Here is a 72,089-nt window from a genome sequence, read left to right as displayed (position 1 = left end):
AAAACTGGGAAAGAAACAGAATATGAAAAATAGATTAAGCTCACTGATTGCCTTATAGGTATTACTTGGAAATAAAACAATATTACTTCAAATTAGATGCTGAAGGAAAAGAAAAGAGAGAGGAGCTTATTAGCTAATTTCAGCATTGTTCATGGTAGAAACCAATAGACAGTGGTCAAAAACTGAGAGGTCTAGGGGGGTTAAGTAAAGGTATTAGTATAAAAGTAATGATTACAACAAAAATACAAACTTTCCTAAATGCCAAAAGATATAAACATATTTTCTTATATTAATGATAAAACATAACAATGTAGGAATAAACTATAACATTAAAAAAAAAGGTTATGCTTGGACATTGACCAAATAAGGTACAGGGGACAGGGATGGTAGTTATAGTTCTTTGAATATACCAAACCTATTTTGTAGATTTGACTTTGGAACCATATAAATATTTTACATAATTATAAAGTAAAATTAAACTTAAAAAATCAGTTCTTAAAAAAAGTGAAAGTAAAATTAAACAAATAAACTTCATTACCTATCCACACAGAAGCAAATTCATATAGAGAGAAACTTTTCACACTGAATTTAAAATACAGTAATTTGACTATACCCCCAGTGGGATAAACTTTAAGGACAGAAAGAGTTGCAAAATAGTATAAACTATTATTTCCAGTAATCATATTGTGAGCAGTAATATTGGTATTGTTATTCTGAGTCTGTTGTGTGTGAAAAATAGTATAAAGCAAAATAATACTTTTTTTACAAGAAAAGAAAGTATCTTTATTGGAATCCTGTTTGTGTTTTTTTAATTATTTAGTTTTCAGTTACAGTTGATATACAATATTATACTAGTTTCAGGTCTACCACGTAGTGATTAGGCATTTATATAACTTATGAAGTGATCACCCCGATAAATCTGGTATCCACATGACACCATACATAGTTATTACGATATTATTGACTGTATTTCCTATGTTGTACTTTACATCTCCATGACTATTTTGTAACTACAAATTTGTACTTCTTAATCTCTTCTTCTTTTTCACTCTACCCCCAAAACCCCTCCCAGCTGACAGCCATCAAAATGTTCTCTGCATCTATGAGTTTGTTTCTGTTTTGTTTGTTTTGTTCTTTAGATTCCACATATAAGTGAAATTATAAGAAATTTGTCTTTCTCTGCTTGACTTAACTCCACCCACCACAATACCCTCTAGGTCCATCCATGTTGTTGCAGATGGCAAAATTTCATTCTTTTCTATGGCTGATATGTGTGTGTGTGTGTGTGTGTGTGTGTGTGTGTGTAGTGCCAAAAAGTGTATACACGTTTTAAGAAAAGAAAAAACTATATTAGAATTGTGATACTCAATATATACTGATAATGAAAGATGAACACAAGTCACGTTTGACTTCTGCAATTACAAGAGGTGCTCAAAGTGGTAACCATCAGCATAGTTTAATACAGTTTTTTCCTTTCTTAAAATGTGTATATTTTTTTTGGCACCATCTGTATGTGTATATCTATACAAGAGGTCGGACAATTCAGTTCACAAACTCATCCTAGTAACAGTGCTAGTAACAGTAATACCTCATTGCTGAATATCACCATGGTCACCTTCAAAGTACTACCCTTGGGAAACTATGCATAGATGTCAGTGCCTAGTGCACCCTTCAAAGTAATTTCGGGACTCTTTTTCTGGAATGGCCATCAGAGCTGTCATCATATTACCCTTGATGTGCTGAATATCATCAAAATGTCTTCCTTTCAATATTTCATTTATCTTTGGTAAAGAAAGAAGTCATTGGGGGCCAGATCAGGTGAGTAGGGAGGGTATTCCAATACAGTTATTTGTTTACTGGCTAAAAACTCCCTCACAGACAGTGCCGTGTGAGCTGGTGCATTGTCGTGATGCAAGAGCCATGAATTGTTGGCGAAAAGTTCAGGTCGTTTTCATCTAATCTTTTCATGCAGCCTTTCATCACTTCCATATAGTAAACTTGGTTAACTGTCCAGTTGGTACAAATTCATAATGAATAATCCCTCTGATATCAAAAAAAGGTTAGCAAACTCATTTCGATTCTTGATTAGGACTGAGAATTTTTTTGGCTGACTTCTATTGTGCACTTTGATGCATTGTTTCAGGGTTGTGTTGGTACACCAAGGTGTTTCATCACCTTGCCTCTGCAAAAGGTCTTGGCAAACTTCGACTCTCATCAAGTGAAGACTTTGGTACCATTTTTGCACACACCTTTCTCATGACAAGATTTCAGTTAAGATTTTCCTATCTCTATCGATGTTTACTTGGTCTGCTATGCTTTTCTCAGTCACTCAATTTTGACACACAATTTGATGAGTTTTTGCAATGTTTTCATCAGTCCTGCTCGTTACTGGCCATCCTGACCTCTCTTCATCAGTGACGCGTTCTCTCCCTTCAGAAAAACGTTTAATCCATGTGTACACTGCTGTTTTCTTCATGGCATTATCCCATAAACTTGGACTAACATGTCCCTGATTTCACTTCCAGTCTTGCCAAGTTTAACAAGAAACTTAATGTTTGTTCATTGTTCTAATTCAGGCTGAGACATTCTCACGATGGCACACAAGAACGTGCAATAAATGAACGTCACTCAGCGAGACACCGCCACACGTGGACGTGAACACAACTATGAGACCAATGTTATGAAAACTTACTGAGCTATTTGTACAGTGCTGTTAATGTAAGTGCATGGTGGCAAGTTCGTAAAATTAATTGTCAGACCTTGTATATCTTCTTTGGAAAAATATCTTTTCAGATCTTCTGCCTATTTTTTTTTTTTTTTTTTTTTTTTTTTTTTTTTTTTTAGCTGTTGAGTTGTATGAGTTCCTTATATGTTTTGGGTATTGACCCCTTATCCGGTATATTTTTTGCAAATATTGTCTCCCATTCTGTAGGTTACCTTTTCATTTTGTTGGTAGTTTCCTTTGCTGTGCAGAAGCTTTCAGTTTGATGCAGTCCCACTTGTTGATTTTTGCCTTTGTTGCCTTTTTGCTTTTGCTTTTTGGTGTCAAATCCAAGAAATCATTGCTAAGACCAATGTCAAGGAGCTTATGTTTTCTTCCAGGAGTTTTATGGTTTCAGGATAGTCAAGTCTTTAATCCATTTGAGTTGATTTTTGTGTATTGGTGTAAGGTACTGGTCCAGCTTCATTCTTTTGCATGTGGCTGTCCAGTTTACCCACTACCACTTATTAAAGAGAATATCCATTCCCCATTGAGTGTTTTTGGCTCTTATGTCACAAATTAATTTGCCATATATGTGTGAATTTATATCTGGGCTCTGCACTCTATTCCATTGATCTGTGTGTCTGTTTTAATGCCAGTACCATGCTGTTTTGATTATTATAGTTTCATAATATAGTTTGAAATCAGGATGCGTGAAGCCTTCACTTTTGTTTTTCTGTCTCTGGGTTCCTCTGACTATTCATAATTGTTTGTAGTGCCATACAAATTGAATTCCTTCTCACTTCTGATATTTTATCATAGAAATCAGCTCATTGTTAATGCTAAAAATTTTTTGGAATAGATGCTTCTACCCTCTTGAAGAAATGTAGTCATAGATAGAAAGGTTATTTAAATGTCAAAAACTTGATAAGGAACTAGCTCTGAACACAGATACATCAATATTCAGATCAGTGATAAGCTCAGAAAACAAAACAGGAACCATTGACTATACCGTAAAACGTTGATATTTTTCTCATATTACTTTGAAAAATATGAGTAAAATGATTGAGAAACTAGTTCCTTTTTGTTTACTTAAATCAAGACAAATATACCAGTTCAAATGATTTGAAAAGGCCTGATTTGTTCTTCTGGCAAGAGCTCCTTTGAGTAAATGTGTGAATTTGTACAAATAGAAGAATTGAAAGACAATTCTTTTTTTTAACATACTAATTGTCATCCTTAATGTGGGTCTTTTAGAGTGAAAATGTCAATTATAATCTCTCTTTAGCTCTCTGAATATCTTACATTCCATATATCTCTATATAGCTACACTCTCTCTACATGTATACTTAAACCAATGGATATAGAAAAGTTTTAAAAAGTGATATTGGATCAGGATAGATGCTGAATTGGCACCTGGGTAGTCAGATAGCTTAGGGTATTCTGGTCTGAAGAAGGATACATCCCAAACAAAGGAATTTGCCTTGGGTCTATTAGACTGAGTCCCCTTTACCTGGGTGTGAGTGCAGAATGCGTCCCAGGGTACAGCATAGGCAAGGTGCTCCCCATTTCCCATGGACCACACACCCCAGGAAACCTATGAGGAAAGCTCAGGAGGACATGAGGGAGGGGAGCCACTCTCTGGCTCTTTTCATGGTTTTGCTCTTAGCGGTTGGTTGGTTGCAGATTTGTTAGGGTGCCCTTACCTCCCTCAGTCCTTTATTCTCTTTTCTCCCTCAGCCTCTGCTGCCTGGGGTGGCAGTCTGGATTGTCTGCTCTTTAATTCCCCACCTGGAAAGCTGCATACGTATGATTTCTTATTTTCAGCCCTTGTCCCGAAACTGCAGGCAGTCAGCTGCCTGAGAAGTTGTTTTGGTGAAGCTGATAGAGCCCTTCCCAGCTCTGGCCTCTTCAGTGAACAGCTTATGCCAGCTTCAGAAGGAACTAAAAATAGCTGTCAATGCTCTGGCGAGTCATTCTCAAGTAGCTGGGTCAGATGAGGCACCAGAAAAGAGAATCATAGAGCCTGATGTACAGCTTCAAGAACTGCAAGTGCCTGTTTACTGAAAACCTGTGTGTGATCTTGGGAGCAGAAGAGCAATAGACACACACACATTTACACGCACTCATATTGCACACCTACCACACATGCAATGACCAAGCAAGGCAGAACCTCGTGGGAAAATAAGGTGTGAGTTGTATATGTAGAGGTAGACAAGCAGTGGCTTCATGGAAGGGCCTTCCCGGAGGAAGTGATAGAAGCTCAGATCTGGCGTGAGATGCTGCCTGTGGACCGACACAAGTGAAAAGGGTAAGAGGGAAGGGCTCTTCCTTGTGCCTAATGTGATACAGTCAGGAAGATGGGTATGGTGGCTGTGGCGTCACACAGCCCCCGCTGGAAATCCCACATTTCCCTCCTAGATTGTTACTTTCTATCTGTACTCATCAGTGTTTTTCACCTCTGAAGCAAGGATGATGCCCACCATAAATGGCTGAGATTCAGAAAGGTCATTCATGCAGGAGCTGGTATGCCTAGTACAGAGTGGGCGAGCATAGCTGTTCATTTCTTTCCCTTCCAGTCTCCTTCTTACACAGGAAATGGCACAGTGAGCAAATCAGTTACTCGCTACATTCCTGAAGCTCATCTAGCTATAGTTGGAGCTCCCAAGTTTGCCGAGGAGCCTGCTTGATGTGGGCCTTCCTGGGGAGCTTTATCTTGTGACTGTGAGAGCAGGGTGGATGTGCTGTCCTGAGGTCAGTTTAGGCCAGTGTTGTTCAACGGCAGGTCAGGACCATTAGTGCTTCAAGACACCAATTCTGTGGGCTAGCGCCAGCAGTAACAAACCGACAGACAATAGAGTAGAATAGAACCAGACCTACCAGATGTGCCAGTATCAGAGTGCGCAGCACAAAGTTAAGGGTTCTGGTAACAAACGCGCATGTGTGTGACAGGGTTGCAATGTGAAACGCACTTTTTACCGAGGGTTGTGGTCTAAAAGTAAAAACAAACAAGCCCAAATTATGGTCTGGAGGACTGGAGGTTTTGTTTAGGGAGTTCCTACTATGGGAGTTCTGGCCTCTGAACAGTAAATTCCTGAGGAAAGCTTCCTAATACTAGTAGTAGTTCTGGGGGTGTGGTGGGGAGAGAGTTCATTGGATCTTTTCTGGGAGAAGCAGAAAGAAATGTGGAGCTGGAATTCCCCACAACATGCAGATGAGTGGGGGCTACCTGAATGGCTGAGCAGTTCCACTGATCATTCGAAAGCCATTGAAAGCGCTGCCATTTGAGTCCAGGTAACGAGGATCTGGCAAGTATGGAGTAGGAGATGCAGGTGGAGAAGGAGATGTGGCTACACAGTGGGGGAAGGGTGAGGCAGAAGTGACAGTTGTACGATGACGAAACTTCGCTTGCTCAACACGTAATGTTGAATGTCTCCTATGGGCCAGGCCTAGGTTAGGCCTTGGGATGCACAGTTCAAAGGTCCGGCATTGCTCCTGCCCCACAGAGCATGGTATCTAGTGGTGGAAACACGTAAGCACCTGCCGAAGGAACAGTTTTATCCAATGAGTTATATTTTTTACCTATCAAGATTTAAAGTGTCCTTGGGCATAATATGGGATTTAAATAGCTTTTTAACTATTTGTGATACATATATTAATTTGTTCTCTGTTCCCAGTTTCAAAACTACCTGAGAAGGAAAGCAGTGAAGTATCTATCTCTCTATCTATCCATCTTTCATCTATCTACACACACAAACACACACACACACACAAACCGTGTTAAGTTCCTTTCAATCACGTGGCTCTCAGATTTTTTTCAGCAGGCCAGTGGTCCTCAATAGCAGAAGGCTTCCCTAGCTAACCCACTGGAACAGTGGGAAAAACTCATCTCCAGAGGCGTCCTGGGCACACCACTCTTTCGACTTATGGAGCCAGCACTTGTAATTCCATTTATCAAAAATGCTTGTCATTGTTTTTGTAACAATAGTAATAATATGTGCCCCTTGTAGAGAATATGGATAACACAATAAAGTATACACCTGGAACTCTTTGATATATGGAAATTGTTGCTAGAAGCCTCCTTAGAGATTTGTTTTTCCAGGTTATCATATGTGAAGAGGAGAGGAAAGGATATGTTTCACCACGTGAATAGATTTGCAGAGCTTGGAAACAATACAAAATGTGTCTTTTCCTCAGAGCTAAATCATTCTCCTCTTGGCTCCTTATAGGAAAAAATACAGAGAGCTTTCCTCCCTCAGGCAGGCAGGCCAGGGTGATGACAAGTTGTATAAGCCTCACAGAACTATTCCTGGCCGCCTCTGGCTGTGCCTTGCTCTCTAAGCAGATGGGAGAACCCTGCTGCTGCTGTTTTAGCTTGGAGGCACTGTGGTTTATATAGGGTCAGGGATAGAGTCCTGCATCAGGTTTGGGTAGTGGTTTATACAGTGCCGTGCTTCTCAACCAGAGATGACGGGTGTTCAAGAATTATCTGATGGTTTATCCAAACTGCATGGGCCTTTCTGCTGTCACATCCTGGCAAGTACAGAGATGTTCAGCAGTAAATGCATGTAGTTCAGAAAAGCTCCCCAGATCATTCTCATCCTCTCCCTCCCCTTCTCCGCCTACTGATACAAAGGGGGATGGATCTAAACCCTCCTCAGAGATACAGAGAATGAATGTGAAAAATATAATCATTGGAGGCTAGAGAGAGTCTAGAAAAAGGATTGACAGCAGGCATTGTTTCTCAGAATGCATCTTTTCCTGCACGAAAGTGTCCTCTGATATTCCTAAATGTGGCTTCTTAGGTATCACCACAATGAGAGGAGACAGAGGGAGAGAGCTCTTTGCCAAGGCACATATTACCCCAAAGCGTGGTGAATAAAGCTCCGAGCACGTGGCTGCAATGCCCTTTACCTCCCGAGTAACACACACTGTTGGCTCCGGTCTGGAACCCAGTGATGCAACATGTTGTTTCAGCCTGCCCTGGTCGGAACCCTGAGCAAAGAAGTCATCCAGTTTAAAGGAAAATAGCAGCAATTATTTTCAGTAAATTGTTACCTTAAAAAATTTTTCAACCTTTTTGCATCTTATATTTTAGACATGTCTCTTGTAAGCAGCAGATAGTTGGATTTAAAAAAACCCCAAACCAGTCTATCTTTTAACTGATTTTATGTACATATATGTAGGATATATGTATGTATTATTCACATATAGAATATATCATTTATCTTATTATTTTTGGTATTTGTCCCACTCGTTTTTTTCTCTCATTTTTGGCCTTTTGAAAAATTTTAACCTTTTCCTGTTAGTTTGTAAGTAATACACTTTGTTCCCATGCCTGTTAGTTCAACATACATACTTACCAAAGTCTAAAGTTGATCAGTAAGTTTAACCTCCTCCTGACAATTCAAGTGACTTAGAACACTTTTAATTCCTTTTACCTTGCTTCTGACTTATGCTGTACTGGGAGATTTTAAATATTAATTTAAGTCCATAAGACACCATCATTATTGTTATACAGTCAATTTTGTTTCATTTCCCCATACTTGTTCACTTTAATTGCTGCACATTCTTTCATCTCAGAACTTCCTTTAGTGCAGGTATGCTAGTGGCAAATTTCCAGTGTTTGGTGATCTGAAAATGTCATTTTATACTAATTCTTTTTTTTTTTTAAAGACAATCTTTTCTTTCTTTTTTAAAAAAATTTTTATTGGGGAATATTGGGGAACAGTGTGTTTCTCCAGGGCCCATCAGCTCCAAGTCGTTGTCCTTTAAGCTAGTTGTGGAGGGCACAGCTCAGCTCCAAGCCATTTTCAATCTTCAGTTGCAGGGGGCGCAGCCCACCATCCCATGCAGGAATTGAACTGGCAACCTTGTTGTTGAGAGCTCGCGCTGTAACCGACTGAGCCATCTGGCTACCCCTATTCTCATTCTTGAGAAGTATTTTTAGTGGGAATAGGATTCTGTTTTAGCGGGTACTTCCTTTTAGGACTTTGTCCTTTTAGAATGTAGCATTGTCTTCTGGCTACCGTTGTTGAGAATTCAGCTGCCAACCACTATCTTTAGAATGCAATCTTCTTTCCTCTGCCTGCTTTTTGAAGAGACTTTTTGCTATTGTTGACTTTCACTATAATGTGCCCGGGTGTGGATTTTTAAATTTATCTTGCTTGGGATTCATTGAGCTTTCTTAATCTTTTGATTGTTGTTTCTTATCAGTTCAGGTAAATCCGGAGCCCTTATCTCTTAAAATATAGTTTCTACCCCATTTTCTCTTTCCTTTTCCTCTGTAGCTCTGATTAGACATACATTAGACCCTTTTACTCTTCCGTGTTGCTTAACTTCTGTTTGAATTTGTCCATTTGTTTTGTGCTGTATTCTGAATAATTACTTCTGACCTCTCTTCCGTCTGGTTCCCCTACGACTGTGTAGTCTGTTAATCTCAGTTCCTGTATTTTTTTTATTTCCACAAACTCTATGAATCCTTTTTTCAAATCTGTTAGGTCATTTAAAAATTTTCCTATTCTTCGTAGATATTTTCAAACTATTTTTAAAAAATATATTAAGCATAGTTATTTTATAATGCCTCATACTGTCAATATCAGCACTTTTTGGTGGATTCTTTCTGCTGCCCTCATTCATGGTGTCTTGTTTCTTTGTGTGGTTTACTTTGTGAGTTGCTCATTTTCCTTATGAAGTTGTTTTGGGAATTCTTTGAGACTCAGGATGACAGTATCCTTTCAGAGAGGATGTACATTCTGTCAGGCATTTAGAGAACTTTAACAGTCCACTTTAAATTTATAGCTTGAGGTTTTTGTAATGTAGGGGGTGTGAATTTGGACAGCAAATAGGTATAAGGGCTTGTTTGCAATGATAACTCCTTGGAGATTTTTCTTAACTTGATCTGCCAAGAGCTAAAGCAACTGTTCTTGCAGTGCCCTAGTGGTGTGGCGGTGGGTTTACTACTGGTTCATCCACATCCCGAAGTGTAGCCCTTGGGGGTAGGGTGTGTTTTTGATTTCTGTTCACCAAGTCCTGTCAGGCCCTAAAAATTGAAGCTCAGGGTCCTCAGGTTTGGTAAATGCCCCAGAACAGAAGCACCTTCAGTGACAGGTTCTCTCTTCAGGGTCCAATTTTCACTTGGATTTTGACCTGGTAATTTCTTAATGTCCTTTTAGTTCAATATATATTTAAAATTAAATTTATTGGGGTGACAAAATTACATAGGTTTCAAGTGTACAATTCTAAAATATATCTTCTGTATATCACATTGTATGTTCACCACCCAGAGTCAGCTCTCCTTCCGTCACCATATATATTTGACCCCCTTTACCCTCATCTACCACCCTCCTCCCCCTTACCCTCTGGTAACCCACTAGACTATTGTCTGTGTCTATGAGTTTTTGTTTCTTTGTTGCTTTCAGTTTTATATCCCCCATATGAGTGAAATCATATGGTTCTTGACTTTTCCTGTCTGACTTATTTTGCTTAGCACAATAATCTCAAGATCCATCCATGTTGTCAAAAATGGCACTATTTCATCTTTTCTTATGGCAGAATAGTATCCCATTGTGTATATGTACCACATCTTCTTTATCCAATCATCCATTGAAGGACCTTTGGTTGTTTCCATGTCTTGGCCACCATAAATAATGCTGCAATGAACAGTGGAGTACATGTATCTTTATAGAGAAATGTTTTCAGGTTTTTTTGGCTCTAGATATTCTGTTCTTTAATCTGAAACTGGTAGTGTTTTTTCTGGAACCTTCTTCTAACACTGGGAGGGTCGAGGTAGGGAAAGCTCTGGGAAGTTGGGGGGAGTTGGCCAGGCTGTGTGTCTTTGTGTTGTTTTCTGCCTGGCAGTGAGTGCTTGAACCACATGTGGGGACAGAGTCCCAGAGAGCAGTTTCCAGGCTCTCAGCCTCTTGTGGGGAGGTGCTGGCTCGGGTAGTGAATGACCATCAACTGTGATTGGTTGGCTATCAGCTGTAACCAGTTGGCCAATTGGCTACTGATGTAACTGCTGGGCTGCGTTGATTGGTTGGTTGGTTGGTTGGTAGGCAGAGAAGTGAATGGCGGACTGCAGATCGTGTGGCTACTACTGCGTGTGTCTCACCCAGCCGCCAGAGAGAATATAGTGGTATGACTCCCCTACCTATGGCTTCGTGGGTGTTCCTTTTTGGCCTAGCCACATCCTGCACTCTTATGTGGGGAGCGGGACCAGAGGCCCCGCAGGCCGACCCGAACGACACCACAGTTCTCACCCTTCTGTATTTGGTCTTTGCTCTGAGGCCCCAAGCACTATGTTCAGCCGTATTATATGCTGATCCTTCAGGCAGGACTGTAGGCCACAGGGAGTGAGTGTGCCTGCACTCCGGATTCTTCCCTCTCCCAAGACTGCAGTTAGCTCCAGACTGTGTCCTGCAGACCCCGGCCCGCATCTCTGCACTTCCCCCTTCCCTTCTCCCCTGCTTGTCTGATTTTTCCACCTTTTGGTGATTCCATGTGCGGATCTCTCAGATGTGATTGTGTGTTGTTTGAGTTATCCTTTGCTGAATTATAGTTGTTCAATTTGTTGTAACTTCCAGAGGAGATTTCAAGCAGCACTCCTCATGCCGCCATTTCTGTGACATAATCAGACAGAGTTTTTCAAAAACCCCTCCAATATTTTAAAATAAAAAAAGTTACCCATTAGTTTTTGTTGTTTTCAGTGGGAATGTGGTCAGAATCACCTAGCCTGGTTACATGTATGGAAACAGAACCTTCCAGTCATAAAAATACAAAAAAAGCTTTTATGAAAAGTTTGGTGTTTCTAGTTTGCATAGAAGACTCCTGGGATTTCTTCTTAATCTTCCCACAGCACTTGGTCAGATTTCTTAATTTTATTTCCTAAGCTTCTGTGTCTCCATCTGTATAGAAGGCATTAAAAATAGCCACCAATTTTGGAATCTGCATCAATGAAGTTCATAGAACACCTTGAAAGTTGAATTAAAATTATATTGATTTACTTTGCCTTGTTCCAAAAATAATTTATGGTGATTATAATCTTAAAATTCTCAAGAGCACCACTAGAAGTTCAAATAGAGCGGTGAGGGCATTTGTGAGCAAGCCGCTGATTTCTAATCTCTGCTCTGCAGCTGACTTGAGGAGTTCTCAATGTGGTCTGAAGAATAGCCTCCTTAAGTTATCTGCACGTTGTTTTAGTTACAAATGAGAATTTTTCTGTGGAGAGGGTCCAAAGCTTTAAGCAAATTCTCAGAGGTCTAAGACCCAAGGAAAGTTACAAAATATTGTACTACATACAAGGTAATCTTAGGCAGGTAATTTATCTTTTTTGCCTTAGTTTTGTGCTTAGTTTTTATGCTTTAAAGAAACAATCTTACTTCATGCATTTATTGTAAGGGTTTTTCAAAAACACTTTATGTGAAAATGCTTTGAAAGTTATCCATCTTTTTAAAAAACTTAGTAAAATGTTCCACTCTTTTGAAACACTTATAAAAATGCTTGGGGTATTAGTATTCAGAGGTTATCAAAACACGGTAGAAAAGTGTGTATCTTAATGATGTTTGTTCAACAAACATTTGACTGTCTACTCTGGGCTGAATGCAGGAGACACAGATGAATAAAACACCATCCTATGCTGCCTTGTATAGGACAGCTAGGTCCATGGAGTGTGAGTACTGTTTACAAATAATACCTGTGGAGGCTAGAGGGGAAGGGCATGTGAGGAGATGGCAGCGCCCACTGAATGCTTCTGACAGGCTTCATCACCTAATCACCTACAATGAATTAGCCAAAGGTAGGCATTCCTGGCTGAGGGGTCAGCATAACCAAAGGCAGAGAAAAAGGAAATGGTGTAAGGTGTCTGTGTGCATATATGTGTGAGGCAGAGCAAGTCAGTGTGGCTTGATGATGGCAGAGAAAACAAAGGACAAGACCTGAGGTTATCTGCGTAGCATGGGCCAGATCAGGGAGGGTTTTGTGGGTTAGGCTGCATTCTGAGCATTAGCCTGCAGGCTTAAGGCAGCACCAAATGCTTTAAGCAGGGAACTGAAACTATTAGATTTTGTTAGAATACTCCAGTAGCAGAGTGGGAGGGAGAGGGGACTAAGGATAGAAAATCTAGTCAGATACTTTTTATATTGTTTCAGGAAGAGATTTGTGAGTTTGAAATGGGAGTTGGAGAGAAGCCAGATTATAGCAATATTTAGGTAGTACGTAAATCAACAGGACTGTGACATTGATTACATGTGTGGGATAACGGAGAGGAAGTCTCACTTCAGTGGGTTTGTTGAACCTGCAAATGAGGCAGACAGTGAGGAGGAATATAAGTTTGGACTCTGCGTTTAAGTAGGTATCTGGGTGGAAATGCATCCTAGACAGGTAGGGAAATTCAGAGGTGTGGGCTACAGACATGAATGTATGGAGGCTTTAGTAGATAGGTGATAGCTGAGACCATGTGAATGGCTGAGATCAGCCAAGATAAATATGGAGATAAATGGGAAAAGCCAACATTTAAAAGGTAAGTGAAAAAGAGCCCAGAAAGAGGAGGGACTCAAGACGTTTCAACATAGAAGACAAAGTAGTTTCACGGAATGGATTATTAGCAGTGGCAAATACAGGAAAGATCCTCTGGTAAGATAACTCAACATTCTCATTTGGCAATCGAGAGGTCACTGGTTTTAATGAGGGATGAGAACCAGATTGGAGAAGTGAGGCAGTAAATGGAGAGGAAATGTACACAGCTCGTGAAGTCTGGATATGAATGAGATGGAACAGAGCTGGTGTTATCAAGGGAGGTACTTTTTTTTTTTTTTTTTAAAGGATGGAAGAGGAAGAAGGAATAGTAAGGGAGAGGTTGAAGGTAAGAGTTGGCTTTTCCCAGACTCAGAAATCTGGTAGAAATCTTCAGCTATTCAGGAAGACCTAATCAGAATTAAACTTGTGGCCAATTCATCAGGAGAGCTCAGAAGTATAAGAGTTAATCCATTTTAATAAAAACTACAGAATGTCATCACTAGTTTAAGTCAAAGAAGTAACATTTCAGTAGCCAATTACAAAATTAAATAAAAAAAAATAAAGCTGGTCAGGATAACTGTATTTTTAATTGAATTTTGTTTCCAACCAAAGAATGATGCCTCTTTCCTCCATGATGAACATAAATCAATATAAACCAAAACTGTATTTTTCTGCAGAGATCATGCTATAAACTTGTAGAAAAGTCAATTGGCAGGCTATCCTTCTCACCAAGAGAGTGACATGAGCCCTGAAAAGTGGTAACAGCTTCAGGTCCCTTGTGAACATACCAATTAAGTCACCAAGAGTCCACCTATACCAATGAGGTGATGGGTCCATCAGGCCATGTAATGGCATACTGGCAAATTCCTGATTATCTAGGACCCATTTTCACGTTAATTAAAAAAAAAATTTGGTGACGTTTTTAACTTGAATGATTCTAAAATTCCTTTTAAGAACATACTTCCCTTTGCTGGAATAACTTAAATATTTTAATAAGTTTTAATGGAATGAAGAACTGTGAATCAAATATAGAGTTGTCTCTGGGGAACAGAACAATTAGGGAAACTTTTGAATAAAACCATAATTTAAAATTAGGTGGTAAGAACCTGAATACATGGGGAGGTGACTGATTTTAACTGGCTGCAGAATACTTTGGCTGGTCTCTTTAAAAAATAAAATGTAAATCTTAAAACATTTGAAACAAAACAAAATTTTAAATGTATTTAAAGGCTTACACACTTGGGCCTGTATCAGTGAAAGGGGGTTTGGAGCAAGCTAATAAAACCAAGGAATTTTTTATCTAGATTATTCCTTTCCTCCATCAAGTCAACAAATATGGTCTGAGTGCCCGGTAAAGGACATGAAACTGTTGGTAACTGAACACAACACTTTTTAATCAGTTTGCACTTGTTATGCATGCTTGGACCCTCCATCTCTTTGAGGTTCACATCCCTCCTGGTCGCTGCCTCCTGCTGTCCTGGTCCCTTTCCTTCATTCACGGATCACTGTGGCACCTGATTTAGCGTTCCTCTCCACTACAACTTCTGCCATCTTCCAGGAGGATTTTATGGTCCACCTACACAACCTATTCGTCCTGTCCGATTTCTTGACCTTGTCTTGTCTCCAATGATCTTTCCTTCATTCAGCCACTGCAAAGTCACACCTTGGATCGTACTACACCATGAGCTGGCTCCTCTCTAATCGCTAAATCCAAGCATCCTGGTCTCAGACTACCGTTTCTTGGCCTTTGAAACCTGCTTGTTCAACAACTCCCAACAGATCAGAGCTGTCATCAGATTGTCCATCGGATTCTGTCTTCCCAATGCTCTGTGATGCCTTCATGTCCTTACCTATTCTAGTTTAGATACTGTAGGACCATTATTTCAACAACTCAATTATTTCAGTAACTGTTCAATTGTTGTACTTTTCTTTCAAAATTATCTAGTTAAACCCCAAGTATCTCCCCTTTTCTGTCTGTACCCAGGCATCAGGGTGCTACTAGGGAGGGAAATAAAAAAATCTTAATAGGCAAATTTTCACTGTAAGTTCTCAATCACCAGTGAGTTGGGTCCTCCACACTGTTCTATGGTCCTCTACCTCTGGTCACTTTACTCTCCATAATAACTATTTTAAAACCTCCATTTAAAAAACTCCTACTCCAAAAACTTCACAGAGAAAACCAAAGCCTGCATACGCACCTCTCCTCTCCTCCTTTCTTCCAGAACAAAAGCAACCCCTCCCATCTAAGAGCTAATCCCTGCACCAGGGCTTTGGACCCCACCCTCCTCCACCTTCTTTAGAACCCAACATCATCACCCTCTCTGTGGACTCTATCAACTTCTCCCTCTTTCCTGGGTCTTTTGCAGAGATAAAGCATAGCTAAAAAGGGAAGACACACTATCGCCTCATTTTCTCTTCAGACCCAAAATTCAGAGTTATGTAAAGTAGCTTCTTTCTGCCATCTGCCTCCTCTACTACCTGGAAGGGAATGTCTCTAAGCCACCGATGATTTCCAGGTTAAGTCCAATAGATGCTTTTAATTCCTCTTTCTATTTGATCTCTTAGCAGCATTCAACATTTGTGCAGAAAAACTCCATTCCTTTGGCTTTTGTGACTTTATTTCTCCTGGTTTTCCTTCCATCTACACTTGTTCAGTCTCCTCTGCCTCTCATCTTTTGCCACTTAACTTTTGCGAGTTCCTATGGTTTTGCCCTATGTCCTCTTTATAGTAGCAATTGGCTTTTTTTTTTTTTAAGGAACATATAGTAAAATATTTTAGGCTTCGCAAGCCGTAAGGTTTCTCACAACTACTCAAGTCTGTGACTGTAGTATGGAAGCAGCGACAGACAATAATTAAACTATGGGCATGGCTGTGTTTCAATAAAACCTGACAAAAATATACAGTGGGCTGGATTTGACCTGTGGTTTGCCAGGCCGTACTCCATGCTCTTCCTAGAGAAGGATCCTTTCCTGTGTCTCCAGTGACCATGTATATATCAAATCCATACCTTGGGACCCTTCTGTCCCCAAATCTGTATATCCAACTTCCCTTCCCCTGCTAAATCTGGTCCCCTTCTAGTGTTCTTAGTAAGAGGCACTGCCAATCATACAGCTGCACAAAGTAGAAAATAGGAGTCATCTTTGATACCTCTCCTTCTCTTATTCTCTAATTCTTTGAACTGGAGAAATATCTAAAAAAGACAAGTCTCTAAATGCCATTATTTGAAGCACACAGTCAAATTTAACATTTCACTAATAGAGCTAAACTTTATTTCCATGTTTATTACATGTTTATCTTTGATGTTGAATACATATTAGAATTGATTTAACATACAACTTTGGAGAAAAGCTGACATTCTCCACTGAATGGGTTAAAAAGGAATGTAAAGCTACAAAATACTTGTTTGAAGTGTTGAATTCTAAATTATGGCAAACAGAACAATACCGTGCCATTTTTCTCTTTCTAGTTTTCCAAGATGGATTTCATTATAAAATATTTTTCATAACAATTTACTTCAAGAAAGGAAATAAGTGATAATCATTAAAACCATTTTACTTTAAGTATAGAGTACAAATGAAGAGTCAACACAGAACTCCTATTTCCTATTTAAAATACAAATACTTCATGATATGAATTGAAGGGGATAAACTGGTATCGGTTGTAAATCTAGTGACTTAAGCAAACCCAACACATGCCATTTGCTTTTGTCTGGACTAGTTAGGCTGAGTTAAGGGTGACACACAGCAGAGTTCTATTTGATGTCTATGGTGACCACTGCTACTCAGAATGCGGATGGCTTAGTACTAAGTGCTTAGTGATGGAAATTCAGGATTCATCAGTTCCAACTGGCTAAGAGCTAACAGAATTAATCATTCCACCCCCAATCTATGGCCATGTACAAACGTACAGATTTTAGCATTCACTGAAAGCTTTAAAATAAAACTCCTCTAAATACTCTGCAACTGCTGAAATTCACAGTATACAAAGAATATTGTCTGTAGTGAATTTCAATGTTTAAACAAAATCAAAATTATAAGTGGTTATCAAAGTTACTGGCAATAAATATAGTTTCTTTTAATTCTCTGTAAGCCCCTTAGCACATTTTGTAAAGGTATTCTTTTTAATACTATTAATCTTTACTTAGATACATTAAAAAAAAAAGCTTAAAATTTTCTACCAGAAATTACAGGATGAAAATTTTTACTAAAAGTGAATAATGCTTATTGTTCTCATTAAAGTGTTTAGAATCATCTGCGAAAACCTATATTGTTTTTAATGATGCTTATAAAAGACATTTAATAAAGGTAACTCACCTCTCATTAGATTATTTTACTGATAAAATACTTTCTCAAGTAACTGTTTAGGACAGAGGATTTATGGCTTTTCCATTTTTAAAAATTCACATTTAATGTCATGTTGTTAAAGCTTTTCTAAATCAGTCTTCCAGTATCAGATTCTTAAATGAGAAAAGAAGTGACAAAAGAGACAAACTCTGTATCAACTTAGCCTCCTCCCTTCCCTGGAAATCAACATTTCTCTTAAAATTCAAGGCACACTCCTTTTTTTAGAACGGGATGGAGAAACTTTCTGGAAAGGGCAAGATAATAAACATTTCAGGCTATGTGGACTGCCATGTGGCCACTATTGTAACCACCCAGTTTCTGCTGTTGTCCTGAGAAAGCAGCTGTAGGTAAGATTTATGACAAACAAGGGCAGTCCAAATTTGGCCTGTGGGCCACAGCTGTCCAACCCCTGCCTTAGAAGAACAGACCTAAATATAAAAGAATCATCTAAAAAAACATAAAACTGGTCTCTAGTCACATGTGATGACTGACTCAGAATCTAGCAGTTAATCACTCTAGGATATTTTGATGTTGAACACCTCGAAGTTAGCCAACTTTCTGCTTTTGGTTAAGATTCTTCTATTCAAACCCATGTTGTCATGCTTTTCATTGGGGATAACTTATCTTCATTTAAGAACATGCTGGAGTATTATTTATTGAGGGATTCAGTTTAAAATTAATAAATGATGTCCATACAATTTAATATCCAATTTAATTTTTAAAAAACTTAATGAAAAATATAACAGAATCAAAAAATTTAAAATAAGTACACTCACTACCCATTCCAGTAATTCATTTAAGTCATATCAACTATAGAATAGGAAAAATAAATCCAGAAGTGTTAATTACTTTAAAATACACTACTTCCACTTTTGTCAGTATTTTACATTTATGTATATATTCTATAGTGGAAGCAGAAATTCTCTCTAAAAACATTATCTCCTTAAAATCTTGAGGTGCATATTACAGCCACAGGCAATATCTGACATACAAAATTGCAGTACAGGCCTTTTAAATTTGGCATTTCACTGGTACAATACAATGACCAACGTACAGAATCACTGTACAGTGCCTAGACATTCCAGTAAGAACCATTATTTTCCTTAATGTAGAATGAATAATACATATTCTACAAGGGGCAGTGAAGTTAGTAATTCTCTATAGGGTATGTCCCAACATAATTTTCAAATTGTACAATAACACAAACCACTTTGTTAAGGCCATGTTTTATTTGCTGATTAATGGACAAAAGGCAATGTAATTTATTTTCAAGTATTTTCTTGAAAGTCTGTGCTCATAAAAATTATGAAAAGTTGGAAAGACTGTTAAATCATTGAAACTTTAAATATATCTTACACAATCTTGTTTGTACAAAAATACAAGTTAAATATAAACATAAAGCAATTATGATAATTTTATGCAAATCTGTTTTATGTGATCTTTAGTTATATATAAAAGTTTCTTGGTTCTGTTATTTGTGAAAAGATCAATACCGGATTGAATTACTATCTATTGGCAAAGGGCCCTAAAAAGCTTACTTTAGCATTAATCTTTTACATGATTAAGTGCATTTCCCAATTTGAGATCACCTAAACACTGGAAAAAAATAAAAAAATGAAAGGGCGGTATGTCCATAAACCAACAAATAATTTGGCTGTAATGTATCATAAAACGCAAAGAAACCCCACACATCTGTACAGTAAACATCACGTATTACATACACACACAGGTGTATTATGTGCGTGCATGCACATAAACACATACGCACACAAACACCGCCAAGCACACAGACCCACTCATAAAACAAAGCCTAATGAGGTGCTGCTTCCAGTTCCATATTCAGCCTCGCATTTTTTCTTACTTCATCAAATGAATAGCTTTTTGTCACCTTCCCATTCTTGAAGACAGTGTGGAGAAGATCCTGCACAAAGATAAAAGAATTTAATAATTAGACTAACAAGGAAAATACTTAAGTAATGCTATGATGGATTAGACTGGTTAGTCAAATACACAGAGATGTTGATGGGGTTCAAATTATAAAGTGATTTTATACACAAAGGATGCTGGTGGAGCAGGCAGAGAGCAAATGGCTATGCAGAAATATTTAACATTTATGAATAGGAATGATCTAATTACATCATTAAAGGTAAAACAAAAAAACTTAACAGACTCATCTCCTTTTTCCCGATGGAATATGCTTACTGTTTGGTTGCCCAGAACTATGGCTGTCGCTGATAAACATGACAGGCATCAAGGAAAACCTGCCAGAACTTCCCATTCCTAGCCAACAGACTCAACACCAGTTAAACTCATCAACCTGGAATTTAATTAAATTTCCTAGTCACTGAGTTTTGGCCTTAAAACAAGCACCCCTGAAAAACAAGAAACCAAACCCAAACAGAAACAAAAATAACTATTGATTTCTTGACTAATGCATAGTGACTGATTTAAAGAGACTTTGTGGATATTACAAAAGTCACTGGTACATGTAGTCCATTTGATCCATGCAAGGGTAACAAAGATGAATTAAGAAATTAGGACTAAATTCCCTTTTGGGTCTGGTAAAGCTATTCCTGTCTCATTAAAGAATTATCTGCCTCTAATTATCTATCTAATATATGTAAGTAATCTATCATGTATAAGTTTTTCCACCTAGTCGGAAGATTGTGATACATGACATTATTTAATATTTTTGTCATTGTGTTGTTTCAAATCACACTGCTCTAGCTGTAGCATTTTCTTTCATGAAGTTAAATAAAACCTATCAAGGAATGGTGGTTTCTATTCAAAATGCTTAGATGATTATAAATTCATTACTGCCTCATATACTCTAGAATATCATTCACATACTCTTAAAATCAATGCCTTTTTAAAAGTAATAGTTATGACTATGTCTAACATAACTTTAGTCCATCTGGGATAAACTAATTCAGCAAAGTCTTGATAACTATAAGGGCTAAGTGAAGACCACTCAAAGAACTGTATTAACAGGCTAAATAAAGGAATGTAATTTTATTTATTTTTTATTATTTTTCACATTGATTGTGTTTAATTGTCTTTTTTTTGGCCTATTAGATTATTAGCTTGAGTCAGTTGAGGAAAGGAACCTAGTTTATCTTTGCAAGCCTGATATTTAATACAGAGAAGGTATTCTACGAACCTGTTGGGTGAATTGGAGGAGTGAATGAAAATAGTTTCCATTTTTGGGGGAGGGGACAATCAAGTGTAATTATTCATGGGCAGGCAGTGAAATGTGCAGTAAGAATAGCTCCCCTCGTTATGTTCCAGGAGCCTTAGTGTCCACCTTCCTGATGTATGAGAGATTTTAGTAGGTGGACTCCACTCTTACTTCACTTTCTTATACAATGCATGAAGGGGGACAAACTGATTTGAAATTAATTTCTGTATCGGTCATTTTATTCTCTTTCTCTTTAATCTTTAATTCACTTGTTGCCCTCTTCAGTATTTGTGCATCATTCTTGTAAATGTTGCTTTTCATCATTATTAGTGATCAAGATAATGTTCTTCTCTATAATATGGGTTAGATTGTCCTCAAAATCATGAATAACAAGTACCAAGATAAGGAAGGAGGAGGTTTTAGTAATATGAACACAGCTGGAAATGAAAACTGCCAGACTGAGGAACAACCTCCCAGCCCCTGTGGAAGCCTAATGGAAATCAGAATTTGGAACCTGAAAATAAAGAGCTCTTGGGTACTTCAGTCGTTCCTAAAATGCTATAAAAAAGAAACAGATTACTTTTCCCCCTGGGAATGGACTCCTTTCAGTGGAAGATATTGTACCCCTTTTTTGTGGGAGACGATAAATAAGTTGTAAAGCAAGCCCTCCATTATTTGGTAAAGAAATGAGCCCCTTTTCATCCTAAAGGGATCTAATTTTAAAAGTTTGTTTAGGAACTTATGTATTTTTCAGTAAATACAATAGGAAAATGTTATTTCATTAATTTTGGCTCAAAATCTTAAAAGAATATAATAAAAGTAACAAATAGAATATTTGATATGGTACGAAGAATCTAAAGTAACAAATTAATGTGTTTATGTTTAATGTAAACTTCTCTGAGAATATGAATATTCATGAGTAGTTTCCCTCCAAAAATGAGTATTTTTTCCAATCCAGTGGCTTAAAAAAGAGAAATTTATAACTTTTAAATATAAATGTACTTTTATATGTTAAAGACCATAGCTCATATAGACTACTTTAGCATACTAAAAATCTTTCCAGATTGGTTGACTTGAATTAGAAAACTTGGTTAGTCTAGGTGTCACCTTTTATTGTTATATAATCTGAGTGAAGTCATGTAGCTTCTCACGTTACACTACTAAAATAACGTAATTTGCCTTTTTAACCCATAGAGTTGTTGTGAGAATCAAACCATCTAAAGAAAACCATCTGAACCGGATTCTAGTAAGTTTTTAAAAATGGAATTATCTTTTAACAACATTCTAGAAGTTGGATAGCCCTTCATTTATCTATTAAAATTACCCAAGTTTACTATAATATAAACAGTTATGAGAAGTCGAATAGCACCCTTTAAGTATGCTTAACTACTCCTCTTCAGAACAGACTCACTGCTGACTGGCAGTGAGAGACCAAACCCACAGTTTGCTGACGCTCCTCAGTCACTACCTGCTGGTCAGTAGAAACACTTCCTTTTTGTTTTGACTGTTACAAAGTATTTCACCCAATTTATGATCTAGCCACTTAGGTTTTTTATTTTATTTTGGTAGGCTAGGTCAACTATTGTATATTTTATAATAAAACTGTTTTGTTTTCCAAGAAAAAATATTGTTCTGAAAATAATTTAAAATTAAAATAGAACATAAAAGCCTCCTTTCTTGGCTGTGGGAGCCAAGTTACTACTGTTAAAAAACAACAACAAAAACCAAACCCAAGAGCAGATACATACATGACCATATTCCTCAAGGTCTCCTTTTCCTTCCTCAAGTGTAACAAAATTCCCTGCTGGTGTCCTATGTAAAGATAATCGACCCTTTTTGGACCTTTTGTTGGGATCAGCAACTGGGTCCTTGAAGACATTAACCTGGAATCCAAATTAAGAAAGAGAAAAAGAATCATCAGAAAGAGTCACTCAACTCCATTAAAAAAAAAAGTATATACATAACTTACATATAAATTTTAAGGCACTTTATAAGTATAATGAAGCCAATCCACACTGGGCTTTTAGAAACATAATTCTAGCTTGTTTTGCAGGACAGAGTCCTCTGTCAGGAAAAAAGATATGAATAAAATACAAATCTTGGCTATCCTTTCTTACCACTGCAGAATACCTAATACTCCATTTGTAGGTAGTGTCTGAGGTTAACACGTGAGCCTTCAAGTATCTCCTTTTATGTTACAAACTGCTTTTAAACTGATCTAATCATGCTATTAAAAAAAAAAAAATCTACGTCAATTCAATTATATAACCTGTGGCAAGGGAACTAGGATTTTACTAAGGTATAAAGGCTTTCCTACTCCATAACCTTTCCCTTTGGTTACTTTTTTCTATTATCCTTGTCACTGTCAGAAGCAAAAAAGACCTAGAGAACCTGGAGAGAGCAGAACTTTTGTTTTAGGATCAGAAAAGTAGGAGGCAAAACATAATAGGAGCAACTAGTGATGGGTTTGAAAGAAGAAAACAGATGAGTCAATCCCAGAACTCTCCAAAGAAAGATGGACGTGAAGTAAAGCTGGGGACCAACCCAGGTATTTTTAAGAGAGTTGTTAGTATCCCCCACCCTTACCCTTCGACCCAGACTCTCAAGAGTTAATGGAGATCTAGTGGGATTGTTGTTCAGCGGCCTAGTAGCTTGGCCTCTCCTGTTCTCAGGCTACTAGAACGTGATTCTGGCATCACAACTCCAACCTCGTACTCCACCTTCCTAAAACACTGTTTTGATAGTGTTTACACTCGTACTTGCCCATCTTTAATATATGATGGCTAGGTTAGCTCACATTCCCATTCAAATATGGCCAACTTTTTGATTCAAAGTTACGTACTGAAGTAGTGGGAAATGCCTGACTTGCATTATGTCACTTAAATAATCTCGCATCTTATTTTTCCCCCTAAGTCATATTATTTATTACCTAATGTCTCTTTTCTTTCCTTGTTTCTGAGTCAAGGTCAGTGGTATCTGACAATATTAGGAATATTAGGGCTGGGTGGCTCAGGTGGTTAGAGCGCCGTGCTCTTAATGCCAAGGTCGCCAGTTGAATTCCCACATGAGCCAGTGAGTTACGCCCTCTACAGCTAAGATTGTGAACAATAGCTCTTCCTGGAGCAGGGCTGCTGTGAGCAGCTGGAGGTTGGCGTGAGTTGAAGTGTGCTGCTGTGGACTGCCGTGGGCTACTGTGTGCTGCCGCTGAGTGGCAGTGTGCGTGGCCAGCAGCCAGTGAGAGCTGCTATGTGCTGCTGTGTGCTGCCATGAGGGGCTGGGGGCCAGCGTGAGCTGCCGTGAGCGGCCGACTGCCGACCGATGGCCTCGGCCGGGAGGAGCGCAAGGCTCATAATACCAGCATGGGCCAGGGAGCTGTGTCCTACACAACTAGACAGAGAAACAACGGCTTGAACCGGAGTGGGGGGAGGTGGAAGAAAGGGGGAGGAAAAAAAAAAAATTATAGTTCAGAACCATATTATCCTTTAACTATTGCATTCAATAACTACATTCTACCAAGATACATAAAGAAGGTAAAAGTTAAAGGACATACCCCAAGGCCATTGGTTACAACATAACTACACTTGAAGGAACAATTCAAGAGATCTCTTGTTAACTTCTGTAGCAAAGCTCCACCAGAACCAAAGGAAATGTTTTCAATACTCCATTTTTTTTGCTTCATGCCTTCTACAATCTAGAAGATTAAAAAATAAAAAAAGAACAAAAACTATTATTAAGTAACCTGGAAGGAGGAGGAGATAATCTTCCACGGGCCATACTGATGAATAAACAATTTCGAGCCATTTTATAACAATAAATGATAAGAATAAGGCCTATATAAAGTTATATCCCACCATTTCCTCTTTTAAAAGATTCACCCACCCCAAAAAGGTCAGCCTGAGGGATAAGTGTGGAAGGAAGGGATTTCATTGAAAGTTACTGAACTTGTGCTGTTGTGTCATCATTGTGGTTACGGTTGGGGAAAAGAAGGAAATGAGAGGGAGTGAGAAAACACTGGCAATAAATATTCAAGGTACTTGAGTAAACTCCTATGTCTCTTGAAGTTATTGTCCAGATGCCAGTAGCACAAGCAATGGGACCTAGACATTTGCCCTGAATTACTACACTCTGGGAATGATAAATCATCCCTAATAAATTTCAATATATGTGATCACATGTCATAATACATGCCATATGTAATGGGGCATTTAAAAATCAACAGATATTGGTGGCGAAACAATATAAAATACTCCCTCCTACATAATAGTTGAAACATTGGAAGAGTCATTTTACTGTGGCTGGTACTCCACTACCATAAGCAAAATTAAGAAAAGACTGGGTGCTAACATTTATCACTGGATCATTTTTGGCAGAACGATTATCTACCTATAAGCCAGCTAGAGAAACCTGTATGAGCATACAGCTTTGGCAGCTAAAATAGTTTTTTCAAGGAATACATAATTTAAAAGTTATGTTAATTTATTCAGCTACATTATTATCAATGTCATTTATATTTCTTTTTCCTACGCAGGACTTATTAACACAGAATCTGTCTTATTTAACACATTCAATCACTTTTATGACAGAAGATGGCACATAAAATTTAGTAATCATTCCTTTAATTTCATGAGAATAGTCAAAAGGAAGTAACTGGAAAGTCTTGCTCTATTTTATTGAAACAGAACTTTTAGAAGTGATTAGAAAATTATAAGCAAATTTAATAGTCCTATGTGAATCATTAATAATATATATTCACCATATTCCCCTCAAATACTAAGAGTCTCAACCTGAATTATCTATTATTTTCAACACTGCAAGATAAAAATATATGAACTCCAAGGACCTTCACCTTCTTTTTTTTTTCAATTAGTTTCAGGTACACAAGACAAAGTAATACTTAGACGATTATCATTTATATCCCTCACACTGTGTGAACACCCCCCCATTCACTATCCCTCTGACATCGCACAGAGCCGTTACATTTCCTTTGTCTCTATCCCTAATGCTGTACTCAGCTTCTTGTAAGTATATACTTACATTTTATATATATAAAATTTATATATCAAATTTTATATATATAAAATTATAGTTGGCATTCATTATGGTTCAGCTTCAGGTGTACAGTGCAGAGATCAGGCATCTACATCATCCCTGATGAAGTCTCCCAAATGGGACAAGTGTCCATCGGATACCCTACAAAATCTTTACATTATTGATTACATTCTCCAAATTAATTTTCAAAACCCCATGGCAATCTTGTGAATACCGACTGTTTTCTAATCCCCTCACCTCCCGCCTTATCCCCACCACCCCGCCCATCTAGCAACCCTCAGTTTTTCCTCTATGCCTCCAAAACTGTTTCTGATTAGTTCATTCACTTATTCTTTTCTTTAGATTCCACATATAAGTGAGATATGGTATTTGTCTTTCTCTGTCTGACTTATTTCACTTAACATAATGTTCTCTAGGTACATCATGTTGTTGCAATGGTAAGATTTCTTTCTTCTTTATGGCTGAGTAATACTCCATTGTATAAATGTACCACAGTTTCTTAATCCAGTCATCTACTGATGGGCATTTTGGTTGTTTCCATGTCTTGGCTATTGTGTATAGTGCTGCAACAAACAGGAGTGCATAGAGATTTTTGAAATAGAGTTTTGGATTTCTCCGGATAGATACCTAGGAGTGGGATTGCTGGATCATAAGGTAGTTCCATTTTCAGATTTTTGAGATACCTCCATACTGTTTTCCACAGTGGCTGCACCAATCTGCATTCCCACCAACAGTGCACAAGCGTTCCCTTTTCTCCACATCCGCGCCAGCACTTGTTGTTTGTTGATTTATTGATGATAGCCATTTTGACTGGGGTGAGGTGGTATCTCATTGTGGTTTTTATTTGCATTTCTCTGATGGTTAGTGAGATTGAGCATTTCTTCATATGTGTTTGCCATCTGTATGTCCTTTTTAGAAAAATGTCTCTTCATGTCCTCAGCCCATTTATTAATTGGGTTTGTTTTTTTGGAGTTGAGTGAGTCTTTTATAAATTTGTGATATTAACCCCTTATCAGATATATCATTGGCAAATATCTTTTTCCATTCAGTAGGATCCCTTTTTGTTTTATTGATGGTTTTCTTTGCTGTGAAAAAACTTTTTAGTTTGATGTAATCCCACGTTTATTTTTTCTCTTACTTCCCGTGCGCGAGAGGATATATCAGTAAAAATTTTACTCCGGGTAATGTCTGTGAAGTTTCTTCCTATATTTTCTTCTAGGAATTTTATGGTTTCAGATCTTACATTTAAGTCTTTAAGCCATTTCGAATTTATTTTTGTGTATGGTGTAAGGAGGTGGTACAGCTTCATTTTTTAGCATGTGTCTGTCCAGGTTTCCCAGCACCATTTATTGAATAGACTGTCTTTACCCCACCGTACATTCTTGCATCCATTGTCGTAGATTAAATGGCCATATAGGCATGGATTTATTTCTGGGCTCTGTATTCTGTTCCATTGATCTATGTGTCTGTTTTTATGCCAGTACCATGCTGTTTTGATTACTGTAGCCTTGTAGTATAATTTGATGTCAGGTATTGTTATACCTCCCACTTTGTTCTTATTTCTCAAGATTGCTGAGGCTATCTGGGGTCTTTTATGGTTCCATATAAATTTTAGGATTATATGTTCTATTTCTGTGAAAAACGTCCTTGGTAGTTTGATAGGAATTGCGTTGAATATGTATACTGCCTTAGGCAGTATGGACATTTTAACTATATTAATTCTTCCTATCCATGAACATGGTATGTGTTTCCATCTATTTGTATCTTCTTTCATTTCTTTCTTCAGTGTCTTATAATTTTCTGAGTACAGATCTTTTACTTCTTTGGTTAAATTTATTCCCAGGTATTTTATAGTAAATTGTAAATGGGAGTTTTTTTTAAAATTTCTCCTTCTGATGTTTTATTATTGGTATATACAAATGCAACTGATTTCTGAATATTAATTTTGTATCCTGCTACTTTACTAAATTCATCTATCAGCTCTAATAGTTTCTTGGTGGAGTCTTTAGGGTTCTCTATATACAGTATCATGTCATCTGCATATAATGACAATATTACTTCCTCCTTACCGATTTGGATGCCTTTTATTTCTTTTTCTTGTCTGGTTGCTGTGGCTAGAACTTCCAGCACTATGTTGAATAGAAGTGGAGAAAGTGGGCAACATTGCCTTGTTCCTGATCTTAAGGGATCTTAATGGTTTTAGCTTTTCCCCATTGACTATGATGTTAGCTGTGGGTTTATTATATATGGCCTTTATTATGTTGAGATATGATCCCTCTATTCCCACTTTCTTAAGGGTTTTTATCACAAATGGCTGCTGGATTTTATCAAATACTTTTTCTGCATCTATTGATATGATCATGTGATTTTTATTTTTCATTTTGTTAATGTGGTGTATCACATTAATTGATGTGCGGATGTTGAATCACCCTTGCATACAAGGGATGAATCCCACTTGATCATGGTGTATCTTTTAATGCATTGCTGAATTCTGTTCACTAATATTTTGTTGAGGATTTTTGCATCTATATTCATTGTAGATATCAGCCTGTAGTTTCCTTTTTTTGTGGTGTCTTTGTCTGATTTTGGGGTCAGGGTGATAGTGGCCTCGTAAAAAGTGTTTGGGAGTCTTCCCTCCTTCTGGATTTTTTGGAAGAGCTTGAGGAGAATAGGTGATAATTCTTTTTTGAACGTTTTGTAAAATTCACCTGTAAAGCCATGTGGTCCAGGGCTTTTGTTTGTTGGGAGATTGTTGATTACTGATTCAATTTCCCTGGTGGTGATCAGTCTATTCAAGTTTTCTGTTTCTTCTTGAGTTAGCCTTGGAAGGTTGTACACCTCTAGAAAATTGTCCATTTCTTCCAGATTGTCAAATTTGTTGGCATATAGTTGCTCATAGTAATTTCTTAAAATTTTTTGTATTTCTGCGATGTCTGTTGTCACTCCGCTTTCATTTCTGATTTTATTAATTTGGGTCCTCTCTCTCTTATTTTTAATGAGTCTGGCTAAAGGTTTGTCAATTTTGTTTATCTTCTCTAAGAACCAACTCTTGGATTCATTGATCTTTTGTATTGTTTTTCTGGTTTCTATTTCATTTATTTCCGCTCTGATCTTTATTATCTCCTTCCTTGTACACCCTTTGGGCTTATTTTGCTGTTCTTTGTCCAGATCCCTTAAGTGTGAAGATAAACTGTTGATTAGTGATGTTTCTTGTTTCTTTAGGTAGGCCTGCAATGCTATGAATTTCCCTCTTAGGACTGCTTTCGCGGCATCCCATAGATTTTGGGTCATCGTGTTTTCATTTTCGTTTGTCTCGAGATATCGTTTGATTTCTTCCTTGATCTCCTGTTTGACCCATTCATTATTTAGTAACATATTATTCAGCCTCCATGAATTTGTGTGTCTTCCAGTTTTTTTCCTGTAGTTCATTTCTAATTTCATAGCACTGTGGTCAGAGAAGACAATTGGTATGATTTCAATTTTCTTAAATTTATCAAGACTTGTTTTGTGGCCTAACATATGGTCTATCTTGGAAAATGTTCCATGTGCGCTTGAGAAGAACGTGTATTCTGCAGCTTTGGGGTGAAATGCTCTGAAAATATCGATTAAATCCAAGTGGTCCAATGTGTCATTTAAGGCTGTTGTTTCCATATTGATTTTCTGTCTGGAAGACCTGTCCCTTGTTGTCAGAGGTGTGTTGAAGTCCCCTACTATGATAGTGTTACTGTTGATCTCTGTCTTTATGTCAGTCAATATCTGTTTTATATATTTAGGTGCTCCTATGTTGGGTGCATAGATGTTTACTAGGGTTATGTCTTCTTGTCGGATCGATCCCTTTATTATTATATAGTGCCCATCTTTGTCTTTTAATATGTTCTTCATTTTAAAGTCTATTTTGTCAGATATAAGTATTGCAACTCCAGCTTTTTTCTCATTTCCATTTGCATGAAATATCTTACTCCAACCCTTCACTTTCAGCCTGTGTGTGTCTTTTGATCTGAGGTGAGTCTCTTGTATACAGCATATACAAGGGTCTTGCTTTCTTATCCACTCAGCCACCCTATGTCTCTTGATTGGAGCATTTAATCCATTTACATTTAAAGTGATTATTGATAGGTACATAGTTATTGCCATTTTTAAATTTGTAGTTAGATTGTTTTCATCTTTCTTCTATTTACAGAAGTCCTTTTAGTATTTCTTGCAATGCTGGCTTGGTGGTAATAAATTCCTTTAGCTTATTCTTTTCTGGGAAGCTCTTTATCTCTCCATCAACTTTAAATGATAGCCTTGCTGGATAAAGCAATCTAGGTTGTAGGCCTTTGTTTTCCATCACTTTGAGTATCTCCTGCCACTCCCTCCTGGCCTTCAATGTTTCTGTAGAAAAGTCATTTGATAGTCTTATGGGAGTTCCCTTGTATGTAACCCTCTGTCTTTCTCTTGCTGCTTTTAGGATTCTCTCTTTGTCTTTAACCTTTGCCATTTTAACTATAATGTATCTTGGTGTGGGCCTGATTGGGTTTATCCTGGTTGGAACTCTCTGCATTTCCTGGGCTTGTATGTTGGTTTCCTTCATCAGGTTAGGGAAGTTTTCGGACATTAATACTTCAAATATGTTCTCAATCCCTTGCTTCCTCTCTTCACCTTCTGATATTCCTATGATGCGCACGTTGTTGCGCTTGATGTTATCCCAGAGGTCTCTTAAACCATCTTCATTGTTTTTTATTCTGTTTTCTTTTTGTTGTTCTGTTTGGGTGATCTCTGCTAACTTGTCTTCTAAGTCGCTGATTCGATCCTCTGCTTCATCTAACCTGCTGTTAATTCCTTCAAGTGAGTTCTTTATTTCAGTAATTGTGTTCTTTAGTTCTAACTGGTTGTTCATTACGATTTCTACATCCTTCTTTATGTTGTCTCTAAGCTCCTTAAACATTCTTATCATCAGTGTTCTGAACTCTGTCTCTGACAGGTTGGTTACCTCTGTTTCATTTGGTTCCATTTCTGGAGGTTTCTTCTGTTCTTTTATTTGGGACATGTTTCTTTGTTTCCCCATTCTGGCTGACTCTCTGTGTTTGCTTCGATGTATTAGGTAGATCCCCTAGAGTTCTTTGTTCTTGCTGGGTTATCTTATGTAGCATGTGTCCTTTATTTTTGACTTGCACTACTTTGTTCTTCTTTGGACCTTCACCTTTTAACAAACCCACATTGAGAAAGGCAATCTTCTTAAATCCCAACCATCTAATTCTAGTGCTACATGTAAGGAATCAAGATGGAAACACACACAATTTATTTTAAAGTGATTCCTTAGACTTTACATAAATCCAGTCTCATGTCTTTATTATTATACCTGAACCTGAAAGTACCCAAGGGCCTCGAATTCAGATTTATTTTTCATTGAAATAACTGTGAACAAAATATAACTAAAACAATAATAAACCTTGTAAAATATGAAATTAAGGCATGTTCCAAAAGAGTGAATTTCAACATGGAAAAAATGAAAAGAATAGAACAGAAAAACAGAGGAAAAGAAAGGGACACAGATAAATGGACGGTAAGGTAGTTTGATTAAAAAAACAGAAAAAATAGTTTCAGACCTGTCACCTGATTTTAGATATGCCTCAGAAGCATAAGAATGAGAAAATTACAAAGAACAGTAATCACCTAGTGTCCTATCTCTATATTTCTGGCCCTGTTTCTTTAAGAGAGTCTTCCCATATAGCTATATAGCTTTATAATGAAATTATATAGCTTTATAAAATTTAGATAATTTAAAGTTTTAGTGAATTGTTCTGTTAAGAGTACATTTAGGGCCGGCCCGGTGGCTCAGGCGGTTAGAGCTCCATGCTCCTAACTCCGAAGGCTGCCGGTTCGATTCCCACATGGGCCAGTGGGCTCTCAACCACAATGTTGCCGGTTCAACTCCTCGAGTCCCGCAACGGATGGTGGGCTCTGCCCCCTGCAACTAAGGTTGAACACGGCACCTTGAGCTGAGCTGCCTCCCGGATGGCTCAGTTGGTTGGCGCATCCTCTCAACCACAAGGTTGCCGGTTTCGACTCCCGCAAGGGATGGTGGGCTGTGCCCCCTGCAACTAGCAACGGCAACTGGACCTGGAGCTGAGCTGTGCCCTCTACAACTAAGACTGAAAGAACAACAACTTGAAGCTGAACAGCACCCTGTACAACTGAGATTGAAAGGACAACAAATTGACTTGGAAAAAAGGCCTGGAAGTATACACTGTTCTCCAATAAAGTCCTGTTCCCCTTCCCCGATAAAATTAAAAAAAAGAGTACATTTAGATAAAAAAATTAATGTGTTCGTATCATTAAGATTTACATAAAACCAATGTCTTCTATTAAGATCCTCACAAGGATCAGGGGAAATTCCCCAGCAAAGTAGAGAAAAGGGTTCTAGGAAAATAACAGGATAATTAAAGGGGAAGAAGAAAAGTATTTAAAATATGTGGAACTTCACTTGCAAAGAGATCTTGCCAATCTTGAGAATCTGGTGCCATTTTTGTCGTTAATGACTAAATCCCTAATGGAGACACAAACAGAAAGAGAAGACAGACATTTCTGTGTTTTGTCCAACACAAGAGATTTTTGCCTTTTTTCCTAACTAAGCAGACTGATTTTGGCACACACAAACCTAGAGCAGGCTTACACCGTATGTAAACTTCACGGGATGCTACAAGAAGACTGACTGAGAGAAGCAATCCAACAGTGAGGCTGACTGTCACTTGTTTGAAATTAAATACATTTTTCATTTTGTCAAAAGTAAGGCATTTAATTTGGTATATATACAAAGCAAAACCACTCACTATATGTATTATTCCTGCTTCTAAAAACTTATTTGACCCACTTCCAATATGAAGAAAGCAGGTATCACCCCATCAGCCTTTAGGTAAACCAACACTTGAGTACATCTGCATTACACAAATGATTCATTCTCTGATTGTTCTGTTTAAGGTTTGACCAATGCCAGAATATTTGTCTCAATATTTAACTTTGTATTCATAGTTAAAAAAAAAAAAAGTTGAAGTTTTGAACTGAGTCTCAACTTTTAAAATGCACATACATTCTCAAAGTTTATTTAAAAACAAAAAGAAAAGAAAGAAAAGCCGAGAACTCAGGTTTTTTTTAAAGGCAAGTTCAAATACCTGTTTGAACAGCTCAACTTAAAGAGCTCAGCACTGGAACCAGGAAGGGCAGGTCTAGCAGTGAAGAGAATGGGGCTAATGGGTTTTCTGAAATTGGTAGAGTACCCTGCTCATGTTTCTTCATCAGACAGGGGGATTAAGTGTGTGTGAGGGTACCCGCCAAACTGCCTAAAATGAAGGAATGGGTAATAATGCTTAACTGATGCCAAGATAAGAAACTTTTAACTCAGCTGAGCTAAGGAGACAACAGCAATTCCATATGCCAGCTGAGGTTTCCACACTCAGGCCCTGCTTCTCACAGCAGGTTTTTCTTCTATTCTTTCCTTTTTACACGAAAGCCCCTAACCAATACCAAATGCCTTAGAGGAGTTTGGGGGAGTTTCCACTTTTATCAGGCAAAGCAGTTTGGGAGGGTTGGTGGAAGAAACCTCACTTCTCTTATTCCAAGAAAGCTATTCCAGACACCACCTTTAGGAGCTCCAACTGCACAGAACCACAGAAGTCATGTCTGTTACATGTAGGAGTTCCTACTTTTAAACAAATCTTTGGAAAACAAACTATTTATAATTTGGGTACTGAACTTACTCTAACCACACCAAACTTTCACACAGAAAATCCTTTGATAACTTGTGTTATCCAAGTGGATACCATTGGAGACAATATACATTACAATGTCAGTGGCTTACAATAGCAGATGGTCCATGTTCTGACACCAGTGAGATCCTTAGTTTTTATGGAGTATTTAGGTATTAGTTAAAATGAAATTATAGCTCATCAGAAGCTTATTTGAAAACAAAAGAGGCAGAAGCTGTAGTGTAACGCACTATTTGGTTAAATCTAACAATAGTGATAATAGTGTTTAATTTAGAAGAGCTGACAAACCATTTTATAATTTTTGAAAAAGCACATATTAAAACCATTTGAGTTTCACACTTAAGAGTATGTAAAGTTCCATTCTATTAAAACTGAGACCTATTTGGGCAGCATCAAGATTTTTTGTTTCATATACAAGGAACATTCCTTGACTGGCATTTTCTTGTGTCATAGTGATATTTCTTTAGGCTCATCATCTAGGGTGGCCAGTGAGGACTGGGAATATAGTAAGTGTGGTTTGGCGGGTACTTCTATACTTTAACTAACTACTATTTACAAAGTTTAAGCAATTAACAGAAAAGACATGTACATTATAAACTTATGAAATGAATCACAACTGTACTCAAATTATTAATGTGTTTATCAAACTAATAAAAAGGAGCTTAATTATGATTACATTATTGGAACATTTACTATAAAACACATACCTCTTGTAAGGTATTAATATCTACTCCATCCCCTTGAATAACTCGAAGATAAGGTGGCAGCAACTTGTAGCCCTTTGAGTTCTCAGTCACAGGGAACTTCTTACCTAAAATATCCAAAACCTGTACAGAAAAATACACACCCAACACAAAATAACTAAAACTGAAAAAAAGTGTAAAAATGACTTTGCTTTGCTAGACAATCTTGAGAATATAAAATTAATGAAATTACTTAAAAAATTTTACAACAATATGTATAAGCCTTCTAAAATTTAGTCTCAATTCCTTTGATTATGACAGAAACAGGCATGCTATTTTCTATCAAGTCAATTTACATGGTAAGTGGCTCAAAACATAAAGATTTTTCCCTTGTATCTTTCAAATTATACAGATTCAGGAAAAAACCTCTAACTTTAGAAACTTAAAACAGTAAATATAATAGTTTTAAAAGGTATAGAAAGCATCATTTAATAAACTCATAATTATACTTTTGACTTGGATTTATTCTGCTTGTGTCCAATAGTTTTTGTTTGGTTTAATTTTGATATCACAAATATAAATCCATTTGAATTACAAAATTCAGAGAAATGATGGTATGTAGACAAAGCTGGAAATAAGTATATATAACCCCCAGTTTCTCTGAAGTTCTCTTCATTTAAAGATGACACCCATTTTTTGACACCCAAGCCAAATTGCATAATATGCAAATTGTACCACTCATCCATTAACTACTGGAAGTTTTATAGCAGCTGAAATACCTAAATATTGATTTAAAATTTCTGAGAAAGCTGGTCAGAGATACAAAGACCTATCAGACAAATTTTCTCCCCAACAATCAGTCCCTTTTCCTAAATAAATTGGTTTAAGATTACAACAATGAGAAAATTCCATATTGATGCCTCAGTTTATTCTTAAAACTAGGTCTACACATTTTTATTAGGTAACAGGAAAAAACATGAAACCTGTTAAGTTAGCGAAAACCAAATCTGTTAATACTTCAGGTTAAGATAAGACCTTCAGATCGGCCTATTAGTTAATAGGAAAAGAGCTCCTTGATTCTATATTCCCTTCCCCCCTTATTGGCTCTTTTCTGAATTACTGAAAGAAAAGACTTATTTCTAGCTTTTCCCAACATTTAATATATCAGTAAATACATTCCTTCAATTCCTTGGAAATGATCTCCCCACCTTTCTTAAGGGGTAAGTAATGTATCATCTAATCATTAGTTAGGAAACAGTGTGGTAACGTGAGAAGGCCATAGTCAGAAAGACCTGCAATAGGGACTTAGCTTATTCTCTATGTTGTCTTGTGTGACCTTGAACAAGTTACTTTAACCTCTCTAAGTCTGTTTCTTAGTCTATAAAAAAGAGATAACATTTATTATAGGGTTTTCATAGAGATTAAATGACACAGCTTAAGTAAAGCCCCTAATACAATGTTTTTCTAGTAGTGAGGTCAAATAACCTGCTCATATTGGTGTTTTTCAAAGAAGGCAAAGCCCTGAACACTAAAAAAATGCAGCATTGCTACACTGAGGATCAACAGTATCTCTAAAGAATCACTACTTGAAAAGCATTTTCAAATTTTTTTTATTCCACACCACCATGTACTTATTTCTTTTGCACTAAAAACTTCCAAGGTATAGCAATGATTTGTGATAAAGGAAAAGAAAGAAACCATAAACTTGGTAACCAATTCACAAGATTGGTTAAAACGGTAATGCTATTAATTTTGAAAGTAGAAAAGAAAATATCTGCAACAGTACTTAACTGTCTATTTGACAGTATAAATAAATAACCCATAACTCTGGGTATCCTGTTATTAATGTGTGACCTTGGGCAAATCTATTACTCTCTCTGGGCTGCAACTCTGAAATAAGGGGACTGGTCCAGATAGCTCTGTAATGGTGTGTGTATAAATGAAAAGTAGTGTTGATGCAGCTGGTGTGTAGGCATTTTAATAATCAAGTTACGTATTAAAATTTACCTTTAATACAGTGTCAAGAGGATTTCCAGAATCAGGTCTGATTATTAGTGGTGCCTCTGTACTTCTTGATACTATTAAATGTCTTAGATCTTCACCCCATATTTTCTCACACGCATTATAAATGTCATAGCTATCGCTGACCACAGATACAGGCACTGATGAAAACTGTGTTACTATATGTTCAAAAGCATCTTTTTCATGGTCTTTCCCCCAAGCTGTTATGGTACTAGAAAACAAAATGAAAATAAAGATTTACTTAGGCAGACACATTAGCTGTTCCTGAATCATATTTCATGTTTACTACACCGCCAACACTGCAGAGAAGGTGAGTGATTTAGTTTAATGAATGCAGACCAGGTTACTTGAATACCTGGGCCCCTTGGCCAATTTTTTTGTATACCTCTCTAATAGTTGTTTTAGTTTTTAAGTCAAACAGAACCAACTACAGTTCTTTTTTTTTTTTTTTTGGTATTCCTGAACCTACTCATTTAAAATCAGTGAGCTACAAAAGTACCCGCTGAATGTACTCTATTTATTATGCCAAGATGTTAGAAAGAATGAACATGCTCCCATTATTGGCTAGTACTTGACTCCCTTCTGTGAATTTTCAAAACCATATACCAATAATAGTAGGGACATGTATTTGATCTTTTTTACTTTTCAAACCTTACACTTAAAGACAATTACTCATATACTATACTATATACATATAGTCAACTCTTTACCTGTAATATCTTCAAATGGCCAGTAATAGGTAGTCATTTATTTCATTTATAGATTCTCCACTACTAATTAATACATGCCCAAGGAATAAGAATTCTTAGTCTGAGCAAAACACAATTAAGATGGGCAATAAACTGTGAGTTTCTATAAGGCAAGAATGGTTATAGTGATTTTTACAATGTCCTCAGTATGGTTCTTCTTATTGAATAGATTAATATACGTATGTAACTTAAGTACTTGTTGGTTAACTAATACATAATTTTTAAAATTCTTAAACAGAATAATGAATTTGAAAATTGCTGCCATTTCCTCATGCCAAGCAAGTTTTCTCCCTAATTTTCTTGTCTTTGCCTCTAACTTATTTTCCTAAGTAAAATAATGGAAAGTAAGACAATCCACTCATTCATGATAGAACTCCATGTAGATATAAATTTATTTCAAGATTGACTGAAGAGCCATACTAATTTATGTTTGAAATTGTCATTTCGTCTTAATTTATTTTCTAAAAGATTGGAGTAAACTTTTCTCGTGCTGTCAATGGTACGCTGAGGATAAAGGGAGCACGTACAATTCAGGATTATAAAGACTTAGCCTACCCCAGAGACCTCTCTCATCTGAAATGGACAGATAGCCAGCCTGTTTACATAAAACTCATTTTATGGTGAACACTCTTCTAAACAGTTACAGAGACTGCCAGTAGCTATGATGCCAACTCTATTTCATGCAAGCATCTGCAGGCTAAGGGAAAATTACGATATGAAGAGAAGCCTCTTCTTCATATCAAGAATTGCTATTGTCTTCTTTATAAGGGAGAGAATTAAGCTCAAAGAATACCAGTACTGGATAGCTTTGTAATGGAAGAACAAACTTCTATTGTTAGAGGTCATGCCAATTGTTACTCCTATTCTAGTGCCATATTTGGTATATGGAAATCATAAATATTTGTTCAATGAATTCTACTCATTCTATAACTCCAATTTCCAGCAAATTAAATTTGGTATCTTTCCAAAGTTTGAGGGAAAAGTTATGACACTGCATACTTCTAGTCGATTCATATATTCCTTAAGAAAATATTTATAACAATAATGGCAGTGCTCTAAATTTTAGAGTTCTATTTTAAAGTTATTTTAGATGTTAGTCATTTATCCTCAATGACCTTCTGATGTTAGAGATGTAAAATTTTAGCTCCTCCTGTTGTTTGGTTGGATGGAGGAACTGGAGAACAGAGAGTTAAGTGACTTGCCCAAGGCCACCCAGAATGTCAGCTGTAAAGGTTCCTATGGTTTCCCAACTTTCAGTCCAAAGTTCTATTCACTATACCTATGCTGTCGTTTAAGATTTTGCTGTTTAAGAACATCTGAAATAATCTTATGTATTAAGGAACTGAAAATTTACAAGTAAATATCATGTGACTATGTAGATTTTCAGTGTTTTACCACGAAAGCCCTAAAGATATTATCTTTATTCTCAGATTTATACTACCATACTCATATTACTTTAAACAAAACCAGTCACGAGTCTAATATATGGATACTACATTAAGTTTTAAAAAGATGCATATATATCTAGTCCAAAATAAATATACTGTAACCCCAAAACTTTTACCTGTTGATAAATTTTCCGTTTCACTAGTCTTAAATGTGAAAGTATTCAAAAGGCCCTACTAATACAGCAATGCTCATAAATGTTAGCTGAATCTACTCTCTACTGAGCCCCAATTCAAATCATCGAGTTCTAGCAATTTCATCTCCCAAGCTACTGCTCATGTTTACCCACTTCTTTCCATAGATTTAGCCACTTGGCTCTGGTGCAGTATCTTTCTATAAAGCCCCCTACCGTCTCTTTTCTCACTCTCTTTTTTTTTTTCAATTCAGAGGATATCCTATCAAAATAATCTTCCTGAAATATTTCTTTGACATCACTTCTTTGCTCAAAAACTGTAATGCCCACTCCCATTTGAAAATGGAATTAGAATAACCCAGCACAAATTTGAGGGCCTTTGCTAAACCTGTCTTCCCAGTCTACCCTACGTTGCCTACAAAATCTCTGTTTCATCCCTAATTCCCTAAACACACTTGCACTCTCCTCTTTCAGTCTTGCTCTTTCAGGACAATGCCTGACACATGGTAGGCATGCAATCCACATTTACTTAGCTAATCAGTGATTCCACCATGACTGCCATTAAATTTTACCATTCCTTCAAGAAGGCAAGATTTCATACCATCTCTATAAATTTTTTTAAAAATTGTTTATTTTTTGTTTATTTCTTTGTCTTTTATCTATAAAATCTTTCTGGATCCTGCCAGTGGAATATACCTTCCCCACCTTGCACCACTAGAACACTTTAATTGTAACTCTTTAAAAGTACTTAATCAACAGAGCAGAATGTCGCTAGTGTATTATTTTTATCCCAAATATAGGGTCATTTTTTTCTCTTTAATCTTTCTATCCCTTGTAGCACTTAGTAGATTGCCTTGAATAAAAGCTCAGCTTTATTCTAAACTCAGTGCTAGCTTTGGCACGCTGCAGTATTAAAATATGAGTTGAACTTAATAAACCTCCTCAAATAGTAAATACCTTTTGTTAAGAACCAGAAATAAGGTTTGCCATAGATTTTTAAAACTCCACTGACTTTCATAAAGTTACCTCTAGGACTAGAACAGCTGCTGCCTAGAATTATAACTGCCTTCTAGTTTAACGAGATGGTTTAGTAAGATCAGATAAGGAAGCGAAGAAGAATCTGAACTCTCTTCCTTCCATCAAAAGGGCTTAGGTGATCATCTACAAATGAGAGTACTGGGTCCAGATGACAATTTCTAGGGCAAAGATAGGTGAGGTCATGCAGAAGAGCAGGGAAAGGGGAAAAAGTGACCAGATCTCAACAGTGATGTGTCCAGACTTAATTTAACAAATAAAATATATCTGATATGGCAATAGAGTCGTTGAAAAAGTTTTACCATAAAATCCATACAGCAATGTAAGAGTTGAAAAAGATCTTAATTTGTTTCTATTAGGATAGTTCTCGGCCTCTGATACTAATCTTTATATAAGGTATAAATACTGCATTTGTATTGCTTAAATTCAGGAAGATTTACTGAAGTACATGGCTCTGTAGTTAAGCAAAACATCACTCAATTACAAACACAAGAGTGAAAAAACTTAGTTTTAGAAAACAAATGTTTGGATAATGGGAGGATGAAACCAGAATTTTACCTGTGTTCTGCTGCTGGAACAGAATAGCCTGGAACAGGATCTTTTGTTCCATAGTATTTTTTAATTAAAGCAATTCCTGCTACTGTATCTGTTCCTTTGAAGTTAACCAAATGAGCAGAAGCTCCGATGCCAGCAGTCTGGAAAATAAACCATAAATCAAAATCCAAAAAGGAAAAGAAAAACTCATACTTGAGGTACACAGCATAGCTCACAAGGAATTATTATTCTCGTTTTCTTAGAGATAGTTAACTATTATCAGATAATAACTCCTTACAACAAAGATCCAGTTTTTCCCAAATATTTAATTCAATTATCTCCTCAGAGAGAACTACTTAATACTGATCCCCCCCATTTCTCATCACCCTCTTTTCCCTTACTTTGCCTTGTGTTTCTCTGTGGCATTATCTGACATCTGCTATATTTATTATGTCTGCCTGTCTGTCCATTTGTCTGTCAGCCCATCCATCCATCCAATATATAAAGGATATGGACATTTGTTGAAGGCTATAGTCCATGTGCTTTGAACAGAGGCTGATGTATGTAGATAGTTAATATATATCTGTTCACCGAATCTCTGGAATTTCAAAATATGGCCGACATAGAACCAACATCAATCTCATAACTTCCCAGAAAATTTATAATGGTAATCTATCGACAATCCACATTTTATTCAATGAGGTTCATTTCAAAGCTTCTTACCTCTTGGGAAGAGACTCCTCTGTAGCCAAAATCATGCAACTTGTACTCCAGACCATCTAAGTTACCAGATGTTTCTAACAAATACTTGGCCAATATTTTCTTCTGCTCTCTAGAATTTGTGGCTACGGTGATTGGATACCAGGACTGAACAAGAATAGTCTGTAGCAATAAAATTAACCATATATATTAATACATAAAATATGGGGTTCTTTCTGAGGAAAATCCTAGCTTTCTCTGGAGATATGTCCTGGGCTTCCATACTATTTCAATTGTATAACAGGATGCCTACACATGTATTCCAGATATGGTACATAGCTCAGCTCTCAAATCAGCAACACGAAGGTAAAGCATACTGGGCCCTTACCAGTAGAGAATGTCAAATTACCTAATTCTACCCAAAGCTCCAAAGCAGCAAATAATGTTGAGAAAGATTATCTGTGATGAAAGACCAACTTTTAAAATGATTTTCAATCTGTCATAGGTCAATAGTTTTATAAAATATACTCACTCTTGGATGGTGAAGCAATTCCCATAAGTTTCTAAATGCTTATCCTTGATTTCTCTATTTAATGTGAACCTGCATCAAATAGTTCATGGACCAACACTGGCCCATGGACTACACCTGGAATAGGATGGGTCTAAAGTTAATCATTTCTCCAGGTAGTCTTCGATCTAATTTTTCCTTGGATTTAATATGACCATTGGTAGGTTATTTACTTGAGATACTTTTGCTTAGCACTAGAGAATTCTATTCACTGAGTTTGCTTTAAGTCCTTGGCTTTTATCAGAAGTCATTATAAGGCCACATGAAACATTTCTGCGTATGTTGTAAAATTGCAAGGCCACTGTCTATTTTAAAACTTAGTACCTATTATATAAGTTCCCAAACGAGGCAATGGAAGAACTGCTACGTTCCTACTTTCTGATAAGAACTGCCCTTTGGGGGCCGCCAGATGGCTTAGTTGGTTAGAGCACGGGCTCTGAACAGTGGGGTTGCCGGTTCAATTCCCACATGGGCCAGTGAGCTGAGCCCTCCACAACTAGATTGAAGACAACGACCTACCACTGAACTGCTGAAGGGGCGGCTGGAATGGCTCAGCTGGATAGAGGGCGAGCTCTCAACAAGGTTGCCAGTTCAATTCCTGCATGGGATGGTGGGCTGCGCCCCTGCAACTCTGAAACGGCAACTGGATTTGGAGCTGCATCCTCCACAACTAGATTGAAGGACAATGACTTGGAGCTGACGGACCCTGGAAAAACACACTGTTCCCCAATATTCCCCAATTAAAACAAATAAACAAAAACCTGTCCCTTGGTTTCCTTTTTTTTTCTTGGGTGTTGGAAACGCCAAAGTCAGTCTGATGTTTAATCATGGCAACCGTATTAATTATTATGGCTTGGGAATTCATTCTTTCTCCATTCTAGGATCATAATTTTCTATCTTTATTTTATAAACCAGATAACCTATTATTAGAAGCAACCTCAAATTTGTTTTGGAAAGAGCAGCTAAGATGACAACAATGTCTGAGCTCAATCAAAAAGCTATTTAATGGCTTAAATTTTACAAAACCAGCTTTTACTGAATGCCAGATCAATAAATAAGTTAAAAAAAACAGAGAGACTATTTAACCTTGGACTCCCCAACTTGGTCACTTAAAAAAAACACTGTAGCATTACACTCCTATGATTGATAAAATATGGCCACAAATCTTTGCAGCTCCTCTCATCAAGAGATGGAATCTGTTTCTTCATTTCTTGATTCTGGACTATTCTTATGATTTGCTTTTAACCAACAGAATGTGGCAGAGGCCATGTTGTATGACTTTCAAGCTTCTGTTTCAAGAGGTTTTGCAGTTTCTACTCTCATTGTCCTAGAATCTCGAGACTACCATGCTGTGAATCCTAAATTATGGAGAGGCCGGTAAGCCCGGCCATCTGAGTGAGGCCCCAGGCATGGATGTGAGGCCATTTTAGCCGGTCCTGTCCTTGCTGAACCCTCAGCTGAATGAAGACACACAATCCAAGCAAGACCACAAGGGAAGCAGCCTGTCAACCACAGAATCATGAGAAATAATAGCTGTTTGGTTTTAGGAGAGTTTAACATAACAATAGGAAACTGATGCAACTCCTAACTTAACCTCTATAACCAATCACATCTAATCTCTGTTTCTGAAATTACTCCTTTGATTCCCTACCTCTAATCTTAGGTTCTCTGACTTACTCTTCATACCATCACTGGTTATCATTCTAAAGCCAGAGTTTTATTCAGGTTGTGTCATTCCTTAAAACCCTTTAATGACTATTTACTGCCCGTAGGGGAAAAGGCCAATTCATGCAGAAGTTTGAGGCCTTCTATAATCTTGCTTTGTTTAACATCTAAAGGTTTATCTTCTACTATATTTTCCACTTTGATGCTGCAATTTCCTTTGGGCTATTTGCCATTCTAAGACTATTGTGCCATTTCCTCAGCTCTTCCACGCCCTTATTAAATCTTATTTATTTTTTCTATTTCATGATTTCTTAGACAAAATTACCTATTTTTCTGCTACCAATTTAGCACTTACTGTTGGCAAGAATGTTAGTGGTTAGTTAAGGATGAACTGCTCCTCCCCAAAGGCCCTCATATCAAAGACATCTTACTTTAATTTTTGTGCCCAGCATTTTTTTGTAGCTGGTACTCATGTTCATTTGTTGAATTTAATTCAATTAGTTCTCACATTTTAACTTAGATTGATATTATCTCGGCGTACAGAAAGCTAAAACATAATGTGAACAACTCTAGTTGAGTTATAAAGGTAGAAGATTGACCTTACCCCTTGAAAAATGCCAGGGAAGGAGAGAAATAACTATCAGACACAGTGATCCTTCACATCACCATTTCCTTTCCATAGTCCAACAAAATCAGCTTAAATTATACTCTTAATAAAATCAGTCCCCTTTAAAAAAGATCACTGTAGGTGTAAGCAAGGGAAAAGAAAGGCAAGTTAGTTTGGGTTAATCCGAGGTCTAAATAAAGTAGGCCTTGTTGGAATATTTTCCAAAACAGCAATTTGCCCACATAAATCAAGATTTAAGTTTTTTGCTGAAAATCTAAGACTGAAAAATTAAAACTAAGACTGAAGTAAATGAACCTGCAAATTTTATTTAAGACGTATTTACTGTAATGTTACTGAGCGGAACAAAGAATTTTAACGCATAAGAAATGGTGTGGGATATAGAAAGGGGACTGGACCTATTCTGTTAACTAATCTGCTCACCTCTCAGGGCTTCATTTCCCCTGTGAAAGGAGGGCGTTGGATTATGTAATGCTTTTTAGAGTCAACTTTTCTTTTTAACAGGACGAGGTTTTGTTTCTGGTTGGAAGAGACAGTTAAATTTAGCCCAATATGCTCGTACCTTAGCCTCTCATAAGTCTGAGACACCTCTGTAGAACCCTTAGGCTCTTTTAAATATATTCTGAAATCTGATTTGAGGACTAAAATTTCTTCTAGCACTGATATTGAAATTGATAAAGCAATTTAATAATTTTAGTGGGTTTTAAAATTCAGCATATTGAAAATAACATATGATGAATAACAAGGAAAAAATGTGATTAATAACTTTGAACATACACTGGGAAAGAGAACTAGAAGGAGCACTATTTAGTACTATACTTAAAATGTTTTAAATCAAGGATTGCCTGAAGAATATCTTCACGTTTGTAAATAACAAGTTTATTGGATATGGTAATAGATTTCACACATAAGGTGGTGAATGGGAGTTTGGGATGAGTAAGAATAAGATGAACCTCCTGTAACCACACATAAATACTCACAAAGGATGCAAAGTTACTATGAAGATGTCTCTTCTGGAGACCTGGTATTGAAAGAGTCAACGCATTGTTTTATAAAACATGGATCTGTCAGAAACTATCATACTAGTTTGTGGCAGACCATAAATTTCTTTTCAGGTAAAAATACCTGAAATTATTAAAAAAGATATATTAATAGAATAAAAGGTAAATTTGATATAAATTGTTTCAGATTATAAGCAAATAAAAATAAGGAACTACGTACTTTCTCTTTTCTTCAAAATCTAACAGTCTCATATTGGATTTTACATTTAATAACTTTTAAATTAAAATATTTATATATTTGTTAAGAAACTACTGCTGTAATATAGCTCTATATAAAATTTACTTTATGATTTTCTAGTGAAATAAACCAAAATAATAATGATATTAAAAAGGTTTTTTTCTCTTTCTTTTCTTTTCCTTTTTTTTAGAGGCTAGTGTTTTTTTTCACTTTCTGAAGAGGATAAATAAAAATGCACATGAAGTAAGGCAGACTGGGAACTAGTTCTCTATGTCCATAAATAACTGCTTCATGGAAATTCGATTAGACACAAGGGAAGAGTACTTATTGACTAAATCCTCAAAACAGAAATCTAAACTAAGTGAAAAAAGGTTATGCACTGATGATGACTTTATAAGATATACTTATTTAGGCTCTTCTGGCTTTGAAGGTAAAAGGATAGACAAGATGACGTGGTTAAGAACTCCTCTACTTTTGTGTTTTTATAATACCATCCCCTCAAAATCAAATATTTGTCAGTACAAATACTATAACAATTGTACAAAAACTAATAAAATATGTTTTCTTTTACTTTGAGTTCATAATTAATTCAAAGTTTTAAGACAGCAATTAACTACTGAAAATCTTTATTTTAGTTAATTGTACACATTTTCTGAGCCTATTAGCTGATGGCCCATTAAGAGTCTAATTAGAAAATTTTAAATTTCCTGTCAACTTGGCAAAAATGAATTTCAAACATATTCTTGGACCTCTTGATTTTTCTAAATTTTATCCACCCTTTATAAATGAACCTCAAATATATTATTTTAAAATATAACAACAAATTAGTTTAACCAATAAACTAATAAGATAGAGTCAGTTCTAGGCACTAATACCTCTCAAATAGAAAGATGGTATTTCTATGGTCACCTTTGAGAATATTTCCTGTTATAAAATCTAAACTGCAGATTATAAATATCAAAACTGTGATCATGAAAAAACAGGATTGTGTAGGTATAGATGCAAGGAAAACAAACAAAAAGGCTTTAATACAAACTCAGAATTAGTAATATAGCCTTCTTTTGGGCTTAGAAATTGAACAAAATAATCAACAAATCTTGAATGTATAGAGCCTAAGTCCTTAACTTATTAGATAAAAATGAAGAAAGCAATTACTAAAAATTTGAATAAAATTCCTTCAGCCTAATTGGAACATAACAGCCATAAAATATCTTAAGTAACCAAGAATAGGAGGTCTGACAATTAAGCTCGTGAACTTGCCACTGTGCGCTTACATTGGCAGCACTGTACAGATAGCTCGGGAAGGTTTCATAACTTTGGTATATCAGTAGCTCATAGCTGTGTTCATGTGGATGTGTGGCGGTGTCTTGCTGAGTGGCGTTCATTATTGTCGTTGTGTGTTTTTGTGAGCCACTGTGAGGATGTCTGAGCTTAAATTAGAGCAACAAAAAAACATCAAATTTCTTGTTAAACTTGGCAAGAGTGGAAGTGAAATCAGGGACATGGCAATCCAAGTATATGGGGATAATGCCATGAAGACTAAATGGATTGTACACATGGATTAAATGTTTTTCTGAGGCGAGAGAATGCACCACTGATGAAGAGGTCAGGGTGGTCAGTAATGAGCCGAAATGACAAAAACAACGCAAAAATTCTTTGAATTGTGCGTCCAAATCATCGGCTGACTGTGAGAAGCATAGCAGACCAAGTAAATATCGAAAGAAAAAGTTAGGAAAGTCTTAACTGAAAATCTTGGCATGAGAAAGGTGTGTGCAAAAATGGTCCTGAAGGAGCTCACTGGTGAACAAAAGCAAAGGAGAGTCAGTTTGCCAAGAAATTTTGGAGAGGCAAGACGATGTTTTGGGCCTTGTTATTACTGGTGATGAAACATGGGTGTACCAATACGACGCTGAAACAAAGATTCGAAGTGTGTAATAGAAGGCAACCATTTCTCCACATCCAAAAAAGTTCCGTCACTCCAAGTCAAGAGTCAAAACGATGTTGCTAACCGTCTTTGATATCAGAGGAAGTATTCATCATGAATTTGTACCAATTGGACAGTTAACCAAGTTTACTATTTGGAAGTGCTGAAAAGGCTGCATGAAAAAGTTAGACGAAAACGACCTGAACTTTTCTCCAACATTTCATGGCTCTTGTATCATGACAATGCACCAGCTCACACAGCACTGTCTGTGAGGGAGGTTTTAGCCAGTAAACGAATAACTGTATTGGAACACCCTCTGTACTCACCTGATCTGGCCCCCAATGACTTTTATTTACCCAAAGATAAAGAAAATAATGAAATGAAGACATTTTGATGACATTCAGGACATTAAGGGTAATATGACGAAAGCTGATGGCCATTCCAGAAAAAGAGTTGCAAAATTGCTTTGAAGGGTGGACTAGGCACTGGTGTCAGTGTATAGCTTCCCAGAGGGAGTACTTCAAAGGTGACCGTAGTGATATTCAGCAATGAGGTATATAGCACTTTTCCTAGGGTGAGTTCGCAAACTTAATCGTCAGACCTTATACATCTGTGCTGTTTTTCTAATTTTTCACTATGATAATAGTGAAATTTATTTAGGATTGAAACAAATAAGATGGAAGCCAACTGAGCTTTAACAGCAATAATTCTTAATAATTTGATTTAGATAAAATCTCAGAACATTAGATTTCATTGGAAGGAAACTTAGATTATTTAGTTCACCTGTCATTTATAGATGAGGAAACTGAGGACTGGAAAAATTTTTTAAATTGTAGGAAATTACATAGCTTTATTAGTAGCAATGTTTAAACTAGAATCCAGTTGAATATTTTTTACACCTTCAATTAACATTAAATAAGAATTAAAAACAAAACAAAACAATTCACCTCAATCCAATTTGTAAGCCAGTAACACTCTGGATCTGTGTTTTCCACTGTGAAGAGAACATTTCCTCTGGGAATGACAAAGCCCTCAGGAACAGCTTTTACTTCTATTGGAAGATGCCCATCATATTTCTGGTAAGAAAGTCATGAATTTATTAATTCACCAAATGATATACAGTTACCTGTTTTAATAAGGTTCTTTATATTTTATAGAATCTAAACTTATTTGATAGAAACTGTCACTACAGATGTCATTATATTGTTAGTCATCCATCTAGTCAGAATATCCTCATCCTGATATAAAATTACTTAACAGCTTAGGCACTGACATTAATTTTTAAATTTCATGTTGTCAAAGTGCTTCTGCTACAAACATTTATCACTAGAAGATACAGATAATTTTAAACAGATCAAAAAAAGGTTGATTCCCCTCACTTTTTCAAAAGAAAGAGTGTATTCTTTCAAAAAAAAGTTTATTCCAAGAACATGATCTTTCTTCTAAGTTGGTCATTTTCATCAAAGAAAGGCTAAAGACTGAAAGAGAAAATAAGGGATTACTATTAAAGAGCAAAACAAAATAAAATAACAAACAAAAGAGAGAGAGAGGGGGAGAAAGTGAGCGAGTTCCCTGCCAGTAAAAGAATCTTAAATAGGTTTTTTCTTTATTCTGATAGTAGATCTGAAACCATTTGGTAGTAGATAGACCAAACATTAAGTATACTTTCTAGAGCTTCAGCAATCAATACCCAGTGCCACAATTCTCGTAGGCGAAGAATATATTTGCTACATGGTATGTTACTGGAAATTTAATTATGCCTCCCCTCTTTTAATGTAAAAGCTGTGGCTAACTTTTGGCTAGGAAGGCAAGTTGTATCAAAAATTCTCATAATTTATTTCTGTGATTTCGGACAAGGTAACTAGATAAAAGAACAATCTGTTTAATGAGAAGCTCTGAAGGCCTCAAGATATAGCAGAAAGAATACTACTGCCTTAGAAGTCCTGGAGGGTCCTAAAAGGAAGTAGGCGACCTTGGGCAAGTCATTTAATATCTCTAGGTCTCAGACTCTGTGCTTGTAAACTGGGGTTATACAAGATTATCTTTAGAGAACCTATGAATCCCTAAGATTCTCTGAACATAAAATCAAAAGGTTTATCACCCTGGCCACTGGGAATTATATTAACAAGCCTAGCACCTAACTTATGCATTACTATTATCTTCACAACATACCAAATGGGATAAGTGCAGGAGTTACCCAGCAGACTTTACTAACCTTACTTAAGACATGGGAAAACTACAACACAGAGTACTCACCTGACTTCTTCAAAGACCCATAAGTACCAAATAGTAAAACTCAGTATTACAATATAGGCATGAAAAATTTCTAATTATTTTGTGTTTAATAGTCTACAATTGGAAAGACATTTGTTTTTAGAAGTAAATTAATACTTAACATGGAAAGATGCCAATAGATCCCATTCCCAATCTATCTTTGTAATAAAGAGGACATTCAATTCTTATAACTTAATGTTCATGTCTTTGCATGCCCAAAAGTTTAAGCAATAGATCCAAACATGCTAAATATGAATATTACAGTACAAAAGAATAAAAAGCAACTTCATGGATCTGTACCAAACCATTCTAACTATTCAGTAAGGGAAATTACATAGATTTATTGTGTAGTGGTAGACACACAGCATCTGTTTTCTTAGATGTCTACAGTCAAGAAAATAGACCTAAATTTTGAAATTAACAAAAAACCCTGCCCTTTTCTTAATTAGTATATTTTGAAAGGACTAACTTGCCTTCCTAAAAACGTGCTAGTTATTTAAATTATAATTCATTATAACAAATCACTTAGACCTGCTGTAGATTCGAGATACTAATGATTTGCCACTAGAAAAAAATTTTTTTATGTTACCCTTAACTTTTCACAAGAGTGTCTAAAACAGCCATGATATTTGGGTCACTGGCAGAAAAGAATTGTAATTATACATCTAATCTAACAAAACAATAGAGCAAAACATGAAACCATTTTTTACCTCAAGAATGTAGTTCCATCCCTTTTCATTAAACACATCATCTTGAAAATGCTCTTTGTATACCTCTTTGGCTTCCTGGATTTTCTCTTTGGTCACTACTTTACCTAAAAGGATAAACTTTGGTTTACATTTTGAAAAGCATTCTGTCAGTTGCTGAGTTGTCACAGGATTAATGCCTTTAGCTATTTCACCCATTCATGGATAGTAAAACAAGAACTGAGAGGTTAAATAACTCACTGAGTCAAAAACAGAGCCAGCAAAGGAATTTGCACTTTCAATCACTCTCTCAAAGAACGTTAATTTCTTATTTGAAAAGTAAATGTGCAATATAAGAAATTATTACAGGTATGTTTTACAAATCACAGTAAATTAACTTCTAAGATATCTTTTCTATCTCTATTAATTGCTATGCTCCTTAAGTGTGAGTAAGCCTTTGATACAGATGATTTTCCAGGTGAACCTTCTCACTTTATTCATGAAGCATGTCTTCAGGGCTGATGATCCAAAAATTTTCAAAATTATTATATTTTTGCCCCCCAAATATACTTTTATTTAACTTTGGTCATCTGTAAAATGAGGATAATAATAGTAGAGTACCTACTTATTGAGCGGTTGGGAGGACTAAGTGACAACCACTCAATAAGTAAAGACATTTATGAAACACTTAGAATAAGGCTGGCCAATCAATATATTTTAGCTGTAAATAATAATAACTGATATCTTATGAAGCTTTTAAGCTGTAGAATTGAAGCGTGACATGTTTGGAAACTTTATATAAGATCACCAGTGAACTCATTTAAAATATCTTAGGTAGTCTTGCTGTAAAGAAGTATTTTTGCTATCCAAGGAGGTTTTCAAGTCTATAATGTAACTGAATTACCTGATTTTAAAATTGCCAAGATTATGGAAAAAGATTATTATCTGCATAAAATTTAATTTAATCTGTATTCAATTCTGATTATTTTTATTTAAAAAGGTCAAAGATGAAATTTTCCAAAATATATAAAACCCGTGGGAACTGGTTTCCCCCTAGAAACAATATTACAATACTGATTAGAAATAGACTTTCAAGTAAGAAAGTAAAGAAATTATTTTGGGGATTTTTTTGCTTTAATATGCATTTGAGACTAACTTCAGTTACAGGTAGTTGGGAAAAAATAGGGCTTTAAGGTAAAACTGACTAGCATAAAAATATTCTAGTTATAATTGCTACCTAATTCAAAATGAGTTCCCAAGTCAGTAACGACAAATCCTTTTTTTGTTGACTTAATGACTAAAGTCTATTAAAAAACCATATTAGCCCCAGAAAATTAGTGCCTTTTCTAAACTTATTCCCAAACTTGTTTCAGAAAATCTTTTTCATATTTAGAATACAAAGCACATACACCAATTTATAAGATTTAATGATTTGAAATTAACAGATTTTTTTAAAATTCAAGAACCCCTAAAGTAATTAAATAAATATCAAAAATTAGACTATTCAAAAAGTTACTTGAAATAATAAAATATAAAAAATAGAGGGAAAATTATGAAGTTATATAAAAGCAGTGTTTTAAATGTACTAGGACAAATAATACCTTTTAAGTACTTATTAAGAATGTACTGCAGCCCATAAAACACTGTTTCCTCATATTTCACCTTCCTTATTTTGGAGTTTTCTGTCTTCTTTTCACGGCATTCAAAGTAGGAATAAACTTTGCTTGTATTGGGTGGGTATTGTTTATAGTGAGTAACCTATATAAAAGAGAGATACTTGAGTTAGAAAACACCAATAAACTATAAATCACAAAAGAAAGGGCTTCAAATTATTTAAAACCAGAGAACTACACTTATTTGCTATTGATCAGCTTCTTTCCCTGGCTTATAAAAAATAAAAAAATAACTATCATACTTACTAAGATACTTTTAACAGTTCAGTACCTTAAATTCAAAACTACAAGAGAGTATTAAATTTTATAAATAAGCAGACTGAACTTAAGGAAGTACAGGCCTGTAGGCTGCACTTGGAACAAAAGTAAGATGACAGGTATCTCATTAGATCTTGAGGAACAGTCTTCTTTCAGGGGAAGGAGATGCAGCTGCACATACACAATATAAAAGAATGAGCTGAAAGGAGAATTTGGTACTGTTACTATCTACATGTGGTGTGTATGTTAAGTCCATAGTCAGTGACTTCCCATTGCTCTACTTCTTCATCTGTATAATGAAGGGGTGAGAATGCTCTCTTCTAAGTCTTCATAGTGACACTGAAAACCTGAATGAAAGCAAAAGCAGCAGTAGTGAAGAAAAAAAAAGAATCTTGTTTGTAATCTTTCTTTTGCTCAAATTATCTGAGTTAGGAAATAAATGCCTATACAATGCAATATCAAATTCTTATAAGTTTAAAGGTATGAAGAGGTATTATCACAAATTTCTTTTCCATGAATTTGGGTAAGAGTCACTGTTGAAAATTTATGTTTTTGTTTTAAGAAAAGAAAGTGAGTATTCATTATAATTTTAATTTTATTATATTTTAATGTGTTTAAAAAATTTTACCAATAAAAAAATAACTGTATGAATAATGTGTATTTGCCCAATTGAAAGAGTAGGAATAATAACGCCATAAAGCTTAGAAGCATTGGATGGTTAATTGGAGTAATGGTGGAATAAATCTCTGCAGATCAATTTTCATGGACTACCACTGTGAACATAAACCATTTTCCTGTTTAGCTCTGATCTCAAGTTTAGGAAAAAAACAACAACATTTTCCTTGTTTGGTTGTATAATCTTAGTCCCAGTAAAACTTGGGTTTTAATAAAAAATTTTTGTACTTCAGCACAAAAATATAAAATGAATATATCACAAAAGCTTAGAATACTTTAGTTGCCTCTCCAATAGAAGGAACTAGCAACTCTATAAAAATAGCACCCTTGTGTTGCTGACAGGCAACCCTGGAGGTGAATCTTTACGTTAATATGTGGTTTGACTGCCTAAGTCAGCCAACAGAGTTAAGAACTTTCTGTTTTGCTCAGGTACAACAGGTATCCATCCATACACTACAAGGTATAGGGAGGCCTCATCAAAACCAGTTTCTTTTAGGTTAGAACCCAGAGACTTACATCACTGTTAAGTTTAAGAAGATTTAAGAAGTAGGCAAGTGAAATAGCTAATACAAAATCCAGAGCAATTAGATCTATTAGGCAATTCACTACAATGCAAAAATAATGTAAATCTACATATGAATGATACCCTAGTAATAAATGATTACTATTCCAACTACTTAAAAAACTGATTAGAAAAAGATACCACCACTTAAAAACGTACCATGTATATAAAAATGAAAATGTCCAGTTTACCATCTAAATAACTCCAACTCTTTTAGTGGGAATAAGCAGTGAGGCAGAATAAAAGTCAATTATGATGAAGTAAAATTTGAAGAAGGGTCTGGATCACATTACACAAGTTTATAAAAAGTCAGATTCATAGTTGTTACTATCAAGTTTGACTGTCTTTACAGTGCAGATACTTAATGGTGCATCTTTATAAATTTACTTTTTCTACATCAGGTTTAAAAGTATTAGAAGGCAACTGAATTATTTTTATTTTCTGAGTAGACCAAGCAGTCAAAATCTAAATGGTAATGTCCCTAAACTATTTAACTCCATGTTGGTCTAAAAGTATACTAAAGTTTCCATCTTACAAATACTTCTGGACAATAATTAAATATGTTTATAATTTTAAAGCTTTACTTTAGCTATGTCCTTTAATTATGATATTTAAAACCTGTGGATAAATATTCAGAATGCCTCCTCTGAAAATAAATGTCATTAAAAACACAAAATTGTCCAGGCTGCTAAATTAGAAATGAAGTATGACTTCTAACATCTTCTTTGAAGAAACTTAAGAGAACTGTTTCAGAATTTAGCTAAAGAATCTAAGTCGTCTAGGCAAACTCTCAGGCAATTAACCATGAAACATAATTTACTATTATAATAACAACCTACTTACTAACACCCAATACTTGTATAGAAGAATAAAATGGTACGTTCATATCTATTTATATTGGCATATAACATTGTTTTAAGAGAAAAAAAATTTAAACAGAGCTTCTTAGCAAATAGTAATATAAAAATACAGTCAATAGATGACATAGTAATTCTAATTTTGCTAGGTTTCCTGTCCTCGTCATTTTACTTTCTGCTAAACTTGTCATTCTGAACTCCTCGGAACCTTAACCAGTAATTGAGATGATGTAGCAGAAATTGAAATTAATAAATTATTTTATAAATAGTTCATGCATTCACAAATATATACTCAGCACCTATCAGACAATGAGTACTTGGAAGTAAATAGACTGAAATGGCTTCTATTTTCACAGGGATGAAAGGTCAGAGAATACTACATAAATGAACAAAATAATTTCAGATCGAAATGGAAGCTATGAAAAATTAAAAGAAAATGATGGACTAGAGAGGGCCTGGGAGACTAACTAGAAGGCCAGAAAAGCTTCTATGAAAGGGTCACATGTAAGCAAGACCTAAATGACAAGGTTACAGGAAATAAGGGACAAAACAGAATGAAGGTCAGAGTAGTTGGTGCTTAGAGAATGGGGAGCAGGAGGTACATGGTGCAAGTCAGAGAGAGATGCAGAGACAAGAACATGTAAGGCTCACAAGCTACAACAAGAAGTTAGAATTTTATATCAAGTGCAATGGGAAGCCATTAGTATGTTTTAAGCTGGAGTATGATCTGATTCACATTTTACAAGGATCACCCTGGCAGTGAGCTGAAGAATGGATTACAGGGTGACCAAAGTGGAAGCAGGAGCATCAGGTAAGAGGATACCTCCAAAGACTAGGTTAGGTGAGAGAACTGGCTCAGGATCTTTGGAGGTGAGGAGAATTAGGCTGATAAACTAGATCTGGAGGACAAGGAGGGGAAGGAATTAAGGATGTCTCCTAGATTTTTGGCTTGAGCAACTGCGTGAATAATGATGCCATATACTGAGATGGGGAAAGCCTTAGAAGAAATGGGTAGGGAAATCAAGAGCTCAGATTCAAATATGTTAATAACGACAGAAAGTTTCATAGTATTCAAAATTAAAGTGAACTACATAAAGGGAGCTCTTAAATTATGTTGTTTAGCACTGCTTTGACTTCTATCACTCTAGAAAATGGTTCTATAAGAAATTTAAAATTTACAAGATGAAGAGAAAATAGCAAATTTCTCACAATATCCTCAGCAAACCTTACTCCGGAAAATGTTTCCTAAACTGGCACGACCTTCCTGCAGCTAATAGAGCACGGCCAGTAAATACTTGTAAATATATGTGTGGTAAAGAATATAGGCACACAGGAAAATGTAGCTCTTTTAATAAAACTTAATTTCAGTTATGTGATTGATTTACTTTATGAAAAGATAAACTTCTAGAAACTGTAATCCCAAGACTAAATATCCTTGGCCCAGGTATGACATTTAAAAAGAAGCATGAGCAATATTTAAGTTGTATAAAACTGTTCTGTGAGAGCAGTCTAACTTTCTCCTGAGCTTCTCTGGATTTCCCATACGGTTGATTTGATCATTCCAAGAGCATTCCTCCCACAATGGGATCACATAATCCAAGAATACCACTAACCCTACTATTCCAGTTACAATTTTATTTTTTATTACTAAGAAATAATTACAAGACAATATTTTAACAATATCTAAGGGCATTCAGAAGAGGATCCTCTCATCCTTACTCTAAAACTTTCTACTTCTTCAAAGCTAATGTGCTAGAAACAGCAAAAAACACAACTGAATTCTTCCTTTTTTTCTGTATTAAGATTTCTCAAGCTCTGGAAATACTTCTGTTTCCCCATTGTTGTGTGGCTTTTGAAGCAATAACAACTTCACAAATACAGCTTAAGGATTTTTGAATTACATTGTTTTGGGGAAGGGTAGAAACTGTAAAACCAGCTATACTCATTATATTGCCTCTTCTCTAAAATCTCCTGACACAGAGTTCCTGGAAACTTACACCTTTTCCCCTACACTTTGAAAAGAGATTTCATCAACCGACAAAGAGGACACCAGCTTCTGCTATTTTTGTTTTGCAAGATATTATACAATCATTACTGACCTAAATTAATTTTCCTATGAAGTATATTCATTATATATGTATTTTTTTATTTCTATTGCCTGAATTTTTCCTATAACTTAAAATAAAATGGAAAAATTGCATCGTAAGAATGCACAGGTAGTCTCTGACATACAAACCATAGCATACCCCACTCCTCACAGGCTCAGGCTGTCATGAGAGCCACTGTGACAATACTTAAGTGTCCATTTAGAAAGTGAAAGGGAAGCAACAATGACAAATAGGAACAGCTCAGAGGAAGGCAGTGGGTAGCTGAAGTTCAAGGCAGGACAAACTTGGCCGTAAGAGATCGTCATCTATCCCCAAATCCTTCCCTCCAAAAAGCCCAAACTTTTCAGATTTGTTATTCTGCCATTAAAAAGGAAGCAATATCTTCCTTTTAAAAAAAGCTGCTGGAGGCCGGCCCGGTGGCTCAGGTGGTTGGAGTGCCGTGCTCCTAACGCTGAGGTCACCAGTTCGATTCCCACATGGGCCAGTGACCTCTGCCCTCTACAACTAAGATTGTGAACAACGGCTCTCCCTGGAGCTGAGCAGCCAAAGGTTGGCGTGAGCTGCTGAGTGCTGCCATGAGTGGCCAGTGGCCAGTGTGAGTGGCCGGCAGCCAGCGTTGAATGGCCAGCAGGTGGCGAGAGCTGCCGTGGGCTGCTGTGCGTGGTGGACCAACGATTGCCGATGGACTGCCTCAGCTGGGGGGGAGCGCAAGGCTCATAACACCAGCATGGGCCAGGGAGCTGTGTCCTACAAACTAGACTGAGAAACAACGGCTTGGAGTGGAGGGGGGGAGGCAAAAGAAGGGAGAAGGGGAAGCTGCTTTGGGTGCCTAATCACCATACACAAATCATATAGCCTTTCATAAATTCTCTAAAATCAACTTTCACCCATCCTGGATTGTAAGAGACATCTCGTGTCTTTAGAATACCTAATAGGTCTCTGATATTTATTAAACCAATGATGAAAATATGCTGAATTCTAGATAACCAGTTTACAAATGACCTTTTGTGAAGCAACCCACACTGGACAGCACAGTTCAAAATTAATGTGTGATGTGGTTTAAACTGTTAAGTTCTTTAAGGATTACTATTTGTGCAAAATATTCATAAATAATATAAAATAATGTATTTTATATTAGGTTCAGGATAATATAAATAATAAATAATGTAAAATAATATAAAAATATTTCTATATTTTTTTCAACTACAGCTCAATCAGCAACATCTTCCATTTTAATCTGCTATTAGGTAAAATGTTCAGAAATGTTAAAACTATTCTCTGCTGTAGTTTGTTACAAACATTATCTACATAGAAGGGAAAGGAAGACTGGAACAGAAATACATCTTTTAATGATCCACTGTTATTTGGAAACTGATTAATAGTTATCCCAGAGATAAGTGAAAAGAATGACTTCTCTCATCTGAAAAATTCCAAGTGCTTAAATTTTTAAGCACCACAATGGTTAAGGCCAATCCAAATACACCTTTCCCTAGCTAGCTCAGCACAATGTAAATACAACCCAGTACATAATTTTACTTTAAGCCATTTTGAAAATGATTGAAGATATTAACATTTAAGATTAATTGTCCTTTTTATTTGTACCAAGAACCCAGGATGAAAACAGAACAACCACATTTACCTGTTGTCCTAGTTCCTTATTATGTATAATAAAGTATGAGATTACAGAAAGGGATATATATTTTAAAGGCTCTTCCTTTGGTCCAAATTGCCCTGAACCCTTTGGAGAGGATAAGAGTAAAAACAAAACACCCACATGTTGTCATGCACTTGGACACTATCCCATGTACTTGCAAAAATCCTTTTTATAGTCCTTAGACAACCAACGATCCTTTCTTCAATTTTAGAAAGACATCAACAATATTCTGCTCTCTTCCATCAACACATCTAAAGCCACTAGTTCTCTACTTTAATTGGTCAATAGTTTGTTAAGTACTGATAAGGATATGTAATAACATTCTCGTGTAATTTCCAAATAAAAGTTTCATTCCTTCTAACCTCAAGATGATCATTTGTCCCTTCTATACCCAAGAAGATAAAAAGGCAAAAATGGAATACAGGACATAAGGCCCACTAAAAATGTAAGGAAAATGAAACTTAATGACTAAAATGTCAGTGTGGGATACACAATCCACTTTACTGTACAGCTGTAAATCACCGGTATAAAGACACATCAACCTGACTGAATCCTCTTGAGGGGATTTTTTTGGGGAAAAACGAAAAATCCTACTAAGATGAAAGTCTTCTAAAAAGGTTTCATATTAGAAAGGGGATAAATATACCAGTCTGACTTGAAAATGGACAGGAATAAACATTATTAAACAGATGCGAATTCTAATGGTGAATGAAGTATGTCCTGCTAGGAGATTAGAAAACTTGAAGGTAACTCACTCTCCTAATTAAAGCATCCTAGGAAACAGATGTTAAAGCAATTTTACATTCTTTATGTATAATGGCTAGAGAAACTACAAACTAAAGGAACTTGTATTCCGTTTTGTTTTTAAAAGTTAGACCAGTCAACATACATTTACACTTCCCATTTCAATTAAATCATAAGTTACTACATAAAATTTTTTTTGAAAATTATTTTAAAGATTTTAGTTGAGAAAAGAAATTTAGTTAAGAAAAAACTATGAATGAAACCATTTTAAAATCACTATTTAAAGATATTTAATCACTATTGAAACACCATGATTAAACTAAGAAAACAGAATGGAAGTTTTAGGGTCAAGTAAACCACACGTGATAATACCATGAACTTGCAATAGTGTAGATTTCCACTTTAAAATTCCATTTATAAGACCACTCATTAATGACACTTGGTTCTACTTTAAATAATAACCCATCTAAATTATTCTAAGTAGAATCTTAAGCCAATTGGGAAGAAATGGACAAAACAAAACTTAAGTTAACCGAGATTCTCCAAAATACTTGCAATAGTTAAGGAAAGAAAAAGCAAATAAACAAACAAAAAACCAAAAAACAAATCACAAAAACATGAGAACATTATGCTTTACCACTGTATTTCAAACCATCGTGCTGCTGAAGTAAAACCTAAAATTTACTTCGCACAAGTGGGGTTTTTGGTTTGACATTTCATCTTTTGGCTAACAAAGCTTAGCAAAGTATAATCATATAATTCATATGCCATATAATTTGGAAACTAGGGGAACGAACTGCCATCTTTTTTCTAATCATTCTTTCTTTTACTAATGTGTGTGTTTCAAATAAAATTAATGGGGCAGCTATACATGCAAGTATCCAGTGCGCATGTGAACACAATGTTGTGGCATTTCTCTCTCGCTAAGTTCTCCAGGGTTAAAACTACAGTTCATTTAACTCCTCGTTTCACTTTCCTTTTCACAGAAATCCTGTAGCGGCCCTAAACGGCGTAAGGGCAGATTGGCCTTTGCAACAAGGAGCAAGAGATCACCAGGAGCAAAGCAGTTTGAAACAGAGCCCAGTGGAGTGGGACAGGGGTATCCAGCACCGCTACCGGGGACAGATGTGTCCTCCGTACCCGGGCTACAGGCAGGGAGGAACGTAGCTGGTTACTCCGGCACCCTTACTAGGACCTCGCCCACACCTTCCTGGAGAAGGAGCATTATCTGCCCAGCAAGAGCTGAGCACACCCCACTTCTCAAACCCAGGTCTGTCCCTCCACAGCGGAGCCCTAGGGGCAATTACCTAACTGACCCGCTCCTCGGGCGAGCCCTCGCGTAGGCCAGTTCAGCCCAGCCAGTGACGCCCAAGCCAGCCCGACCCTGGGCCCGCTGCCCCCGCCGAAAGCTGGACCCCCGACTGCAGGCGCACCAGCGGGCAGGCGGCGCCGGCTTGGCCCGCCTCGCCTCAGCCCCTCTCCGTGTCCCCCCACCACGCACTGCCAGGCCCCGCCTCCTGCCGTCCATCCCTCCATCCCTCCTCCATCCACCTCCTCTCCACTGCGGCGCCAGCTTCACCTGCCCAGCGCCGCCACCCGCGCCTTCCCTCCGGGACGCCCCGCGCTACAACCCTAGACCCGCCACCCCCAGCCCCGCAACCTCGCGCTCGCCCCGAAAGCGCCCTCGCCTCCTCCCTCACCTGCCCCCACCCCAAGCCTCTACCTTGTAGGAGTCAGTAGCCAGGAGGATGTTGAACTCGGCTTCTGCCGCAGCATTCATCTCGGACCGGAGTGTGGGGGCTGCGTGCCAGGGGCTGCCAGCCGCCACTGCGAGGAAGGAGAAAAATGGGCTTCACCGCGCTCCGTTGCTCAAGTCCACGCTCGGTCAGAGCAGGGAGGAGGGGCCTGAGGAGGGGCCTGAGGAGGGAGCCGTGACGCGACGCGGAGCTCGTAGTCTGGAGACTCGGCGAGCCTTCTCACCTCGGCCCCCCGCCCCATCACGGGGCCGCGGGGGCGGGGCCGTGAGGGGGCGGAGCGAGCTCGCGCGTGCGCAGAGTGCAGGAGGCGGGGCTGGCGGGGAGGACGTGAGGCACGCGCTCTCAGGGACGCTCACCCCGGGAAGCCGGAGGCTGCGGGGCCGTCCCGGATTGTGACCCGGGCCCCAGACTCGGTTTCATTTCTCTGGCCGGCGGGGCGGGGCCGAGAGGGGGCGTTTCCATCCTCGCTACTCCTGCAATCTGTTCGCCAGCCCCGCGGGCACCTTCCCGACCTACCCAGTCCTGGCCCGTTTTCTAAGTGCTTAAGTCACGCCACCCGGTTGGGGCCTGAGGAGCCTCTCCCTCTCTCCGTCTCCCTGTACCCCTCGCGCAGTTACTTACCTTTGTCTCCAGCTTGGATTAAGGCTGGAGCTGTTTGACTCCATTCCTCTTGTCCCTCCTGAGGAATAAGGGCTAAAGGGCCCCTTTAATCTGACACGTCGACTCCCCTTTCCTCCAGCTCTTTGATCCTTTGAGGGATACTTTGGCTTTCCAGGAGAAAACAGCCTGCGTCGAAAGGCAGGGACTGAATTTAGTCCTCACAGATGAGAGGACAAGACCTAATTGAAGCTAATATTGCCGAGAAGTAAACGGCAACAGGCCGAGTCTTTGACAGTGCGGAACTGACTTACCATGATTATAATCGTTAAATTTTGGGAACCGAGCTGGCAGTCTCAAAGAAAAAAGTGAAACGACGTCCGATAACTTCACTGAAATGCTGACGGTGCAATTGCGAAGTTCTCACACAGTGGTTGCGTTTTTGCATAAAACTAAGATTCCCTTTGTCCACGTGGTCAATACCCTGTTTCCCGGAAAATAAGACCTAGCCGGACAATCAGCTCTAATGAGTCTTTTGGAGCAAAAATTACAAGACCGGGTCTTCTATAATAGTAGTAAAATATGACCGGGCATTATAGTAATTTTTGCTCTGAAAGAAGCATTAGAGCTGATTGTCCGGTCAGGTCCTATTTTCAGGGAAACAGGGTAGCTTCTTTTTTTAAATTTTAAGATTTAGGTTTTACAAGATTCAAGTGGCCGGAGAAAAAGCGGTTTAATGAAAACTGGTACAGGAACTTTATATAGACTGTCCTCCAAGTTATTGGAAGTCTCATTTATTGGGGGGTGGGGGCTGTGACTTGAGAGACATTCATCCCAAGAAAACTGACACTTGTTCAATTAAAAGTAACTTTGATCCAGACTATGTTTTGGAGTCAGTACAGATTCGTGATAATCGCCTCCATCCATATATAGATTCAATACAGTCAAAATTCACAGAGGTGTCAAGATAGCTCTAGCACTCACTAAGGTAGTAATAATACATTTAGAATTATTTTTAGCAACAAGGTTTAAGAGAAAGGCTTTTTTTTTTGGGGGGGGGGTTGACCCTGTGTTTACTGGGGGAAATTACTTTTAAAGACAAATAACTTTAAAATTTTATTTTGGGAGATTTTGTTAATTTAGTTCAGAAAGGCTAATGATCCTTTTTGCTCCTCTTAATTTGGTGTTTTTCTTCTTCATTATTTAAAATTTCCATAACCTATTTTACTTAAGTGATAAATTATTTTTGCTTAGCTTCCTGGAATCCACGTATGTATAACTGACCATTGTTCTATGCTGCCTTATACAGAGGGGAAAAAAAGGATTCTGATTACAAAGTAGGCTTTGTTTATGGTTGCATTTTTGTTTTTAAAAAGCAAAGTAAACTTTGATCTTGCAGTATTTGAGTCAAATTTGAAGTTTGAAGGTGAGAAATTTAATATTAGTGCAAGTAAAAATATTAATATTATATTGACATGGCCTGTTAAATGTAGAAATAGTCCTAAGACCTGTACACATATTAATGACTTAAACCCTTACCGCAATCTCCAGAGGAAAAGAGAAAAACGCAGTAGAAAAATCACCATTTGCCTAAGATTTTGGCACACTCTATATGTAACTACATGCTTAAGCAGGACCAATATTGAATTTGCATTTAGAACTATAAAGTTATCACCAAATACCAAGTCAAGATTTCATTTTGAAATGACCTCCCTTGAAAGACAATTTAAAAGCTAGGATGTAGTATATCTAGTACAATGTAAAAAATCTGCAAACTGTTTCTCATGAGTCCCCACAACATGACAAATAATGACTAGCCCCAGCCTTTTAGTCAAAGCCCTGGATTAATCTATCATTCCTACCAAACAGCCAGTCAAGAAGGGCGAGCTGCGCATCCAGCTCCTTGTTTACATCCCACAGAGTGCTGTGAAAGACCTGCAACCCATACACTTGATCAGGCATAGTGGGTGTTACTGCACTATTCCTGTTTCCAAACATGCTTCCAGATAGCCTTTGGCACAGTTTTATATTTCTAAATTGCCTTAGAATTCCAGTCTGACCTGATTTCACCTAAAAAAACACAAAAAACACACACACACACACACAAACAAACAAACAAAAAACACTAGAGAAATAGGTGTGGGACTCACCCATCTGCAGCACCTGACCATGGTCCTATCCATCACCCTTCATAACTTCTAGCCTTACCAAGCAACAACAATTGTCACAAAGACAAACATAAGAGGGGAACTACTTAATTAAGTTAGACCTTTTTCTTATTCAAACTTCCATGGCCCTTTGCGGACCTCCCAGAGTTCTAATTTCCTATGGAAAAGGCCTCATCTACAGCAAGACATGGGTCTTCATGGATCTGATTATCGGTGCTCCCCCTATGTGAAGCACTCTTTAATGACTTAGTCTGCTGAGTCCTCTACAATCACACAGACACAGAAAACTGCCGAGTCTTAGTCTAAAAGTATGAAAGTGACCGAATAACTGTAACCCACATACAGGAAGAATTAGTGCATGTACACAGATTGTTCACAGGCATTGCACTGCAAAATGTTCTTTTATACTTTGTATGGTGTCCTTATGGTCTGACTGGGCTACACTCTCCTAACTATTTGCCTGGGCAGTGCTGGTGGTTGATCGTCTATCTGATGTTAAATTCTCTTCAAATCTTATATGTTGCAGGAAGTCTTCCCAATGTATGTATGCTGCATGACAAGTCTCAATTTTCCCACTTTTATTAGTTGTATTTTTGGTTTCCATTATATCTAAACATAATTTTTTCTAATTTCAACCAAATAAAATGGGAAATAAAGGTAGAAAGCAAAAAGAAAAGGTTTGAATTTATCTTTAAAAGTAAGGTAAATGTGGATATACATGTTATGATGCTATGTGTGGGGATTTGGTTGTTATAATTACTTATAAATTTTGCTGATGGCCACTTTGTTTAAGACTCAAAATCAGTGACTGAGAGAATGAGAGTGTTAGGAGAGTAAAAGATTGTTAAGATCTTTTAATGCAGGGTTTTCCTTAGTGAGGCTTGCTTATCACTGATGGCATATGACATGCGTATTAGAGGCACTCAGATAAACATTTTTAACTTCAATAATTATTTTTAATGAGTTTTAGAAAAACATAACTAGCACATAAAACTTGATTTTTTTTGGTGGGGGGGGAATTATTACTTAAGATGAAGCTAAAGTAGGTGGGCTCTCAGATTGATGAACCTTACTACTTTCCTTACTTTTCCTAACCTATAAGCTATTTTCATGTCCTTGACATAAGACTGGTTTTCTTTTTTTTTATTAAATTTATTGGGGTGACAATTGTTAGTAAAATTACATAGATTTCAGGTGTACAATTCTGTATTACATCATCTATAAATCCCATTGTGTGTTCATCACCCAGAGTCAGTTCTCCTTCCATCACCATATATTCGATCCCCCTTACCCTCATCTCCCACCCCCCACCCCCCACCCCCCTTACCCTCTGGCAACCACCAAACCATTGTCTGTAAGACTGGTTTTCTTGAAGAAGTCAAACATGAAAGGCTATATATTGTATGATTTCATTTATATAAAATTCTAGAAATTCTAGAAGGAAAGAAAGCAAATCAGTGATTGTCAGAGGCTGGGGTTAAGGCAAGCAGATTGACTGCAAAGGGGCATGACGAAACTTTTTGGGTGATGGAAATGATATATGTGGTATTGATTATACAACTGCATACATTTGTCAAAATTCATGGAATTCTGTTCTTAAAATTGGTAAATTTTATTGTATATAAGTTATGTTTCCATAAGACTGAATAATAAAAGACTGGTTTTATTAAAATCATTTAAGATATTCCCCCCTCTTTTCCCATTCTTTTTTCTTATGTTTCCATTTCCATGTTTTGTTGTTCCCATCTTGCTTTGCATGATTTGGAGATGAGCACAATTTTACCCTCGTCAGAGAAAGGAGAGTTGTTGAAGTAGCTGAACACTTACAGAACCCTGATGCCAGAAGGAGTTTCTTGCTATTGGGTAGGGAGCAGGAAAAAGAATCAATCCCAATATGATTCAATTCGATAAGAATGTATAAACAACTAGTAAATACATATGAGGTCAGACAATTAAGTTCGCGAATTCATCCTAGAAAAAGAGCTACATACCTCATTGCTGAATATCACTATGATCACCTTCAAAGTACTCCCCTTGGGAAGCTATGCACCAACACCAGGGCAGTGTGAGCTGGTGCATTGTCGTGATGCAAGAGCCATGAATTGTTGGCGAAAAGTTAGGTCGTCTAACTTTTTCATGCAGCCTTTTCAGCACTTCCAAATAGTAAACTTGGTTAACTGTTGTCCAGTTGGTACAAATTCATAATGAATAATCCCTCTGATATAAAAAAAAGGTTGGCAATGTTGTTGGAACAAGTTCGTGAACTTAATTGTCAGGCCTCCTAGTATTGTGCAAAGAAGCATTAGAGAACTTCAAAAAGAAATATCATATTTATCCTTAGTTCTTTTCCAAAGTAGCTATGAAATAACTAGGATCTGGAGTGGGGGGAGACAAAACAATATAGTCAATTCATTATCCCCAGTAATTTCAGCATTGGATTGAGAGAGCAATACAAAGTTGCATGTGGATATAATCCTTAACTGCAGGGACAGCTTCTGAGGAGCAATCAGGTCTGATTAAAGATCAACTAGCCCCCACCCAGTATCCACGCCCTGGACTTTTTCCATACCAAGAACTACTCCACCTGTGAAACCTTAAATTGCACTTGTTGGGCAGTACACCTGTCTTTCTAGTTCACTCACTTTCCTCTTAAACTTTGCTCTCAAGACCTTTGTCTGCTGCCCAACATTTGCCCATGACTTTATTTTCTTCTTTATCTAGACCTAAACCCCATTGCTTCATATTGCCAACATCATCTCTGGCTCCCTCATCTCTTAGCTGGTCCCCAGATTCTTAACTTTTTTTCTCAGAGTAGGCAGGCCACTGAGCACTGATACTGTTTTTCCCCCAAAATAAGACCTGGCCAGACCATCAGCTCTAATGCATCTTTTGGACCAAAAATTAATCTAAGACCCGGTCTTATTTTACTATAAGACCTTATATAAGACCGGGTCTTATATAATAATATAATATAATATAATATAATATAATGTAATAATGTCTTATTTTACTATAAGACTGGGTGTAATATAATATAATATAATGTCTTATTGCACTATAATATAAGACCAGGTATAATATAATATAATATAATATAATATAATATAATATAATATCTTATTTTACTGTAAGACCAGGTATAATATAATATATATAATATAATGTCTTATTTTACTATAAGACCGGGTATAATATAATTAATATAATATAATACTGGGTCTTATATTAATTTTTGCTCCAAAAGACGCATTAGAGCTGATTTTCTGGCTAGATCTTATTTTCGGGGAAACACGGTAGGAAATATCACCAGCCATACCTGCCATCCATAGCAGGACATGCAATGCTGCCTGGCCGTTCTTTTATTCTTCCCGTTCAGTATTCTTTCCCATTATGTTCAGCAGTTATTACAAAGATTTACCTCTCTCCTCAAACTCCTTACTTCCAAATAACTCCCTCACTCTCAGCAGATGATAGAATCCCCTATGTCAGTAAGAAAAATCAAGCTGTCAGTGGGAACTCCTAAACCATAAGAGCTATGAGAGCAGAAGTCTATTCTCAGAGCCAAGTATAGGGCCAAGCACATAGAAGGGGCTTAGTAAATACTTATTGAATGAACAAGGAGCAAATTCTATCACCAACAAAAGCAGGATGGGCCTTGCAGACTGAATTATTTGCCCATATTCAAAGCCCCTCTCTGTTGTATTGTTCACCCATATTCATCATCCCTCTCTACTGTACTGTGCAGTCATATTCAACGTCACTCTCCATTGTTTCATTCTCCCATATTCATCGTTCCTCTCCTACATCCCTGTTCTATTGAACTTAGGCATGATCATGGGAGTTGTTTTAGCTATGAAATGTGAAGTGAGGTGATGTGCATCACTTTCCAGCTTTAAGAGCTTCATGCATGGTTTTCTGTTCTCTCTTCTTCTGCCACAAAGACTGCAGTATTCCAGATAAGGGCTGATCTACATGCCTAAATCCTGAAATGTGGACAACACAGAACTGAATCAGAGCCAGCTGGCACTGGACATGTAGTGTGAGTAAAAAACAAACCTTTCTTGTTGTAAGCGATGGAAATTTTGGAGGTTGTTACCACAGCATAACCAGGTTTGTCCTGACAGATACAGGCCCCCACACACGTCTTATCTTTTTCTCCAGACTCACAGAAAGAGGTAGCCCTCCTTCTGCCCCAGCTTAATCTCTCTTACCTGTGCTTTGATTCATCCCACAGCCTCCCTCCCCCTCCCCCACCAATCTCCTTAGGTTTCATTCATTAATCATCATGCCTTCCCTCTTCTGAACCTTCAAACATCCTTTTTCTCTTGACTTCTCCTTGGCATATAAATATATCTGAATCTCTTTCATCTTAAAGAACAAAACCAAAAAACTCCCTTTTCTAGTTATCACATTTCACAGATATTGGCTAGTTACACCAGCAAAAAGAAAAATTGTTTCTTTTCTTCATTTAACCATTATCCTTCTTGTTTTTCCCTCTGAAAACAGGATGAGAGAGAGTTTTCTCCAAAGGAAGTCTGAACCACAGTCCATCTTGCCATGGAACTTGGCTGTAGGTCCCAGAAGAAATCACATGTTATCTACCTTAAAATTTATCTGGGCCTGGGTTACGTACCTCTATCTTTCCCAGTGGGGGATTTCCTATTCCCCTATAGCATCTCTTAATCAGAGGTGAGGAAACACTTTGGATCCCATCTTGTCCAGAGTTGTTAATCTTACCATCCTGAAGCCAACTATCTGTCCCAAAGAGCATTTCCCCACTTTTCATAAGAGGCCAAGGGGCTCCTCATGCATAGAAGAATCCCTGTGGCGTGAACTGAATGACCTACAGATAATGGTCCACAAATAGTTCCATCAGGTGACTCAAAGCTGATCAAACTATAGAGGACTGTGAAACACTAACTAAACCTAAAAGCAACACATTGGTTTCTTTGAGGGAAAATTTAAGAAATTGCAATGTGAAATAAACCTGCTTTGGCAATAAGATCCTGTTATCAGTACAGCAGTTTCCCTCTGAAAACCAGTTTACATACCAACAATTTTTTTGGCAGATACAGAATTCGACATTGTGTGTTAGATGTTCTGTTTTTTTTTTGTTTTTTGTGTTTTTTTTTAAGGTTTTTATTGGGGAAGGGAAACAGGACTTTATTGGGGAACAGTGTGTACTTCCAGGACTTTTTTACAAGTTAAGTTGTTTGTCCTTTCAGTCTTAGTTGTGGAGGGCGCAGCTCAGCTCCAGCTCCAGTTGCAGTTGCTAGTTTCAGGGGGTGCATCCCCCCATCTCTTGTGGGACTCGAGGAATCGAACGTGGCAACCTTGTGGTTGAGAGGACACGCTCCAACCAACTGAGCCATCGGGAGGAAGCTCAGCTCAAGGTACCATGTTCAATCTTAGTTGCAGGGGGCAGAGCCCACCATCCCTTGCGGGAGTCGAAGAGTTGAACTGGCAACCTTGTGGAAATCGAACCGGCAGCCTTTGGAGTTAGGAGCACAGAGCTCCGACCGTCTGATCCCCGCGCCGGCCCCAAGTGTTAGATATTCTGAAACCTATCTCCATGAAGCCATCTAAGTCTTGATAATTAGCTTTCTTTATTCTGGGGATATTTCTGTCAAGGTTAGGGCTGTTGGTCTCCTAGAATCAAAGCTACCCTCCTCTTAGGTAGTATCAGAAAACAGTGACAAATTCCACAGGGACCATTTCAATGTGCCAGGCAAGTTACAGTGCAGTGTCATTTCACATTAGTGACATTTGAGCCATATTCTTGACATGGGCATTGGTCACCTTCCAAATCTATCAACAACACATTTGTCAGCTGTCTCTTTAGCTTTTGGTGTTACGATTACACTGTTTTCTGTTTTCACTTTCAGAAGATGATGATCTTTTCCCTATTCTACCCCCACATGCTGGATATTCTAGTGCAGTCCTTCATGTGACAACAATATTCAAGTTTTAAGAATAACTTTAAAACTCTATGCCAGAACCATCACATTTACGAAGAATTCACAAGGTTCTTCACAATGAAATTGTTCAAACTAACTATTCGTGTGTGTGAATGTACTGAAATGTGATGACTTACACAATTTGGGAGGACATAAGTTCTCCATGGGCCCTGAATTTCAATTAGTATAGGAATACGTGTCAAAAATCATAGAAGAAATAAGTTTATACAGATCATACTTACTCATTGCCATTCTTTTTGCACATTTAGAAGTTTGTATTATCTTTGATCTTGTGACAAAGTCTGTACTGACAGAGATATAAAAATGGAGAGCTGGAAAATTATTCAATAAATTTAGTCATATAACTTATTGAGCATTTGTTCATGACTTGTTAATTTTTGTTAATTAAACAGGTACTGAACACGTAAGTTATCTTGAATATTTATAGAATTTAGAAGTACATATACAATTAAAAGTATATTTTGCTGTGCTACGAATTTCTGGTTTTTTAACATGAATGCGTATTGACTTTTCTAAAATACTATTTTGTTATCTACTGAAATAATCACATGCCTTTTCTCCTTTAACCTTTCAGTGCAATAAATTACATGTAATAATTTATTAATATTGAATAGTCTTTGTTTTCCTGGAATAAACCCTACTTTGTTATGTTATGCTACTCTTTAATATATTGCTATATTCAATTTATTTATATTTGAAGCTCATGTGGTTGTTGGCAGCAGCCCATTTTCATGGACTGACTGTTGGACTGAGGATCTGTTTGTTGCTGGCTATTGGCTGGAGGCCCTGCTTACTCCTTGTCACATGGACCTTCCCAGTATGGCTGCTTGCTTCCTCAAAACCAGCAAGAAAGAGCATCTCCTATTCAGATGGGTTGTAATCTTGTGAAATTTAAGCAAGGACTTGTAATTTTGTTTATTTTTGTCACATTTGCAATATTCAATTAGTTGGAAGCAAACCTGGTTCCCACCCACACTCCAGGGATGAGGATCACACAATTCCCAGCTAAGCTTTGCTCAATCTTGCCTCAGGGTATTTGCATAAATTATTTCTCTTTCCCAAATACCCTTTTCTTCTCCCCAAATTTACCTAGTTAATTCCTACTCCTGCAGATTTCGACTCTATCCTAGTTGGTCTGTGTCTTGGGAGGAATTTGGGGAAATTTAAAACTGCTGCCACCATGATCTTCCCCCAGACAATTTTTTAGTGGCAGGTTTTTGGATACCTTCTCAATTTCTTCTGTGGTTTTTCATCTTCTCAAGTTCTCTCACTGTCTGTCTCTCTTTAAAAGTTTTGTCAGGTATGCTTTCCAACAAGATCATTCATTTCATAGAAATATTGGTCTTTTGTAATCTTCAAAAATTAAAACAAATCTCCATCTATATGAGGTCTGACAAATTCGAGAACTTGTTGTGATGATGTTGCTAACTGTTTTTGATATCAGAGGGATTATTCATTATGAATTTGTACCAACTGGACAAACAGTTAACCATGTTTACTATTTGGAAGTGCTGAAAAGGCTGCATGAAAAAGGTAGATGACCTGAACTTTTTGCCAACAATTTATGGCTCTTGCATCACAACAATGTACCAGCTCACACGGTGTTGTCTGTGAGGGAGTTTTTAGCCAGTAAACAAATCACTGTATTGGAACACCCTCTCTATTCACCTGATCTGGCCCCCAATGACTTCTTTCTTTACTGGAAGGTAAAGGAAATATTGAAAGGAAGACATTTTGATGACAGTCAGGAGGACATCAAGGGTAATACGACAACAGCTCTGATGACCATTCCAGAAAAAGAGTTCCAAAATTGCTTCAAAGGGTGGACTAGGCGCAGCTGTCAGTGTCTACCATGTTTCCCTGAAAATAAGACCCAGCTGGACAATCATCTCTAATGTGTCTTTTGGAGCAAAAATTAATATAAGACCCGGTCTTGTTTTACTATAATATAAGACCAGGTCTTATCTAAGACCCGGTCATATAGTAAGTTTTGCTCCAAAATATGCATTAAAGCTGATTGTCCAGCTAGGTCTTATTTTTGGGGAAACAGGGTAGTTTCCCAAGGGGAGTACTTCGAAGGTGACCCTAGTGGTATTCAGCAATGAGATATATAGCACTTTTTCTAGGATGAGTTTGCAAACTTAATTGTCTGAACTGTATAATTGCCTCCTTTCCTAATGTGGTTTATTTGTTGTTTCTTTTTTACCATAATCAGACTTGCCAAAGATCTATTTCATTGCTCCTTTCAAGGAAATAACTTGTAATATTACTGAACAAGTCATATTATCTATTTAATAAATTTTTGATATTAATGTTTTATTAATTACTTGCTTTTACTTTCTTTGAGTTATTTGTTTTTCTCTTTCTAGTTTCTTGAGTTAATTTGGTTTTAATTTTCTTTGATTTTTAATATATTAAGTCAATACATTATTCCCTGAGTACTACTTTGAATATATTACTTAAGTTTAGATAATTATTTCTCATTTTCAGTTTATTTAAAAAGTTTGTAATTTTAGTTTCAATTTCCTCTTTAAGAGTTGTTCAGAAATATTTAAAAATGTTTAGTTACCTTGTTAATTTCTAATTTCATTTCATTGAGATCAGAGAATCAAACTATAATTTCTGCTTTTAATAATTTCTTGAATTTGAGGTATTTCTTTTGGCTTATGTTCAATTTTTGTAGGTATTCCATTAGTTTTTGTAAACAATGTGCATGTTCTCTTTTTTTTTTTTTTTGAGGGGCATTAAATACATATTAAATCAAGTTTGTTAATTATATTATTTAAATTCTTTAAGTTCTGTTTACATAATCTATCAATTTCTGATGTATATGTAAAACTCTCATACTGTATTTGTGCATCTGTCAATTTCTTTTTGTTTTAATAATATTTTCAAATTTATACTTTAGAAGTTACATTAGGTAAAAGTTTTTGACTGTTCAGACTTTTTTGTAGATTGCTTTTTTCAGCAACATAAAAATATTCCTCTTTTTAATCCTGAAATTCATTGCATGTGACATTAATAGTGTTACAGTAGGCAGAAAGAATGGAGCCACAGGGAGAAAGGAGGAGGAAGGGAAGGAAGAGATGAGGGGAGACAAAGGAGGGAAGAGATGAGGTCATCCTTAAGGTGCGGCTAGCAGACTGTCCAGTGCTAGTTTTAGGTGGAAGAGAGCATATCCAAGATGTCATCTTGCCCCTCAATGTGAACTTTAGCTAATTATAATGGATTATAATGTTATTAG

The 72,089-nt window shown here is 36.9% G+C and overlaps 1 protein-coding gene across 1 annotated transcript; it reads right to left on the bottom strand.

The window, feature by feature from the left end:
• Positions 1–16,463: 16,463 nt before the first annotated feature.
• On the bottom strand, positions 16,464–60,987 carry NAMPT (nicotinamide phosphoribosyltransferase). The gene is made up of 12 exons (XM_019745377.2): positions 60,724–60,987; positions 60,069–60,172; positions 51,416–51,572; positions 49,839–49,942; positions 47,802–47,930; positions 40,858–41,016; positions 40,159–40,295; positions 36,223–36,448; positions 34,240–34,359; positions 24,289–24,429; positions 22,487–22,621; positions 16,464–19,481 (listed from the first exon to the last, which is right to left on the bottom strand). The coding sequence occupies exons 2-12, from the start codon at positions 60,123–60,125 to the stop codon at positions 19,371–19,373; spliced, it is 1,476 nt and encodes a 491-aa protein (XP_019600936.1). The 5' UTR covers positions 60,126–60,172; positions 60,724–60,987; the 3' UTR covers positions 16,464–19,370.
• Positions 60,988–72,089: the final 11,102 nt, after the last annotated feature.

This window comes from Rhinolophus sinicus, linkage group LG09 (assembly GCF_036562045.2).
Source record: "Rhinolophus sinicus isolate RSC01 linkage group LG09, ASM3656204v1, whole genome shotgun sequence".
NCBI classification, from domain to species: Eukaryota; Metazoa; Chordata; class Mammalia; order Chiroptera; family Rhinolophidae; genus Rhinolophus; species Rhinolophus sinicus.
The sequence above is the reverse complement of the archived record's forward strand: the minus strand, read 5'-3'. Positions and strand labels throughout refer to the sequence as shown.

Excerpts from the sequence above, each read along its gene's own strand:
- NAMPT (XM_019745377.2), bottom strand. The coding sequence starts at position 60,125 with ATGAATGCTGCGGCAGAAGCCGAGTTCAACATCCTCCTGGCTACTGAC. Across the intron at positions 40,296-40,857 it reads GAGGAGTCTCTTCCCAAGAG|ACTGCTGGCATCGGAGCTTC; the intron begins GTAAGAAGCTTT and ends TTTATTTTCCAG. Across the intron at positions 19,482-22,486 it reads ACCTTGAGGAATATGGTCAT|GATCTTCTCCACACTGTCTT; the intron begins GTATGTATCTGC and ends ATCTTTGTGCAG.